The sequence below is a fragment of the Ovis canadensis genome, chromosome 1 (assembly GCF_042477335.2).
Source record: "Ovis canadensis isolate MfBH-ARS-UI-01 breed Bighorn chromosome 1, ARS-UI_OviCan_v2, whole genome shotgun sequence".
NCBI lineage: Eukaryota > Metazoa > Chordata > Mammalia > Artiodactyla > Bovidae > Ovis > Ovis canadensis.
In genome coordinates this window covers 98,960,150-99,031,496 of record NC_091245.1, presented here as the reverse complement: position 1 = coordinate 99,031,496, position 71,347 = coordinate 98,960,150, and the positions used below count along the sequence as shown (strand labels likewise).

The 71,347-nt window shown below is 44.5% G+C and overlaps 2 protein-coding genes, 1 long non-coding RNA gene and 3 other non-coding genes across 6 annotated transcripts; 2 read left to right on the top strand and 4 right to left on the bottom strand.

Annotated features, from left to right (window-relative positions):
* Positions 1 to 16,670: 16,670 nt before the first annotated feature.
* LOC138436438 (neuroblastoma breakpoint family member 6-like) lies at positions 16,671 to 31,160 on the bottom strand. The gene is made up of 8 exons (XM_069582045.1): positions 30,866 to 31,160; positions 29,865 to 29,916; positions 29,049 to 29,224; positions 27,989 to 28,040; positions 27,027 to 27,193; positions 23,163 to 23,390; positions 20,994 to 21,199; positions 16,671 to 18,161 (listed from the first exon to the last, which is right to left on the bottom strand). Exons 1-7 carry the CDS (start codon positions 31,158 to 31,160, stop codon positions 21,003 to 21,005), a joined length of 1,167 nt encoding a protein of 388 aa, XP_069438146.1. The 3' UTR covers positions 16,671 to 18,161; positions 20,994 to 21,002.
* A 3,287-nt stretch (positions 31,161 to 34,447) lies between these two features.
* LOC138436333 (neuroblastoma breakpoint family member 6-like protein) lies at positions 34,448 to 45,030 on the bottom strand. Its single transcript, XM_069581973.1, has 8 exons — positions 44,853 to 45,030; positions 42,794 to 42,908; positions 41,513 to 41,727; positions 40,406 to 40,457; positions 37,803 to 38,017; positions 36,543 to 36,594; positions 35,453 to 35,667; positions 34,448 to 34,503 (listed from the first exon to the last, which is right to left on the bottom strand). The coding sequence occupies exons 1-8, from the start codon at positions 45,028 to 45,030 to the stop codon at positions 34,448 to 34,450; spliced, it is 1,098 nt and encodes a 365-aa protein (XP_069438074.1).
* Positions 45,031 to 62,651: 17,621 nt separating this feature from the next.
* LOC138431005 (U1 spliceosomal RNA) lies at positions 62,652 to 62,815 on the top strand. Its single transcript, XR_011253487.1, has one exon. It is a non-coding gene; the product is annotated as a U1 spliceosomal RNA (small nuclear RNA).
* Positions 62,816 to 69,067: 6,252 nt separating this feature from the next.
* On the top strand, positions 69,068 to 69,141 carry TRNAN-GUU (transfer RNA asparagine (anticodon GUU)). The gene has a single exon. It is a non-coding gene; the product is annotated as a tRNA-Asn (tRNA).
* Positions 69,142 to 69,702: 561 nt separating this feature from the next.
* On the bottom strand, positions 69,703 to 71,166 carry LOC138429542 (uncharacterized). The gene is made up of 2 exons (XR_011252829.1): positions 70,509 to 71,166; positions 69,703 to 70,416 (listed from the first exon to the last, which is right to left on the bottom strand). It is a non-coding gene; the product is annotated as an uncharacterized lncRNA (long non-coding RNA).
* On the bottom strand, positions 71,021 to 71,092 carry TRNAQ-CUG (transfer RNA glutamine (anticodon CUG)). The gene has a single exon. It is a non-coding gene; the product is annotated as a tRNA-Gln (tRNA).
* Positions 71,167 to 71,347: the final 181 nt, after the last annotated feature.

The window sequence follows — 71,347 nt, the reverse complement described above, 5'->3', positions numbered from 1 at the left end:
CTGGGAAGACCAGGTAAGTCCACCGATGTGCACACAGGCAACCTTCCCATTTGTGAGTACTACTGAAGGAAATGGCAACCCATTCCAGTATTCTTGCCTGGAGAATCCCATGGATGGAGGAGCCTCGTGGGCTATAGTCCACAGGGTCACAAAGAGTCGAACACGACTGAGTGACTTCACTTTCACTTTCACTGCTATTTGGGTATTCTTGCCAGTTGGTTCTGATGTGTGTCATGTTGAGAACTGTTTGGCACATGAGGTGCTATTTGGGCTTTTTGCCAATTGGTTCTGACATGAATGATGTTGAGTGCCGAGGTCCAGCCTCAGCAGAGTCCAGGGATATCCTCAGGATGCACGACGTCGGCGAATGAAGAAAGATAGATAAAGAGATAAAGAAAGAGACAGGGGGTGACCAAGCTTCTTCGAGCGAGGCCCCTTTACTTTATTCTTCTCGGGGCTTTTATACCCTGAGTTATACATACAGCAAGGTGAAAAATGCAGAGTCAACTCAACATTCCATCAGTAATAACTTTTATCGATATCAGGTTCCTTCCTGCAAAAGTCTCATTTTCTGTACATCATCTTCTATTCTGGAGGCCTGTTGATATTCCATGACCTCCTTTTGATAAAGGTTGGTCAGCCAGAACACCAGAACAATGATTTTCCCTTAAAGTGTTTCTTAAATTCTTAGCCTGCGTCACCCTTAAAGTACAGAGTTACATTTTTATGGAGCAAAGATTCAGCGGGTTACAGCAAAGAAAGAACATATTAACTCAAAGTCTAATGTTGCTAATGCTAAGGCTATTACTTGCTTCTTCTACATCCTGACTATATGCACTCCCAGGAACACAATGGATAAGGGATGTGAGAATTTGGCAGCAAGCATTGCATAGGCTCAACAATGTTGCAAGAGTCTAGATAAAGCCGCCAAGTAAGCTAGAATGCTAACAGGGGGTTTGAAACACTCCTTTCATGCCCAGGAGATTTATTAACTAGAGCCCTAAGTTAACTCTTTTGGTCAGAGACAGCTCCTTGCTAATGTCAGAAGAGCTGGTGAAAGACATAAAATAATAAGACAGACAGATTCTGGTTCGGGGGTAGATGCCTGAGCAAGTTCAGGGGGTCCCTTGAGTCCTGATCTCGCCTTTGCCCATCAGGCCTCTTCCTCATGACCTTTGCCATGGGTGGGATTCTCCATGCTGGCTCCCAGCAGTTGAGGATCATTTATGAGCACTGATTGCTATTTGGGCATTTTTACCAACTGGTTCTGATGTCAGTCTGCTGTTGAAGACCATTTGTGAACTGAAGTGCTTTTGCGCATTCTTGCAAAATTGATTCTGACATCTGACCACTGTTGAGGACCACTTGCGAGCACCAGTGTCATTTGGTTATTTAGCCAATTGGTTCTGATCTTTGACTACCACTGCGGACCATTTGTGTTGGGATTCTGACATTTGACTACCACCACGGACCATTTGTACCCACTCCAGTGTTCTTGCCTGGAGAATCCCAGGGATGGGGGAGCCTGGTGGGCTGCTGTCTATGGGGTCACACAGAGTCAGACACAACTGAAGCGACTTAGCAGCAGCAGCGGACCATTTGTGTTGGGGAAGTGTTTGTTTGGGACTCCGTACTGGTCACCCTTGGAGAGGGTTTATGATAGATCTGTCGTGTGGTATGTGACCTTATGTTCCATTTGTATAACTGGTATTCTTGTTACCTTATGTAAAATGGGAAATTCAGGTTCAGATCATTAAGAAAAAATCTAGCTGTGAATTTAAGAATAAAAAAGAATTTTTTTGGACAATGTATGGCTACAGTATTCTTCAGACTCCGGAGAAGATTGGTTAAGATGAAAGTCTTGAAATTAAAAAAACTGGTTCTTTTTGCATATGCAGTAGGGAAAGCTAACTTGATAAAACATTTTTTTCAGACCCTGAGAAACAAAAAACATGCCTAGGAGAAAACTTGAAGTTAACACTTATCATGTCCTTGAAATAAACTGTCCACAGTGCCTGGAACTCCAGTCTTTGGTTAACTGTAAAACTTCAAGTTAAGGGGGGGAAAAAAAGGAAAGCCTTTTTAAATTGAATGTGTAATTTGGCTATTCTGATTATTATCCATAAACTGATAAGTTTAATTGCAATGCTCAATTCATGAAATGTAAAAAGATGAAAGAATTAGGTCTCTGGATGTTTGTATGTCTCAGTATGTCTTTTTGTCTTTGGATAATATCTCTGAGGTTAATTTGTAAAAGAACTCTAACTGGCCTTAAAAATATAAGTACTTACAAATCAAACAAATCTACATTTACCTACTTTTGTCTCCTTGTAAGATCAAGAGGGAAACTAAAGATGTTTGGGTTTACTAAACATATATGTTGTACCACTTAAGAAAAATTATGCTATAAAAATTGTATGTTTTTTGAGGTTATAAAATATGTTAAGTTTGCCAATCAGAAAATGCTGGTGTAATGACTTGTTTCTTGGTTCTGTAAAAACTTTCAATTGTTAAAAACTGTAAAATTTGTAAATATGATAAGTAAAAAATATGTAAATATGATAAGTAAAAATATGTAAAAATGATAAATGAAGCATTTTGGTATGTAAAGGAAGTAGGATATATGTTGTCGACAAAGAAAACATATACAGAATAGAGATACTTTTGTTGAGGAAAAATGATGGTAATAATTTTGCCCTACAGCTGTTTGTTTCTGGATGAAGAAATACAGGACAAATTTGCTAGAAAGTGACAAAAGGTCTGTGAAAAAGGAATTTTGAAAAAAATTCATATGTTGTCAGGATTAAAATTAGACTCAGCTTAATTAGGTAAATGAATTTTGTTACTAACAGTAAACTGGTGCAAGCCTGAAGTTAGGTTTCCTCTCTGTTAAGAAAGCAAAGTTCCCCTGGAATATTGAACTGATTTTGGTAACAGAGACTTCTCAGTTCAGTTCAGTCGCTCAGTCATGTCCGACTCTATGCGACCCCATGAATCGCAGCACGCCAGGCCTCCCAGCCCATCATCAACTCCCGGAGTTCACTCAGACTCACGTCCATCGAGTCAGTGATGCCATCCAGTCATCTCATCCTCGGTCGTCCCCTTCTCCTCCTGCCCCCAATCCCTCCCAGCATCAAAGTCTTTTCCAATGAGTCAACTCTTCGCATGAGGTGGCCAAAGTACTGGAGTCTCAGCTTTAGCATCATTCCTTCCAAAGAAATCCTACGGCTGATCTCCTTCAGGATGGACTGGTTGGATCTCCTTGCAGTCCAAGGGACTCTCAAGAGTCTTCTCCAACACCACAGCTCAAAAGCATCAATTCTTTGGCGCTCAGCCTTCTTCACAGTCCAACTCTCACATTCATACATGACTACTGGAAAAACCATAGCCTTGACTAGATGGACCTTAGTTGGCAACGTAATGTCTCTGCTTTTGAATATGCTATCTAGGTTGGTCATAATTTTCCTTCCAAGGAGTAAGCGTCTTTTAATTTCATGGCTGCAATCACCATCTGCAGTGATTTTGGAGCCCCCCAAAATAAAGTCTGACAGTTTCCACTGTTTCCCCATCTATTTGCCATGAAGTGATGGGACCAGATGCCATGATCTTCATTTTCTGAATGCTGAGCTTTAAGCCAACTTTTTCACTCTCCTCTTTCACTTTCGTCAAGAGGCTTTTTAGTTCCTCTTCACTTTCTGCCATAAGGGTGGTGTCATCTGCATATCTGAGGTTATTGATGTTTCTCCCGGCAATCTTGATTCCAGCTTGTGTTTCTTCCAGTCCAGTGTTTCTCATGATGTACTCTGCATAGAAGTTAATAAGCAGGGTGACAATATACAGACTTGACGTACTCCTTTTCCTATTTGGAACCAGTCTGCTGTTCCATGTCCAGTTCTAACTGTTACCTCCTGACCTGCATACAGATTTCTCAAGAGGCAGGTCAGGTGGTCTGGTATTCCCATCTCTTTCAGAATTTTCCACAGTTTATTATGATCCACACAGTCAAAGGCTTTGGCATAGTCAATGAAGCAGAAATAGATGTTTTTCTGGAACTCTCTTGCTTTTTCCATGATCCAGCAGATGTGAAGTTAAGTGGGCCTTAGAAAGCATCACTATGAACAAAGCTAGTGGAGGTGATGGAATTCCAGTTGAGTTATTTCAAATCCTGAAAGATGATGCTGTGAAAGTGCTGCACTCAATATGCCAGCACATTGGGAAAACTCAGCAGTGGCCACAGGACTGGAAAAGGTAGTTTTCATTCCAATCCCAAAGAAAGGCAATGCCAAAGAATGCTGAAACTACCACACAATTGCACTCATCTCACATGCTAGTAAAGTAATGCTCAAAATTCTCCAAGCCAGGCTTCAGCAATACGTGAACAGAGACTTCTAATGGAAAGTAATTGTTTGTTTTATAATCATACTTTTGACCCCAATGTTCAGGATGGAAAAATTGTTCAGTAAAGTTGTCACTGAGTATAGCTGCTCATGATGTGCAGCACTGCTGATTTTAAGGGTACTACTTAAAGCACATGTACCATGTTTGTGTGACAGTTGGGTATGAATGATAAAATGTATGGCCTGTAGAGCATTTCCCTATTAACCTCTGAGCCTGTTTATGATATCGGATTAGTTTTACCCCAGTGTGGACAACTAGGCAAATATATAAATATAAAGAGTTGCAACTTAAAAGTGAAAAATGATGGAAAAAATATTCACATATTGAGGTATGGGGAAGTCATTCTGGACTATACATGATTTAATTTGAACTTTAGGCTAACCAAAACAGCCTGTTTGTGGCCTATTAAACATATACTGTACATCTGCTTTAATCATTAAGATAAAAAATAGTACAAAGGTACATTTTTATTACTATCCTCACTGTAATATGTCTAGTAATTTTCAAGTGTTTGTCCAGGAACTAGGAGAGTTTATTGGCTTTCTTGCTCTGTGCCTGTCCCTCCTCAAGACTGAGGAGTATCAAAGAAAAGGGGGGTCTGAAACAGAGCAGGACCATATGATCCTTGCCCTCCAACCATGTCCTCTGCCTGCCTTTTGCCTGTGGAAAACTTCAGTCAAAGAATAAATTTAATCAGAGGCATGCTGAAACAAAGGAGAACACTCTAAGGAGACTAAATAATAGTAGGAGCTTTAGTTCTTTCTCATGTGCTCAATAGACAGTATTATCTCAATAGATGATAGAAATTCTGAGCCATATCCAGGGAGCTGTCTTATGGATACCAAAACACCAGGTGGAGAAGTTAACTGTATTGATGACCAGACTATACCCAGGACTTAAGCTGCCATAATTTCAAGAATTGACTGCAAAGAAATGAGAACAAGTGTACCATGGAACTGAAGATTTTTTAAATATAAATTTATTTATTTTAATTGGAGGTTAATTACTTTAAAATATTGTATTGATTTTGCCATACATCAACATGAATCCACCACGGGTGTACACATGTTCCCCATCCTGAACCCCCCTTCCACCTCCCTCCCCGTACCATCCCTCTGGGTGATCCCAGTGCACCAGCCCCAAGCATCCTGTATCATGCATTGAACCTGGACTGGTGATTCGTTTCATATATGATATTATACATGTTTCAGTGCCATTCTCCCAAATCATCCCACCCTCTCCCTCTCCTACAGAGTCTGAAAGACTGTTCTATACATCTGTGTCTCTTTTGCTGTCTCGCATACAGGGTTATCGTTACCATCTTTCTAAATTCCATATATATGTGTTAGTATACTGTATTGGTGTTTTTCTTTCTGGCTTACTTCACTCTGTTTCATTCACCTCACTAGAACTGATTCAAATGTATTCTTTTTAATGGCTGAGTAATACTCCAGTACTTTGGCCACCTCATGCGAAGAGTTGACTCATTGGAAAAGACTCTGATGCTGGGAGGGACTAGGGGCAGGAGGAAAAGGGGACGACCGAGGATGAGATGGCTGGATGGCATCACTGACTCGATGGACGTGAGTCTGAGTGAACTCCGGGAGTTGGTGATGGACAGGGAGGCCTGGTGTGCTTCAATTCATGGGGTCACAAAAAGTCGGACACTACTGAGCGACTGAACTGAACTGAACTGAATACTCCATTGTGTATATGCACCACAGCTTTCTTATCCATTCATCTGCTGATGGACATCTAGGTTGCTTCCATGTCCTGGCTATTAGAAACAGTGCTGTGATGAACATTGGGGTACACATGTCTCTTTCAATTCTGGTTTCCTCAGTGTTTATGCCCAGCTGTGGGATTGCTGGGTCATAAAGCAGTTCTATTTCCAGTTTTTCAAGGAATCTCCACACTGTTCTCCATAGTGGCTGTACTAGTTTGCATTCCCACCAACAGTGTAAGAGGGGAACTGAAGATAAACTGTACCTAAAACAACCAAGATGATGCTGGTCACGCCACTGACGACCAACTGAAGTCGACTATGAGATGACTGTGCTGTTTCTGCATGTTACCACCTCCAACCCCATCTATAAAAGCTCTCACCCACTACTTGTGTGTGGGGGATGACCTTTGGACAGATGTCTGCCACCCTTTCCCCCAGCTGCTGGCATCTGAAGTAAAACAAACTTTCCTTTCCACCAACCTGGCCTGCTTATTGGCTTTTGAGCAGTGAGTAGCTGGACCCCTCATGCATACATTTCAGTAACGATATCACCAGCCAGAGTTTGGGAAAGGTCAAAAGGAGAAAAGAGACTCCCGGCCATATGCCCTACCAACCTCCAAGAATCCTTCTGGCTGGATCCATCTTGGTTGAGTGATGTGCATGCCACCAGTAAGGACCCTAAGAGTTATTGGCCAGAGACAACCTGGAAACTAACCCCATCACCATAAAATCCGAGACTGCGAGTCACATGGCACAGCAATTTTCCTGGCTTCCTGGACCCTGCTGCTCTCTGCCCAGGGGCCACTTCCTAGTAAAGTCTCTTGCTTTCTGTGTCTCCTCAGACAATTCATTTCTAAGTGTTAGACAAGAGCCCACTCCTGGGCCCTGGAAGAGGTCCCCCTTCCTGCAACATACCCATGGGTTAGGCATCCAAAAATTCAACTGCAGATTGAAATATTCAGAAAAAATGTCCCAGAAAGTTCCAAAAGCAAAACTTTAATCTGTTGGGCATATTTGCATAGAATTTACATTGTATTAGGTGTTTAAGTAACCTGAGATGATTTAAAGTGTACAGGAGGATAGGTTATATGCAAATGTTATACCACTTTATATAGTGAACTTGAGCATCTGCAGATTTTACTATTAGTGGGGGGTGCTCAAACCAATCCCAGGAGTATACTGAGATATGACTGGATTATATATAGATATCCTCTGAAGTATTAGCTATATAAATAAACACTAGAGCCAATTTCATGTCTATTAATTGGAGACCATTTATAATAATCCATTCATAGTCTGAAAGGGTCTGCAGTTGTTTAAAAGAACAAAACAGATGATAAAAATGCTGACAGTGAAGGACTGATACAAGCTACCAGGTATCAAGTGTTTACTACATGCTAGGCACTGGACTAAACGCTTTACCTGCACAACTTATTTAAAACCTTGGGCAACCCATGTAGGAAGAACTCCTATTTGTCCCATTTTTAAGTGAAAAATTGAGCCACAGAATATTCCAGAAACTTAGTCAAAGTCACAATGTAACTCAGTCAAGTTTGAACCTACAGCTTGAGATATCAGAGTGCTCTGATTTCTCGTTGTAGAGATCTCCAATGAGAAAGAAAAATACCAGCCTCTGATGTCCTGAGATGGCCTGACACTTACAGTCTGACTGATTTCTTCTCTTGCTGGAAATAAACAATCTCAGATACAGAATATCAACTTAAGACAAGGTTTTATTGAGACCTTGATAAAATCAGTAAAAGAAGGCACCCTCATAATTTTGCCCAGAGAAAAATAAGGTCACTGGGCAACCTACAAAATCTCAAACATCTTCCTCTTTTCATAAGGAAATAACTGCTACTTCTTACTCCAATCATAGAATTGCCCACACTAACAGTATTCAACATGGAGCAAACCGTGTTTTTTCCAATCTTTCCCCAAATCACAAATTACCCAACCAAGCCCAAATCCTATAATAGGATTACACCCAACCACACCTTGAAACCAAGTATCCCGAAGGCCAAGTTCCTCTGGGAGTTTATTTTAAAATTATCTATCAAAAAATATTATTCCTTTTCTTGTCCAACACCTGATCCTCTCAAGACTGAGTATCAAAGAAAAGCAGGCCACTGAAACGGAACAGGACCCTGTGGGGCTCTCCTATTTACAAAAGCCTTTCCATGTCCCTCATTTCATATTTGTTGGGGAAAAGTTTCAGCTTCCTAGACCTTCACTGGATTTCAAAGGCCAGATTCAAACTAATTAGAGTGAGGGAATGCAGAGACAAAGATGGTCAAGAAATAATAATACATGTTCTGAGTTAAAGTTACCCAAAAGGGGAATATGGCCAACATTTCGACATGGAGGTGGAGCAGCTGTTGTTCTCTGAAGGTCGTTCACAGTATCGAGCAGATACCAGATCACCACAGTCCCAAGCCCTATAAACACTTGGCAGCAGGTGCCAAGAGGTGACAGCTACACTGTGACACACGTTTCCCAAGACCTCCCTAAGCTTCACTTTGGTAGCTGGAAGTCATTGCACTGTTGGATTGACAGGTTTGTTGACTCTTCAACTTCTCTCCTGAGTGGACACGACTGAGCTACTCAACAACTTCCCTCCTGAGCTTTCACTTCCCCAATTCTTCCCACAACTGGAAAGAAAGAAACAATAATGCAGCCATGGGGCAGGGTCCAGGTTCCAACTCAAGGAACCTACATAACTATCTGATACCTATCTCTTAATTTCTCCAGGAACTAGGGCCTCACCCACGTGGGAAGGATGGTGGGAGGATGGTAAATTCAGGCAGAGCACAGGAACCCCAGGTTAGTTAGAACCGAAGACTGACTCAGATTCCTGGAACAGGACCCTGTTACCTCACCACCAACCAGTCCAGGATCACATACCCTGCAGCTCTCCCCCTAAATACTGCCTATAAAAACTCTTCCCCAAAACTCATCAGGGAGTCTGAGCCTTTGAACAGGCAAGAGACCCCTTTCTCCTTGCCCGGCCCTGCAATAAGCCTTTCTCTGCTTCAGACTCCTGTATTTCCTTTTGTTGGGCCTTACTGTACCTCCAGCACACAAACTCCTGATACACAATCCAGCAGAGCCTGAAGGGCACGGGTGCACATAGTGTGGAGTGGGGCACGGTGGTCGCCTCGGTTTCCACCCCCCAACGAAGCCGGCAGCGCCTTCCCCCCATTCTACCCTGGGCTCCCAGGGAGAGGACATCCCACGAAGTCCCAAGGGCTCTTCTGGGGACGTTCAGAGTTCCCAGGGCAGCGGGAAGAGGACGATTGCAAAGAGGAAAAGGACTTTTTTTTTCCCTGGCGGGAATTTTACCTCAGGGCAGAGAACTCTCCAAATGCAGGGGGAGCGGGTGCATTTAGGGGAGGCTTAAAAGTCCCTCCCTGTCGCTCACCCCGAATGGATTTCAACTCTCTCCACGACGTCCAAACCTGAAGAGACGGCCGCGGGCCGGCGCCCCCTGGCGTCACGGAGGAAGCGGCTCGGATCCGGGTGATGAGAGGCGGGCGGGAGGCGAGTCCTGGACCCTCCCAGCTGAGTACGGCCTGGATCAGCGGTGGGATAACGTACTTAGTCGCGGTTCCATCGTGTAGTGGCGAGCGCTCTGGACTCTAAATCCAGCGATCCAGGTTCAGATCTCAGTGGAACATTTCTGTTTAACTAGAAGAAGGCTTTTTACTCCCCTAATAGAACCTGTTTTCCGGCTCCCGCATCCGCGAGCAGCACGTTGCGCATGGATTTGGCAGGCATGTGTGAGATCATCCCGGGCGTCCGGGTCTCCGCTGGCCCCGGGCGGCTCTGCCCGTCACTGGCCGTCCGAGGCCCGGGCCTGCCGCCAGGGGGCGCAGCGACCGAGCCATTGCCATCGCCCTGTCTGGTCCCGTGGGTCTCGCGGGTAAAAGGCAGAGACAGAGACCACAGAGTCCTGCCTCCCCAGGGGGCTTCGCACCGCACGTCGTGTAACTGCACGGCTGTCCTTGTGATTTTGAAATAATGTTTTGCACCAAGAGAAACCAGAAATTCTTAGAGAAATGACTGACTCCAAGTCAGAAAGTAGTCAAGATGAGACAGAAGCACCTTGTCATACTGATATCAAGAAAGGTCTCAAAGAGAATTAGAATCTTATCCAAAGGATGAAGAAGCCAACTTAAAGTCACTTTCACTACTGAAAGAGAAGGTAATTGGAGTATCAGTAAGGGCTATATTGCAATAAATTGAATTACTTTAATGTGCTTTAAACTTCAAATTCATATTAGCATGGGGAGGGGGAGATAAGCTTATTGGTGACCACAAAGGATGCTTGGGAAATTGCTCATTAAGTTGCAGTTTTCTTTACAGAGGGTACCACTAAGTAAGTAAACAGTATTTAGGGGAAGTTTCTTTTTATACAATTGTTCCAGTAAATAACACATAATGATGGAATATCACCATTTTACTCCACATAATCAATTAATGGGCATAGAGCTTGAACTCGAAGAACTGCTAATACTATTTGAAGAAACACCCAGGACTTGATGTGTCTCCTGATCAGAGAGCACATACCACTTCTGAGGCAGTCTTGCCAAGAGATTAAACATGAATCTCCTCAGTCTCTATGACAAATAGGGAGAAACATGGAAGCAGCAACAGATTTGGTTTTCTTGGGCTCCAAAATCACTGTGTAAGGTGACCGCAGCCATGAAATTAAAAGACACTTGCTCCTTAGAAGGAAAGCTATGATAAACTAGACAGTGTATTAAAAAGTAGAGACATTACTTTGTGAACCAAAGTCCATAAAGTCAAAGCTATGGTTTTTCCAGTACTCATGTATGGATATGAGAGTTAGTCATAAAGAAGGCTGATGTTTTCTAACTGGGGTGTTGGAGAAGACTCTTGAGAGCCCCTTGGACAGCAGGGAGATCAAATCAGTTAATCCTAAAGGAAATCAGCCCTGAATATTCATTGGAAGGACTGATGCTGAAGCTGAAGCACCAATACTTTGGCCACCTGATGCAAAGAACCGACTCGTTGGAAAAGACCCTGATGCTGGGAAAGATCGAAGGCAGGAGGAGAAGAGGGCAACAGAGAATGAGGTGGTTGGATAGGATCACTGATTCAATGGACATGAGTTTCAGCAAATGAAACTGATGTTAAAGGTCAGGGAAGCCTGGCATGCTGCAGTCCATGGGGTCACAAAGAGGTGGACTAGACTTAGTGACTGAACAACAAGTAGGACTGAAGAACTGGATTTTAATTATATTTAATTTATAATTCATGTGAAAGTAAAGTTAAAAACTGAAGACTTGCACAATATTTTTCTATTAACATAGCTTTAAAACTCTGGTAAAATTACATTTCCTTTACTGTGGTGTAGTATTAATTAGCATGTAGAAGATTATGTTTGTATTATTGTGTGCTTATAAAGGGGCTTCCCCAGTGGCTCAGCAGTAAAGCATCCTCCTGGAGTGCCGGAGCTGCGGGTTTGATCCCTGGGTTGGGAAGATCCCCTGGAGGAGGGCATGGCAACCTGCTCCAGTATTCTTGCCTGGAGAACCCCATGGACAGAGGCGCCTACAGTCCATAGTGTGGCAAAGAGTCAGTGTGGCTAAAGTGACTTAGCATACAGGCACTTGCTTATGCTGCTTATACTTTTTTAGTTTTCAGTGGGGCTACTAGAAAAATTTGCATTACGTATGTGGCTTGCATTTTCTTTTCTTTTCTTTTCTTTTTTTTTAATAGCATGGCTCTAGATTTTACCACCAAAAAGGAAACATAGAGGACAGAAGAATTTTTTAAATTACATTCAGGTATACAATTTAGATTGCTGTAATGCTACAGAACAGAAAACTCAGTTTCTTCAACAAATGATTAAAAACAAAAGGCATATAAGAGACCAGGAGAGAGCTAGAGCGAGAGAGTAAGAGCGAGAAAGAGAAAGGAAGGAAGGAAGGAAGAAACCAAGGGTAAACATATATGTAAAGACTTAAACACATATACTACTGACTACAGGTTGTGGATTTTATTTGGATACCAAGAAAGGATACTAACTTAAAAACAATAATTGGAACAACTTTGAACAACATTTTATGATATTAAAGATGTTTAATTATGAATAAATGTAATGCTATGAGGATAATACTTTCAAAAATAGTTCTCATTTAGAGAAACTTATCCATGGGGTCACAAAGAGTCAGGCACAACTGAGCGACTTCACTTTCTTTCACGGATGTAACTGGGGCTTCCTAGGTGGTGCGGTGGTAAAGAATCTGCCTGTCAATGTAGGAGACCCAAGAGTTGCAGTTTGATTGCTGGGATGGGAAGATCCCCTGGAGAAGGAAATGGCAACCCACTCCAGTATTCTTGCCTGGAAAATTCCATGGACGGGGGAGCCTGGTGGGCTATAGTCCATGGCGTCGCAAGCAACTGGACATGACTGAGCACACACTGGCATAATCACAGATGAAATATGATGTCTGAGATTTGCTTTAAATGATATAGGAATAGGTAAGTGGGCGGACTATAGTAAAACAAGTTCAGCCATAAGTTGATAATTGTTCTGTTGTGTCTACTTTTATGTACTATTGAAATTCTGCATTTGAAAAAGAATGATAGGAGAGCACAAGTCTACCTGAAATAATGGCAGCTGAATCTCTCAATATGAAATTCAGAGGGCTAGGGACTAACATAGAGAGTCAAGGACACCACTCAAAACCCTGCCCCAAACCACCAGGGCCCAGAGAACACTATAGATCCCAAGTGGTTTGTATTCAGCTCTGTGTGGGAGCCACACAGCAGTAGCAGGACCAGCAAAGACTCTGCACATAGAGGAGAGGACAGCAGGGAGGGAGTACTCAGGAGGGGACTCAGGTAAAATTACTCACAGAAAGAGCATGTGGATAAACTCATAAGATGTCTGAGACCTGGTTGGCTATAGCTCTGGCGATTAGGGAATTGACAGGAATGGGTTTCACAGTGCAGAGAATCAGAGGGTGGCAACCTTGAAGAGGCCCAATTACTGAGATCAAGTGTGAGACCTAGCAGAAGGGAGCATCCTTCGGATGCTTGTAGTGAAGAAAAAGAATGGTGCAACTGGCAGAAATGAAAGTTCCCACTGAAGGAAACAGAATCCCAGAATCAGGAGACATATGATACCTTTCCCAAAACCTTATCTCTGCTAAGGTAATTGCACAAGACAGACCAAGAACTAAGGAATCAACTATGCCAATCAAAGCACTAGTTTGTTCCTACCTAGAACTAATCATGTAGCAGACACTTATTCCAAGGTGACAAAAAAAAAAAAAAAACATATACAAAGAGTCAAAATGTTAGTTCTTGAAAAGGTTCCCTTCAAAATCACCCACAAAACATAGGATAAATGTAAAATAGCATCTGTATCTGAATTGTTTCTGAACAAAACATTTGTAGAAGCACACAAACACACACATGGGGAAAAGCCCCAAAACTTCAAATAAGAAATGCACAAGAGAGAAGTAGACAAGAAAGAAGAAATGAGAATTGCCAGAAATTAGAAAAAAATTGGAGAAAATAAAATTCTCTGAAAAAGAGGCTAAATGACAAGGTACCTAAGGGATCATAGTTGTGTAAAATTATAAGGGACAATGAACTAAAAATAGTGAAAGATCAAACAGAATAGAAATGAATAAAAGATAATGAGAAAGGATCAGAGAGAAAGTCATAAAGACCTGGGAAAAACAGAACTGGAACAGTCAGCTTTAAGACCTGTCCCAGTAGAAGCTACTAGATTAAAAAAAATTTTTTTTCCTGTGAAACCCCAGGTCTCCCTTTGCCCTCAGTAGAAAGAAACTCAATTTACATTCTACATCTCAACACAACATACAAAGCAAGATGATTTAAAAAAAAAACAATAAATTCATTGTGGAAAAGTCGTTTATGTTCTCCTAAGCTGTTTATTCAGACTTAAATTGAAGAAAGTAGGGAAAACCACTAGACCATACAGGTATGACCTAAATCAAACCCCTTATGATTATACAGTGGAACTGACAAATAGATTCAAGGGATTAAATCTGATAGAGTGCCTGAAAAACTACAGGCAGAGGTGTGTGACATTGTACAGGAGGCAGTGATCAAGATCATCCAAAAAAAAAAAGAAATAAAAAAGGCAAAATGGTTGTCTGAGGATGACTTATAAATAGCTGAGAAGAGAAGCTGAAGGCAAAGGAGAAAAGGAAAGATATACCCATCTGAATGCAGAGAGATAAGAAAGCCTTCCTAAGGGATCAATGCAAAGAAATAGAGGAAAACAATAGAATGTGAAAGACTAGAGATCTCTTCAAGAAAATTAGAGAGACCAAGGGAACATTTCATGCAAAGATGGGCAACAAAAAGGACAAAAACAGTATGGACCTAACAGATGTAGAGGAAGTTAAGAAGAGGTGGGAAGAATACACAGAAGAACTATACAAAAAAGATCTTCATGACCCAAATAACAACAACGGTGTGATCCCTAGAGCCAGACATCCTGGAGCACAAAGTCAAGTGGGCCTTGGGAAGCATCAAAACGAAGAAAGCTAGTGGAGGTGATGGAATTCCAGCCGAGCTATTTCAAATCCTAAAAGAAAATGCTGTGAAAGATGCTGCACTCAAAATGCCAGCAAATTTGGAAAACTCAGCAGTGGCCACAGGACTGGAAAAGGTCAGTTTTCATTCCAATCCCAAAGAAAGGCAATGCCAAAGAATGTTCAAACTACCACACAATTGCACTCATCTCACACGCTAGCAAAGTAATGCTCAAAATTCTCCAAGCCAGCCTTCAACAGTATGTGAATTGAGAACTTCCAGATGTTTAAGCTGGTTTTAGAAAAGGCAGAGGAACCAGAGATCAAATTGCCAACATCCACTGGATCATAGAAAAATCAAGAGAGTGCCAGAAAAACATCTACTTCTGCTTTATTGACAATATCAAAGCCTTTGACTATGTGGATCACACAAACTGTGGAAAATTTTGAAAGAGATGGGAATACCAGACCACCTGGCCTGCCTCCTGAGCAATCTGTATACAGGTCAAGAAGCAACTGTTAGAACCGGACATGGAACAACTGACGGGTTCCAAACTGGGAAAGGAGTACTTCAAGGCTGTATATTGTCACTCTGCTTATTTAACTTACATGCAAAGTACATCATATGAAATGCCAGGCTGGAAGAAGCACAAGCTGGAATCAAGATTGCTGGGAGAAATATCAATAACCTCATATATGTAGATAACACCACCCTTATGGCAGAAAGTGAAGAGAAACTAAAGAACCTCTTGTTGAAAGAGGAAAGTGAAAAAGCTGACTTAAAACAGCATTCAAAAAACTAAGATCATGGCATCTGGTCCCATCACTTCATGACAAATAGATGGGGAAACAGTGGAAACAGTTACAGACTTTATTTTCTTGGGCTCCAAAATCACTACAGATGGTGACTGCAGCCATGAAATTAAAAGACACTTGCTCCTTGGAAGGAAAGCCATGAAAAACGTAGACAGCATATTGAAAAGCAGAGACATTACTCTGCCAATAATGGTCCATCTAGTCAAAGCTATGGTTTTTGTAGTAGTCAGGCATGGATGTGAGAGTTGGATCATAAAGAAAGCTGAGCACTGAAGAATTTATGCTTTTGAATTGTGGTGTTGGAGAAGACTCTTGAGTCCCTTGGGCTGCAAGGAGATCCAACCAGTCAATCCTAAAGGAAATCAGTCCTGAATATTCATTGGAAGGACTGATGCTGAAGCTCCAATACTTTGGCCACTTGATGTGAAGAACTGACTCCTTAGAAAAGACCTTGATTCTGGGAAAGATTGAAGGCAGAAGGAGAAGGGGACAACAGAAGATGAGATGGTTGGATGGCATCACCAACTCAATGGACATGAGTTTGAGCAAGCTCCGGGTGTTGGTGATGGACAGGGAAGCCTGGCATGCTGCAGTCCATGGGGTTGCAGAGTTGGACACAACTAAGTGGCTGAAGTGAACTGACTGAAGCTGTCCATGCATCAAAGCAATAATAAATATGCCAAACTTAGGTAGTCCTCATTCCATTATGAGGAATCTTTAAGGATGAATTCTAATATTTAGAGTTCCTCCAGAACTGACTGAGGAAACTTTGAATTCTGTACATCTGGTCATCATTGCCTATATGTAAGTGTAGATTTAAGATAGTGGGTATTGGGCCCTGCTATGCAGGCAGCCTGGGCATGCTCTTGACCTTCTGCAGGAAATCTGTTGGCACTCTCAGGGTGGAACAACCATCCTGTGCCAGCAGAGGGTCCAAAGGACCCAGTGGGTCTTTCCTCCGGCTCCTACATCTACCCTACCAGTAAATAGATGGGAAAAATGTAGTATATAAAGGCTATACATTTGATTGTGTTGAAATAATACTATAAGAAGTGATAAGTAAAGACAGAAGAAAAAAGTATAATAATGTCCTTGATCATCACAGTGATAAAAAGATGAAGTTGACAGATATCACTTAAAAAATTATGCTTCAAATATTAGAAATGTACAACATACTAAGGGATTAAGAGGTAAAAAAATTTTAGTGTATTAGCTATCTAGTCCTTCCCAAACATCAGATACATACACACAAATATGGCATACACAAATAAAATAAAATAACACAGAGGATAAGCACAATAAATACAATCTACTACAAATGGTAAATATAGCTTAAAAGTTGTGGGAGAGTTTAAGATATAAAGATGAATAGGAAAAGCAAGAATATTTATATTATTTATATCCATATCTACTACAATCAACCATGATAATAATGCATTATAACACTGAATTTTAAAAATGCATTAGTCCAGAGTGAAATTCAACATAAAACCTTTAATAATATAGAAGGGGTAGAAATTGTCCTTCCCACAGCATAAGGCCTGCAATACAAGTTTATAGAATGATAGAATTAGAAAATTTCCAGTGCACAAACACAAATATAATAATTGACACATATCAGGGATGGTAAAATTTTCAGAGAAAGAGTATCACACAATATGATGTTCATACACTCTCAAATTACCACTAATCAAATTATTGATTATAGACAGAAAAATATGTCATTCCAATGAATGGGCCTTATGAGCCCCTGCATAACAAAGTGTCCAATGCTAAAATGGCAATAGTGGTGACAGGAAAAGTGGACATTCTTAGACACCAAAGGGGCTGCACTAGGAAGCACATAGTATACACTAGCTGGTGTTCTTGGCAAAAAGGGTTCACCTGAATTTAATTGTGAGGAAATAATCAGACAACTGCAAAATATAGACCACTGAGCAGACAACTGGCCTGTCCTCTGCAAATAGGTCAATGTCTGCCATCAAAGACATCTATGAAAAGGAGAGGAGATGTTTGTGGTTCCAAAGGACTAAAGAAATATAGTAGTAACACACTATAGTAACATATACTTCTTTAGTCCTTTGGAAACTGAAACATCTCTTCTCCTTTTCTTTTTGTCTTACTTGGGGAGATACTGACTTTTTAAAAATTTTTTAAAATTAACTGTTTGAAGAAAGACAGGCCAGTTGTCTTGTTCAATGATCTAAGTTCTGCAGTTATCTGATAACTACCTCATGATTAAATTCAGGACAGACACTTTCAGCAAGAACACCGTATAGTAAATGCTGTCTGCTCCTAGCACAGTCCATCTAGTGGCAAAGAATGACAGGGTTGATATGGTGCATTCTTCCAATTGCTCCCATGCTGGTGTCTAGAGGATGAATATTGAGGGGAACAAGAGTTAAGGTCTCTCCAAACTGTGTATCCATCAAAGCACTGGTCTCCTTCTCAATGGATGACACTTGGAGGCTGATGAGTGAGATTTCTCCCATCAATTCTGTTTCATGGAGAGTGGCTGTTGGTTGGGATGCTGATTTTCAGGTAAGGATCCCTCCAGTGTTCTGTTTGGGCTTTAACTTGCTGTGTAGGTCTTTTTCATCAAATGGAAAAGGGAAATTTTATGGTGTGGTTTCTTAGAAATTGGCAATATCTTTTCTTAGTTCTTAAGTAACTGGTATCTGCAAAAGACAGAAAGAAAGAGAGGAGAGGAAGGGAGAGAGAGGAAATGTGAGTGTTTGTTAGGTTCTGGTGATAGCTGAGCCTGGAGGGATGGCCACATGGTAACTGAGGCCAGGGGCAGACAGAGCTCTTGTTGACAGTAAGAGCTGAATTGAAAAAGTGAGATCCATGAGTTATAAGGAATACCTCTCTAAACTTTCACCCAGCCTGTGGTACAGCATCTAGGGACCCCTGTCCTCACCCCACTTGTGCTTGGTGATAGCTCAGCTCAATGCTGCTTCCAAGCCTTAACTGGATCCCCCATCACTTAGTCCTCAACAGTCATTTCATTCTCAAATCCCCTTCAACTGGACCAAATGCTAGCTTTCCACACATACCAGGGATGAATGTGCTGCACACTCCTCATGCAGAAACAGACTGCTATGGGAGCAGAGGATCCTCAGTAGAAAAAGACACCCTCTTCTACCTCTACATCCCTGCCTTCTGAGGAGAAGTAGGCTACGGGGAGAATCCTGGAATGTGAACACCAACAGGGACCTCAGAATGTATCCAAGTCCAATTCCAAAATTTAAAGATGAGGAGCTATGCTTTCCTGGGGCTAAGGACTATCCAAAACCACATGGCTTGTTACTGACAACCCAGGCCACAGGCCCTTCCTATACATTTGGGGGAAGGGAGAGGAAAGGCTCCAATCTGGAGAAGTCCATAGTTAATAGAGGGTGTTTGGTCACCCTCCTGGACAGGAAAAAGACTTTACAGAAAAATCCTGTTCCAAAAAGGCTGAGGAACGAATGAAAAAACAGGAAACTTGAAATGAAATCAGCAAAGAGAGAGCAGGGTGTAACTGTGGCTCAACCTATTTGCATCCCATGGATACCAGAATACTATGAAGGTGATTGCGTGCTGGATCCACCTGAGTCATTTCTAGGAATAGTCTCAACATCTAGACAAAGAAAACTCTGAAGTGAAAAAGCATTCATTTTAGATATACTAGATTCTCATGACTTTTTAAATCAAACTTTCCCCAGAATTTCTCCTAGTATTTTATGCTAGCACATAGAAGACATGAAAAAGAAGAAACATTTAAGAATGAGGCCTAAGATTCATTATGGAGTTTTGCATACATAAAATATTTAAAGAAAAAACAATTTGTTGACTCTATAATTCTAAGCCAATTAGTAGGCTGGGAAACCCATTTAGTGAATAGTGAACCACAAGTTGCAGTTGCATTAACAGTAGAAATGAAAACACTGAATTTCATTCTTATGGTAAGAGGAGGTAGTATTTTTTTATTTTTTTGGAAGTGGAAGGTAATATTTTATACTCTGGGTAATGTTTCTATGTAATGTTTATTTTAAATTTACATTTATTTAAATTTCTGTTTACTATAGAAATTGTGAGAAACTTGGATTCAAACAGGGATTATATATCTAATTCATCTGTATTTTTTTTCTCTCATTTCTCTTCTCTAGGTTGTACAGTTGAGAGAAAAATGCTAATTCCTTAATGGCTGATATTCAGCTTTTTTATGAAGCAGCCACATACTGGCCACTGCCATAAATGCTACTGATATCCTATCAAATCCACAGACCTTCTAATCCCTGATGCTATTAGCAGAGTTTCGAAAGATATTGATACCCAAACCTCACCCCAGAACATTAAAATCAGAATTTCTATGGTTTGGGTTAAGGTATTCATATTAGATCAAAACTCACCCAGTTTTTATTTTATAATAGCATGATTTAGAACTACTTACTAGACCTATATATTTCATACCACTCTTTTTTCCTCTCTTGATAGAGTCTACCATGCACTTATTTCCCCCCGACGCTAAAGATTTTTTGGTCTTTCTCAGACCCTCTCATATAAATAACTTGTCTTTTCAACTAGATTTGACTGAAGCAATGACTATCTTGTATATCTCCCTGGGTCTTCATTAATGTGGCCCTAAGTTAATTCACTACAATGCTGTCCTACATTCCCTGCCCTCAGATTCCAAGTCAGTTCATTTTGGGGGATTTTTACTGAACGTGTAGAAGGAGTAATTTCAAGAAAAGAAGGGAAGAGGTCTGAATGCCTGTGCATCTCATGCTCTATGAATATCGAAAACCTGGCCTCTGTATCTCCATTTGGCCAATGTCCCTTTAAGGATCCATCTACTGTCCTCTACCTAATGCCAGTTCCAGTGAGTTCCTGGAAGCCCCCTGCACATTAGCAAAGTTCTGCCCACCAAGGCCTGAGGGGAAACAAGACTCAGGTCAGTCCAGCACTTCTACCTATGACCCAGGTTCTTATTTAGTTTTTGTAATCAGGACTCTTTTTCCTCAGTTTCAACACTTCTTATTCAGGTGGACAAGTTGAGGGTTAAGGATTTTCCTAGGTTAGATTCTCCAAAAGTCAACCCACATGCAAGTAATTCATTAAAACATGATCCTGGAAGAAAGAATTTGTTAGGGAGCAGGGGTGGGTGGGGTGCAAGTAAAGGAAGGAGAGGAAACCAAGAAAGTGTGTGATTTTTGTACCATGTGTTCAGCATGGTACATGCTAAACGACACTCTTACGAAAAAGACCACCATGGATCTGGGCTTCCCTTTGGCTAATAGGAAAGGTCAGAGGGAATAGAGGACAGCAGTAGCACAGCAGAGCTCAGAGTGCAAACAGGAGATTGAGATGGAAGGGCACTGCAGGTGGCAGCCCCCATGGAAAGCCGAGGAAAGACCACACAGAGGTAGTGTCAGCTGTTAAGTGAACAAGTGAGGAAGAGAAAAATCAGTGGGAGATTGAGCTATAACCTTAGATAAGGAGCATAAGGAAGAAGTGCATGGGATTACCTTTGTACCCTAAGCTTGAAGACCAGGGAATCTGCACGCTAGTCTCCATTTGCTGAAGAGCAGTTTTCTTCTGATAATCTTCTGTTTCAGGACACTTAAGCCCTTAATCTTGCTACAGACTGAACACTGAAGCGTTCTTGCTGTGGAGCCCTTATCATCCAGATTGGGAGGGTTCTTCATTCCGATGGAAGCATCCAAACTCAGCTCTGAAGATAAAACCACAGCCAATAGGATCCATTGTTATTTAGGATGTTTCTATGACTTACTCCTCCACCCAGGAAGGACATCAAGTACAGAAACTGTCCAAGAACAGGAAAGGCTATCTGAAAGTCCATGGTGAAGTGAATCCAATGGAGAAACTTTATATATTTTCTTTTTTGTTGATCTTCCTTATACTAGCCAATATTGGTAAGACTGCCACGGGGCAAACATGTTCCCAAACGCCAAAACAGAGTAAAGAAATAAAATTGATGACAACTTCTTTCCTAGGTAGAAAAGACAAAGGCAAGAAATTCCTGCAGGACACAGATTGTACTGTTGGGAGGGAAGAGATCGAAGAGATGGAAAAGTCAAAGTTGAGGGAAAACCTCATAAGAGAAAAGAAGTGAGGAAGTCTAAATTGGAAAAATGTTAAATGTGCATCAATATAGACTTCACACATATATACACAGTATATATAATATTTATACATAATCTAAGTGAGGCATGGAAAATATAATAAAAATGCAACAATACTCTCAAGTGTGTCTGTGTTTGTGTAATGCAACAAATGAATGAAGGAGTCGAGATACGGAATGGATCATTCTAATGGCTTCTTGATGAGCTGAATTTGGAAAAGAAAAAAGAAAAATAAGGAGAGAAAAGCTCTGGTGGGTGACAGGAACTAGGAGTCATGGGGGATGGGAGTCACAGGGTGGAGAGGTATGAAAATAAAGGGTATTAAAATTACCCTTTGCTGCAAAATCTGCTGTGAAGCCTGGATTCCTGCTCATGTTTCCATGGAAGATGACCAGGAAATAGTTACTGAGGAAGTGGGGGTCGGTCTGGGCTGGGAATGTGGAAAGCCAAGGACAAGAAAAGGAGAGACAAGAGGGAAGAGAAGACAACAAACACCAGGAGACCCAGTGGCTCTTGTCAGGCTCTGCACCCCTGCCCGCCCTGAGCATTTCCCTTGAGACTCTCCATGCTGCCACAAGGGGGCGCCTTCTCATCTCAGCTCCTCCTAAGGACCTGGGTCTCTCATTCCTCAGATGAGGCCACAGCCTGAGGCATGAGCGCCAGGTAGCTCCAGGCTCCAGTGGAGGGTAAGGATGAAATGGATGTGAGGTTCTGGAAGCTCTTTTAAGGAAATGTGAACTGAGGTGGACCCAGAGAAGAGGAAAACTAGGAGACGGACATGGAGATGAGCGGAGAGAATGAATTAAATGGAGTGTCATAAAAGAGACTAATGGGTGCACTTCGAGAATGAGAGTAGCCCTTTATTTTAAAATGAGGGGAAAATGATGAAAACAAACTGGATATATAAACAAACATGGACTGAGTTGCAGGGCCAGTGTTTACACCCCTGTTGAATGTTGCTAATACACTGTTACTGAGAGCACCCATCAGGAGTAAACTGCCTTGATGACAGATGTTGAAAGGAGAGGAAAATATTGGCCAAGATACCTTTCTGAGAAAGCAAGGGAAGATGGGGTCTAGAGAAAGTGGAGACTATAAAGCTTATGCTACCGCAGAGGAAAGAACCATTGTGCAGTCGTTTTGTAAGTGTTAAAGCACCAGAAAGACACAATGCTGAGATATTATATATTCATAGTGGTTATCAAGCAAAGTTTAGGGAATCAGATGCTCTGGACATTATATTGTTTAAGATTCCCAACCATATGTAAAGGAGATGGAATTTTTCAAGAGTTCAGATGAAGGACGAGAGAGGTAAATACCTAGGAAGATAAATAAGTTGGCTTAGTTAAACAAGCAGGAATTTGCAGAACCAGGGCCTGAGGCTGAGCTGGTCCTAAGTCCCAGGCTCTTGATCACCTCACTCTATTAGAGTGTCAGAGGTTTCATCTGGGCCGACAGCGGGCGTGGGAGAGGCCCTCTGCCTCCTCCACCCACAGCTTTGTGATGACCAGCACATGGGCCGGAGCTTCCTAATCCCCTCTTCTATCTTACCTAGAAAGAGTGGTCCTTGGTTTCCAGAATCAGAGTTGGAGGTAAAGTCCCAGATGGCGGAAGAAAGACCAAGCATGGCTTTGCTGTCACCACAGTCGAAACGCTGGTCCAGCTGCCGCTGCAGACAATCAGTCACGTGGGTGCTTTTCTGAAGCTGTGCCTGTGAAATTGGCACCTCAGACCCTGGGAAACTCACAGGTCCCCGGTGACAGTCTTCCCAGGTGTCACCTGAAAGGAAAAGAGGGTTCAGTAGGACCAATGGAAGTTTTTTCTTGATAAGCCCTCCCAGAACACCCATGTCTGCTGTCCTAGCCCATAAGTGAAACCACACAAGAACCCAGACAGCAAAGGCAGACATCAGTGTGAAGAAGATGTCATATTTATGGCTGTGGCTGGGGTGCTGAGGAGGCAGGGGCTAGGCTGCAATTTCTTGAAATGAGAAATCACCCACTTGAGTCTAGAGGGTTTGGGTGACACAAGGGGTCAAGCCTCTTTTTCTGTTATTAGCCTTAGTCTTGTAGCCTAGAGAGAAGGTTCTAGATAAGCCTCTAGGCATGGGGGAGAAAGAGTTCTTGGTATCTACCCACAGGAATAAAAGAACAGGGAGAGACATTTGGCCTGAAGGCTTCAGGTACCACTAGAAGTTGAGCTGAGAAAATACAGTACATTCCAGACCCTTTTGAACTTGCTTGCTTGAAATTGTGTCTACCCTTCCACTCACCCGTCCATGTATATATAGAGTCAACTCTATTCCCACATGGGGCAGAGTGGGGATGGATGGTACTAACAACTAGAACTAGTGGAGGAGAGGGCCGAGACCCTGCTGGAAACACCTTTGTGTCTCTTTAGAGAGAGAATACGCGTACACTCCTTCAATACACGTCCCTCCACTAGTGCCTGGACAGTGCTGCGAGTGAAATCTGCTTCTACTTCTACTGTGAAATAAGTACATATCCTCAGAACGTGGGCTAACCAAAGACGTGAAGTGCCCTCACCGGTCCAGGTCAGGCTCATGCGAGGTCACAGCCGCCAGGGCCTGCTCTACACTGCCGTCTGGGCGGCTCTCCTCTCACCTGCTGCTTAGGCATCCGCAGCCTCAACAAGGTCTGTTTCTGTAACTGTCTCTCATGTTCCTCTTCTCTCTCAGTCTTCCAGAGAGCATCTGTGTCTGACTCTCATCAGACATTCATCCAACCTCCTTCTAACTGCTTTCTCTGATTCAGTCCTCTCCACACTCTCAAAGGTCACCTGTCTCATCACCCCCCAATCCTGGTTCATCACATGCTCCTCAGTTGATGGAAATTCATCCTCCCCTCCCTGCTACACAAATCTAACCTCCTCACCCGCCTTTCCAGTGCTCCTGTCTTCTAGTCCCTCTTTCTTCTGCAGCATCACTTCCCACAGCTCCCACTGCAAACCCTCCTAGGACTCAGGCTGGCCCCTTTCTGCCCCCAGGCCTGTACCAGGAGCCTCTGTGAGCTTCCAGGGCTTTTCCCAGAAGCTCTTCTCTCAGTCTGGTGTGCCCTTTATATTTCCACTAGGCAAAGTTCATTAGTCACTAATCATCATATGTTAGGACAATCAGATTTTATGATAATTCATTTGGGCTGAGGGGTAAATCCTTGTACAACATTTGGTGGTTGAAAGAACTGTCAAAACCACGTATCCTCTTATTCTGTAATGTTATTTTGAATCAATGTCTACGATTGTTTTTAATTATCATTGTGCAATTTCATCATCTAATTGTATTTGTCTTTTCTTGAGAATGGATTTTATTGAAGCTATGCTTTGAATATTCTTTGCATTGATGGGATATAAAGTAACCAAACCTTTTATCAAACATCAACAATACTGCCCAATATTGTCAGTGTGGGGAAAAGCCTCCAATACAAGATCAACTTGTACGTTAAAAATCAAGTGTTTGTGAAGTTTCTGCAGGGTTTCTCCCTGGACAGACAGAATGGGGTAGAGCTGACTCCTTGTACCCACATGGCTGCATAATGGCTATCCACACTGTCCTCGGGTTATCATGAGAATCAAGACACAGGATGGATCCCTGTATAGATTAGATATTCTATTCATTCATCTCAGTCCATCTGTGGGGATTGGGCCTTTCCTGGCCCATTGTGAACAATGGACTCCCAGGACTGGGCCGTATCACACACATCTCACACACATATCTGAAGCACATGTCTGAGCCTCACTCATGCTCTTCATAGGAACCCGCACCTGGCTGTCAGTGTTTCTGAGATAGAGCTGCAGTTTTCTAATGGCTTCAGCACAGCCCAATTCACGGTCTACCTGGACCCGTCGTGACAGCAGGTGACCAGGGGACAGGAGGTGGGGAGAGGCGTGGACTCTCACCCTGGCTGATTCTCCAGAGAGAGCCCTGTGGAGCTGTGGCTCCACCTGGAGGGGCTGCAGGAGCCACTGTCTCTGCTCTTGGGACAGAGTGCACAGAGGGTTTGGGAGCTGGCAGATCTGTGTGAGGGACCACAGGGTTCTCTGCAGCCCTCTGGCAACTTCTGTTGAAGATTAAGAGAGTTGCAAATCATTTGGTTCAGGGCAAAGAGGAAACGGGGAGCAACATCCTCTCTTAGTCACTGATGGTCCAACTGCTGAGAGGAGAGGATGCAGCCTGGCCAAGAAATCAGGCCCAGGAGAGGTCAGTGTCCCACGTGCCAGTGGCCAGGAATCCGGGGCAAGTAAAGAGACCTCGCTGAGCCTCAGTGCCCTCGGCTGCACCATGAGACACCACAGCTTCCTGAGAGGGTGCCTGGGAGGGCTGGAGGGGCTACAGTGCACGTGGAGCTCGCTTGGTGTGGAGCATGGCAGACAACAGGAGCACAGCAACTGTGTGCCCCCGTTCTGGGTTGTGAACTGCTGTGATCCTGAGAAAGGCTGTGCCTCTCTGCGCCTCAGGGAAGATGGGAAATAAGAAAGAAACTGCTTCCAGTGTGAAAAGGCACCAACTGACTGATGGACAACATTTGTATGCGCAATATCTTTCTAAAAGAAGTCAGATATAGTCTGATACATAATGGAGTTTCTCCTTGTTTATCAAGATGATCTTATGAGTCAAAGTCCTAAGAATAAAAATGCATCTCCTAAAGAAAAGTAAAAAGAAAAAAATAGCCCTAAAGGATTTCATACTAGGTTTTCATTTCCACACCCTGTGAACTGCTACCCTAGGAGACCTGGCTCATAAATTAGGTCAATACCCCTATCAGATACACAGCTTATGGAGAGTTTCCATGAGATTATACCACTAGGATTGTGTAAAACATTGAAACTATAACCCACACATGGAAGACTCCTTTTTGCTGCACAAAGGATGAAACACAAGGATGTTTCTAGAGGATGGAACAACAGAGACAGATACTTGGCTTTATGGAAATTACAGGGCATAGGCAGATTTGATGTTCCGGATCTAGTATCTAAATGCTTCAGAGGGAGGTAGGCAGCCCAGGGGCAAGATCCGGAGCTGGGGAACAATATAACGTGCATTACAAATATGGAGCAGATCGCAATCATGAATGCAAAGCCAGAGAGCTTGCCAGAAACTATTCAAGAAATAAAATTAGCAGCAAAATTTCATGACTATAAAGATTCTTATCTTGATAAAAAGAGCTCTGTTACATAAATTCCTGCAGGTGAGACCGTGGTAGCTGAGATTCTGCCCTTATCCCTCCACTTGCCCTCTCTGGTCTGACTTGATATCACAAGCCTGTGCTGATGAGTTCAGGTGACAGAGGGCAGCCTGGGGCAAGAAGAATGCAAAGGCTCGTGATGCCTTCTAAAAATTAAAACTGAGAACATAGTTCTAATCAACCTGAGCCTAAGAACCTGTCTGGGAGTACTCACCGTTTACATCTAGAGCCAAGCAAGCTTCTCTTCTCTCTGTTGGGAAGGAGGCACTTCTGTAAGGATGACAGGAGCCTGCCAGATGATGGCCAACAGAAGCAGCCAGATAACCTTCATCCAGTGAGTCTGGCTGGACTTCATTCTCTTCTACCACCAGCTGCTCCACACTGAGATTTGTGGGGTTGGGAGAGCAGAGGGTTAAACAAGAGGGATTAGTCAACCTGGAGCCATAGCTGGTTTTGATAGGAGGGTTAAGGGACAGGTTGCAAAACACAAATGGGGAGTCCCTTAGAGGGAGGTATAACAATCCCCCCACCCACAACTCCCATCAGGGGCCTGAAGGTGCTGGCAAAGGGAAAGGGAGAGAGAGTGAGGGAGAGTGAGCATGAGACGCTCTGAGCACAGAGAAGAAATGACTTCAGGAGGAAGGAGATGAGCCACCCCAGGACACAGAGTCATGTCACACACGTCCTCAGAACATCAAGGGGACTTCAAACACAACATAAGTTTTGTTGACATTTACATGCTGCATACAAATGAACACCAGCACTGGCAGCATCATAGACTCCCAGAAATCTTGCAATTGCAAGACCAATTTTTCAAATATGCAATGTGACATGACAGTTTTCCTAGTTACTTTCATGCCATGAAATACCTGCCAAGGTTGTAACCCAGAGTGACAGAGGCAGTTAAGCAATGCATGCTTGTTTTAATGAAAAGGAGAAAACAGAGGAGTACAAGAAATCCTGTGGCTGATCAGTAGCCCTGCTTCAACGGACTGCAAGTTACTATCATTGAGAGGGATTCATAAAGGGTGAAAACAGACAACCTTGTTACAGGGACAATTTGTGGTTGTCTGAATGGAAGAAATAGGCATGTTCTGATAGCACTTTCTGACTCCCCTGCATGTGAGATGACCAGATGTCACCAGTGATGTTAGACCCAGGTTTCTCCATTGTTACCTTGAAGAGATGATGTCTTGATCTTCCTCGTCCTCAAGATCAGCGAGATTTTCTATGGATAAATTCAGAGAAGTGGATAAACACTTAGCAGATAACTGTGTAAATTAATAATCCAGTGTCCAATGCTGCCACGGGGACAGCAATATCAGCAGTGAGATGATAGGCTATTTAAGAAGGATATTCCAGATGCCTCAAGTGGGATCTCTCAGAGTGTTCTTGGTTTGCTTTCCTGAGCCATCAGGCAAGACCTCCCTGCCCTCGTATATCCTGACCACAGTATTCTCTTCCAAGTCTGAGGAAAAAGTTAAAGATTCACCTTCCCCACAGAATCTGGGGAATAGCTCAACTGCGTTCTAGCAGAATACTGTAATACTCAGGCTTTTCGCATCATATGCTGACTGCTTTCGCAGAATGATGAGTGGAATGAAGAAAACCCCGAATCACATGAATCCTAGTTGTTACAAGGAACCTGCAGTCATTCATGGGGTGGGAAAATGCCAGGGCTCTGCCTTGCTTCATGGAAACATACACGCAAGGTCATGGGAGGGCTCCTTGCATCCTGGGGTCCAGATGATTGGCTTTCTAAGACAATCAATTCAGAGGAGACACACCCTGGGGATGACAGCAGTGACACCAGGGAAGCAACAAATAATTACGGCTGTGAGCACCTCTGGAAAGGCACAGAAATTCAAGGGACACTTTGAGTATGAAAATGGGAGCATTTGGGGCAAGAGGAGACACTACATAGGAATCAAGGAAAAATACAGTCCTCTCTGGACACCTGCACACATACAAGTGAGTCAGTGTGTCACACCAGCCGTGGGTCCATGATCTAACTTGGGGCCTGACCCATAGGCTTCACCTGAATGAAGAAGAGAACACAGCTCCCAGACCCACCTGATGTCTGTACTTAAGCCTCTACCACAGAGTCTGATTCAAATCATGTCTAAAGAGCTTCCAACAGGGATGACAAATCTCAGCACCCCAGAGGCGAGGAGTACAGAGCATACAGAGTCTACGTGGGCATCCAGGTGGAGGTCTATCACAAGAAAATACTCACTGGTTACATCCCGGGCATACGAGACATCCACGTCCTCAAGGGAGAAGATGGCATTGCTCCTATAAGGCCAGAAGGAGTCTGACAGGCCAGGAAGAACCGAGGAAGTCAGATAGTATTCATCCAGAGAGTCCCGTGGGACACCATTCTCTCTCATCTGTGGCAGCTGTCTGCTGAACCTGGTGGGGGAGGGAGGGCAAAAGACTAAGCCAAGGCTGATGAGAAACTGTACAGTCCTATCTGGTTTTGATGGAATGTTTGAGTGGTGAAGTGCGCCAAGGCTCTGGTCCATTAGAGAGAGAAAACTCTGTTTAGTGCGGGAGACACAGCGAGGTTTTACAGGGCAGAAGAGAGAAAGAGCAGCAGGTGCTCAGTGCTCTGGCCAAATAACTGGCTGATGAACATACTGAATTCCCTCTGATGGTACAGCCACGCCTCACACACTGGGATACAGAACCCTGGCTTTCACACTTCCATTTGCATTGCACTGGCATCTCTATGACATGCATGCCAGCACGCTAACACCAAACAGAAGCAGATAGGCATCTCACTCTGTAAACCCCACCTGATATAAAGACTGAGTGCAAAAAAATCACTCTTAGTTCACCTGGTCAGCTGACTTGGGACTTAAACTTGACAAGTAAATAAGAAATGGGAAACAATAGAAGTACCACAGGGAAAGCAGAGAACAGTATGAAATAGGATAATAGTGGTGGGCAAAACGGACGACACAACATATTCAGCCCGTTCTGTTTTTCCCTGGATCAGAGGTCTGCAGATGTCATCACTGCATAGGAGCCCACAGATACTCAAAATTACCTCAGGGCAACCACCTCTGGTCCTTTCATGTCATCGTGATCATTCTGGTTTTCTGCAAATAAATTAACAGAAGAGTTATATCAGGCAAATACCTTTCAAAAACGCCCAATCCTGCGCCTGTCTTCACCATGTGGTAACAGACCATTGAGACAGAAATAATACAGGAGGCCCTAGAAAGAGCCTCATAAGGCGGCACTGGGTTTCCTTCTTGAGCCATTGCACAAATTACCTTCATATGATATGTCATTGGCAGAGTATCGTGGTCCAAAGTCTGTACAAACGGCTAAATACATCCTTTTCCCCTCAGTTCCTGGGGAACAACTTAGCTACAACCTCAGCGTGCTATAATACTCAGGCTTTTTTCATCTGAAATGTTGTTTATTAATGGAATAAGTGATTACACGCTGAGATATATGGGAGTGGAATCCACACACCATCATGTCAAATGAATCTCAAAGCTGCAAACAGTGGCCATTTATCAGGTTGGGAAGTTCCAGGGCCCTGCCTTACCTCAGAGAAACATGCCAAAGAATGACAGTGTGGCTTACCTTCTGGTTTCAGAAGACCTCGAACAAGATGAGTCAAAGGAAAAGAGAGAGACTATGGGTTGGTAGAAGTGAACCAAAGTAGTGACATCTCCAAAGGTATAAACAAGACTGCCAACAGCCTTGGACAGGTGTAGGAACTCAGGGACATTACCCAGAAATGAAAATTAAAGCATTTCACCTGAGATAAGAGGTCCATTCAAAATTGTGAAGCCTGAGAGGTACCTCCTGTGCCACAACTGCTGAGGTACACGTACTTCCGCATGACCGCCTTGGGTAGCGTGGTTTACCACAGGGACCACTATGACAGGAAACTTAGAAAAGTTCATTCATAGAATGTCTTATTTTAAATGCAGTTATAGAGTCTGGTTCAAATCAGGCTTCAGTATGTAAGCCCATGGTCTATCAAAGGGAATAATTCTCCCAGAGTAGACTAGCAGATACATTGAAGACTACCTGGGAGGCCAGTTGGAATTTCATCCTCTTCAGCATGAGAGCAGCCACAGGCTCCATCCACAGCAGATGCCACATTCTCATCATCAAATGCAAATTTTCCATCACGGTAAGGCTGGTTGCAGGCAGAACCTTCCTGGAGAGTTGAAGGTACTGAAACACATTCATCCTGGGATTGCTGGAACTCCACCTTCTTTTCATCATCCAGCAAGTTCACGCTGTGCCAGATGGAGAAGGGATGACAGAAGGTTAAGAGGATTCGACCCCACGCTATCTGGCTGGTTTTGATGACAGGCATTGGTTGTGGTCACAAAAGGCTAAAGGGCAGCCCCCTTAAGGAGGGAAGGAACTCCTCCTGATGTGGAGTGGAGGGTGGCTGCCATGGGGTTGGAGAGAGACAGCACGTTCTCTGGGCAATGGGCACACAACCGGGGGTTGAAGGAGGAGATGGCATATTCCCTGCATGCTAATGTCCTGACCCTCAGCACACACAGAGGACTGGGACAGTGGCTCAAACTTTCCTGCACACATTGTGTTGATCTGGATATCTGTGTCCAAGTGAACACAGCTTTTAACAAGTTACAGATTTGATTTAGTTTGGACTCTCTTCCATATTCCATTCAATTAACATTTTTATTTGCACGAATACAGCTTCAAAATCCGTTTTTCAGAGTTGGAGAAAAAGGAGTTATAGACTAGATATTCTGCCTTCAAGAACTATTTTTTCAATATTTTGGTTTAATATGAATATCAATCTATTTTCTTCCCTCATAATCCAATATTTACAAACATGCTGATGCCAAACCAGTGTAAGACCCAGAGGATCTCACCCTACTTTAACCACTCAGCAGAAAACAGGTGAGTATGGGACCTCCCACGTTTAGTTATTTCACCTGGGTCAACTCACTGTACATTGCTAAACTGAATCATTAAAAAATTGAAATGCACAAACTTGAGAATCCTAAGTAGACCACCCTGTGAAAGAGATGATTGCAGTTGAATGAACAGATGAGAGAGTCACACAGAGGACTTTCTATTTGTCTCTGGATCTGAGGTCTCCTGCTGCCACCACTGGCATTCACAGCCCACAGATCTTCTAATTACCTGGGAAATGGGAGCTCTTGTCCACTCATTGGCTTGTGAAAATTTTCATTGTCTAGTAGGAAATTCAGAGACAGCAGGTCATAACAGGCAAATCACACCCCTGCCATATCTACTCAGTAAGCACACATACAACAAGGACATTAATATTCTCATTGTAAGAACATAATTCTTTAGCAGAGATATTCTGGACACTTAAGTCTTATGAGAATTAGACTGGACTGCGTCCAGACCCATCGAGGAAATTTGCTGCTTCATCTAGTATCTCTCCCAATATCCTTTGTTCTGAGTCTGTATGAGCACTTAAAAATGTATTTTCCAAGAGATGCTAGAAAATGAGCTGAGTTATTTTCTAGGTTATTTCTACAGTATGTCTTAGTGCCATCAGATTATGTGGTTGTTGATGGTATAGAGGAATTTATACTTGAGACTAGAGTGATGGCGGCATTGTGAAATGTTGAGCACCGAAGAATTGATGCGTTTGAACTGTGGTGTTGGAGAAGACTCTTGAGAGTCCCTTGGACTGCAAGGAGATCCAACCAGTCCATTCTGAAGGAGATCAACCCTGGGATTTCTTTGGAAGGATTGATGCTAAAGCTGAAACTCATTGCTTAGGCCACCTCATGCGAAGAGTTGACTCATTAGAAAAGACTTTGATGCTGGGAGGGATTGGGGGAAGGAGAAGAAGGGGACGACTGAGGATGAGATGGCTAGATGGAATCATGACTGGATGGACGTGAGTCTGAGTGAACTCCGGGAGTTGGTGATGCACAGGGAGGCCTGGTGTGCTGCGATTCATGGGGTTGCAAATAGTCGGACATGACTGAGCAACTGAACTGAACTGAACTGAACTATGCACTCAATAGTGTCCGTCTCTTTGTGACTGCATGGACTCCAGGCCACCAGGCTCCCCTGTCCTTGGAATTCTCCACACAAGAATACTAGAGTGGGTGCCATTCTCTTCTCCAGAGGATCTTCATGAGGCAGGGATTGAACCTGTGTCTCCTGCATTGCAGGCAGATTCTTTCCCATCTGAGCCAGCAGGGAAGCCCAGTGAATTGTATTAACCCTCAAATCAAAAAGAATCTTTGGTGCTACACAGAAACCATGGCATGTGAAGCTAGCGGAACCGCCAGAGCCCAGCCTTGCTTCATGGAAACATACAAGCAAAGTCATGGGAGGGCTCTTTACATCCTGGGGTCCAGATGATTGGCTTGCTAAGACAAGCAATTCGGAGGAAACAAACCCTGGGGATGACAGCAGTGTCACAAGAGAAGCAACATATAATTACTGCTGTGAGCACCTCTGGAAAGGCACAGAAACTCAAGGGACACTTTGGGTATGAAAATGGGAGCACTGTGGGCAAGAGGAGACATTGCATAGGAATCAGGAAAAATACAGTTATCTCTGGACACCTGCACACATACAAGTGAGTCAGTTGTTATTATTTTTCTTCAAATAAATCTGGCTATTTTATTCATAAAAAAAAAAACAAATAAAAATACCTACCAAAAAACAAACAAAAAAAAACTCTACCACAGAGTCTGATTCAAATCACTGTCTACAGAGCTTCCAACAGGGATGACAAATCACAGCAATCCAGAGGCGAGGAGTACAGAGCATACAGAGTCTCTGTGGGCATCCAGATGGAGGTCTATCACAAGAAAATACTCACTTGTTACATCCCGGGCATAAGAGACATCCACGTCCTCAAGGGAGAAGATGGCATTGCTCCTATAAGGCCAGAAGGGGTCTGACAGGCCAGGAAGAACCGAGTAAGTCAGATCCTGTTCATCCAGAGAGTCCCGTGGGACACCATTCTCTCTCATCTGTGGCAGCTGTCTGCTGAACCTGGTGGGGGAGGGAGGGCAAAAGACTAAGCCAAGGCTGATGAGAAACTGTACAGTCCTATCTGGTTTTGATGGAATGTTTGAGTGGTGAAGCGCGCCAAGGCTCTGGTCCATTAGAGAGAGAAAACTGTTTTGTGCGGGAGACACAGCAGTTTGACAGGGCAGAAGAGAGAAAGAGCAGCAGGTGCTCAGTGCTCTGGCCAAATAACAGGCTGATGAACAGCCTGAATTCCCTCTGATGGTACAGCCGCGCCTCACACACAGGGACACACAACCCTGGCTTTCACACTTCCATTTGCATCGCATTGACATCACTATGACACGCATGCCAGCACGCTAACACCAAACAGAAAGCAGATATGCATCGCACCCTGTAAACCACACCTGATATAAGAATTGAGTGCAAAAAAATCACTCTTAGCTCACCTGGGTCAGCAGACTAGGGATTTAAACTCGACAAGTAAATAAGAAATGGAAAAAATAGAAGTACCACAGGGAAAGCAGAGAACAGTATGAAATAGGATAGTAGTGGTGGGCAAAACAGACGACACAATATATTCAGCCCTTTCTGTTTTTCCCTGGATCAGAGGTCTGCAGATGTCATCACTGCATAGGAGCCCACAGATATTCAAAATTACCTCGGGGCAACCACCTCTGGTCCTTTCATGTCATCGTGATCATTCTGGTTTTCTGCAAATAAATTAACAGAAGAGTTATATCAGGCAAATACCTTTCAAAAACGCCCAATCCTGCGCCTGTCTTCACCATGTGGTAACAGACCATTGAGACAGAAATAATACAGGAGGCCCTAGAAAGAGCCTCATAAGGCGGCACTGGGTTTCCTTCTTGAGCCATTGCACAAATTACCTTCATATGATATGTCATTGGCAGAGTATCGTGGTCCAAAGTCTGTACAAACGGCTAAATACATCCTTTTCCCCTCAGTTCCTGGGGAACAACTTAGCTACAACCTCAGCGTGCTATAATACTCAGGCTTTTTTCATCTGAAATGTTGTTTATTAATGGAATAAGTGATTACACGCTGAGATATATGGGAGTGGAATCCACACACCATCATGTCAAATGAATCTCAAAGCTGCAAACAGTGGCCATTTATCAGGTTGGGAAGTTCCAGGGCCCTGCCTTACCTCAGAGAAACATGCCAAAGAATGACAGTGTGGCTTACCTTCTGGTTTCAGAAGACCTCGAACAAGATGAGTCAAAGGAAAAGAGAGAGACTATGGGTTGGTAGAAGTGAACCAAAGTAGTGACATCTCCAAAGGTATAAACAAGACTGCCAACAGCCTTGGACAGGTGTAGGAACTCAGGGACATTACCCAGAAATGAAAATTAAAGCATTTCACCTGAGATAAGAGGTTCATTAAAAATTAGGAAGCCTGAGAGGTACCTCCTGTGCCACAACTGCTGAGGTACACGTACTTCTGCATGACCACCCTGGGTAGCGTGGTTTACCACAGGGACCACTATGACAGGAAACTTTGGAAAGTTCGTTCATAGAATGTCTTATTTTAAATGCAGTTATAGAGTCTGGTTCAAATCAGGCTTCAGTATGTAAGCCCATGGTCTATCAAAGGGAATAATTCTCCCAGAGTAGACTAGCAGATACATTGAAGACTACCTGGGAGGCCAGTTGGAATTTCATCCTCTTCAGCATGAGAGCAGCCACAGGCTCCATCCACAGCAGATGCCACATTCTCATCATCAAATGCAAATTTTCCATCACGGTAAGGCTGGTTGCAGGCAGAACCTTCCTGGAGAGTTGAAGGTACTGAAACACATTCATCCTTGGATTGCTGGAACTCCACCTTCTTTTCATCATCCAGCAAGTTCACACTGTGCCAGATGGAGAAGGGACGACAGAAGGTTAAGAGGATTCGACCACGCTATCTGGCTGGTTTTGATGACAGGCATTGGGAGTGGTCACAAAGGCAAAAGGGCAGCCCCCTTAAGGAGGGAAGGAACTCCTCCTGATGTGGAGTGGAGGGTGGCTGCCATGGGGTTGGAGAGAGACAGCACGTTCTCTGGGCAATGGGCATACAACCGGTGGTTGAAGGAGCAGATGCCATTTTCCCTGCATGCTAACGTCCTGACCCTCAGCACACACAGAGGACTGGGACAGTGGCTCAAACTTTCCTGCACACATTGTGTTGATCTGGATATCTGTGTCCAAGTGAACACAGCTTTTAACAAGTTAGAGATTTGTTTTAATTTGGACTCTAATCCATTCAATTAAAATATTTATTAACACAAATACAGCTTCAAAATCCGTTTTTCAGAGTTGGAGAAAAAGGAGTTATAGACTAGATATTCTGCCTTCAAGAACTATTTTTTCAATATTTTGGTTTAATATGAATATCATTCTATTTTCTTCCCTCATAATCCAATATTTACGAACATGCTGATGCCAAACCAGTGTAACAGCCAAAGCATCTCACCCTACTTTAACCACTCAGGAGAAACACATGAGTACGGGAACTCCCACCTTTAGTGATTTCACCTGGGTCAACTCACTGTACATTCCTAAACTGAAGCATTAAGAAATTGAAATACACAAACTAGAGAAACCTAAGTAGACCACCCTGTGAAAGAGATGATTGCAGTTGAATGAACAGATGAGAGAGTCACACAGAGGACATTCCATTTGTCTCTGGATCTGAGGTCTCCTGCTGTCACCACTGGCATTCACAGCCCACAGATCTTCCAATTACCTGGGAAATGGGAGCTCTTGTCCACTCATTGGCTTGTGATAATTTTCATTGTCTGGTAGGAAATTCAGAGAGAGCAGGTCATAGTAAGCAAGTCACACCTCAGACATATCTACTCAGTAAACCCTTTTACAACAAGGACGTTAATATTCTCATTGTAAGAACATAATTCTTTAGCCCAGATATTCTAGGATACTTAAGTCTTATGAGAATTAGACTGGACTGAGTCCAGACCCATCGAGGAAATTTGCTGCTTGATCTGGTATCTCTCCCAACATCCTTTGTTCTGAGTCTGTATAAGCACTTAAAAATGTATTTTCAGCAGAGATGCTAGAAAATGAACTGAGTTATTTTCTAGATTATTTCTATAGTACTGCTTAGTCCCATCAGATTATGTGGTTGTTGATGGTTTAGAGGAATTTATACTTGAGACTAGAGTGATGGGGAAATTGTGAAAGCGTTAGCTGCTCAGTAGTGTCCTTCTCTTTGTGACCGCATGGACTTAGCCCACCCGGCTCCTCTGTCCATGGAATTCTCCACACAAGAATACTAGAGTGGGTGCCATTCTCTTCTCCAGAGGATCTTCATGAGGCAGGGATTGAACCTGGGTCTCCTGCATTGCAAGCAGATTCTTTCCCATGTGAGCCAGCAGGGAAGCCCAGTGAATTGTATTAACATGCAAATCAAAAAGAATCTTTGGTACTACACAGAAATCATGGCATGTGAGGCTGGAGGAACTGCCAGAGCCCAGCCTTGCTTCATGGAAACATCCAAGCAAGGCAATGGTTCAGTTGTCTCTGTCTTGGTGTCAGGTAACATCTTAGCTAAGACCTGCCAACATCGAGAAAAGGGAGACTGGGGCTGAGAGCAGTAAAACAAAACCTGGAAACCACCTCTCCTTAGAAAGAGGCAAGTCTGTCATCATTTCCGGAGAGGCCAGGAGCATTTACAAAAATTAGATCATTGCAGGGAACAACACACTGGCTCCAAGCTAGTTCTGACAGACACCTCCTGGGGATTTCCAGCTGAGGTAGCTGAGAGTTGTCGCAAGTGATGTGGGTCAAATGCCTGACACTGGGTTCAGGATGACAGAGACTAGCCCGGAGCAAAAAAAGGAATGCAAGCTCCCTGACCCACCTGATGTCTGAGTTCCATAATAGAACTTTTTCCTGCTTTCAACTGAGATGTGTCTATGCAACCTGTTCTCAGAGATGACCTTCTTTGGTCTACAGAGCTTGTGAGGAGAAATGATATGGGGGCTACCTGAGACATTGGTTGGAATTTCCTCTTCTTTAGCATGAGAGCAACCACAGGCTCCATCCTGACCAAGGTCTACTTCCAGATCATTAAATTTAAATTTGTCATTACTGTAAGGCTGGTGGCTGTCAGAACTTCCTTGGAGAATTGAAGGCATCAGACCACATTCATCCTTGGATTCTTCAGGCACTTCCCTCTTTTCAACCTCCTGCAGCTCCATGCTGTGTCAGATGGGAAAGGAATGACAGAAAATTAAATGAAGAAGATCTCACTCCAGCCATTCTGGCTGGTTTTGACAGGAGGCATGGGGAGTGGTCACAGAGAGCAAAAGAGCAGGCCCCTTAAAGAGAGAAGGAACTGTCCTCTCTTCTATGATGTGGAGTGTGTCTGTCTGGAGATGGGAGAGGGGGACAAGCAGGTACCCTACATACGGCCACAAACCTCTGATGAGGAAGACACTCCACCATCCCAGGATGGTCCTTTCAGGAGCAGGAAGCACAAATGAACTTCCAACCCGGTGCTTCCCCCGGGTCCTAAGCCATGTTGAATTTAAGATGAAGTAGCCAAATGAATCAGGGCTTCCCTGGTGGCTCAGTGGTAAAGAATCTGCCTGCCAATGCAGAGATGTGACATCGAACCCTGGGCCAGGAAGATCCCTTGAGAAAGAAATGGCAACCCCCATCCAGTATTCTCGATGGGAAAATGCAATGGACAGAGGAGCCTGGCATGCTCCAGTCCATGGGGTCACAAAGATTCAGAAGCAACTGAGCACTGAGCATGCACAGTGAAGTGAATACAGATATTAAAGCTTTATAGACTCTCTGAGATGTTCTACCTTCTCTTTAGGAATTGAAAGGCCTCCAAGGCCTCTTTCACTTACTATTGTCACAGACTATAAATTTTTTATTTGACAGTTGCCCTGGGTTTAATTTTTCTAGTTGCTTCTTTACTAATTCCATTGCTAGTTACCTTCCTTCCAAAGATCTAAAACAACTGTGTACAAATAGATATTTATCTCACTTGGACTTCCTTTAGAAGAGAACAGATGCTCTCTGTGTGTATATGAAATCCTTAGGGTGCTGCATTCGCCTTGGGTCATACATACAAGTAACACAGAGACAACAGACAACCAAATACAGGGACATTTCCATGTGGGTTGAGTGTATAAATTATGCCATCTGCAGTTGTGCTTATATTTACTTCTGGCATGTGACTCTTGAGTTACTTATTGTTCTTTTGTGACCCTGTCCATATTTTCCCTACACATTACCAGCTCCTGATAGACAGACTGAAAACCACAATCACAGAAAACTACCCAATCTAATCAGATGGTCCACAGCCTTGTCTCACTCAATGAAACTATGAGCCATGCCATGTAGGGTCATGGTGGAGAGTTCTGACAAAATGTGGGCCACTGGGGAAGGGAATGGTAAACCACTTCAGTATTCTTGCCTTGAGAAACCCATGAAGAGTATGAAAGGCAAAAAGATAAGACACTGAAAGATGAACTATCTGAAAAATATCTACTTATGCTTTATTGACTATGCCACACTCTTTGACTGTGTGCATCACCACAAACATTTGAAAGAGATGGGAATAGCAGACCACCTGACCTGCTTCTTGTGAAATCTGTGTGCAGGTCAGGAAGTAATAGTTATAACTGGACATGGAATGGACTGTTTCCAAATAAGAAAAGGAGTATGTCAAGGCTGTATATTGTCACCCTGCTTCCTTAACTTACATGCATAGTACATCACGAGAAACGCTAGGCTGGATGAAGCACAAGCTGGAATCAAGATTGCCAGGAGACATATCAATAACCTCACATTTGCATATGACACCACCCTAATGGCAGAAAGTGAAGAAAAACTGAAGTGCCTCTTGATGAAAGTGAAAGAGAAGAGTGAAGAAGGTGGCTAAAGGTTAACATTCAGAAAACCAACACCATGGCATCTGGTCCCATCACTTCATGGCAAATAGATCGGGAGACAGTGGAACCAGTCGCAGACTTATTTTGAGGGGCTCTCAAATCACTGCAGATGGTGACTGCAGCCATGAAACTAAAAGACACTTACTCCTTGGAAGTAAAGTTATGACCAAACTAGACAGCATATTGAAAAGCGGAGACATTGCTTTGCCAACAAAGTTCCTTGTAGTCAAGGCTATGGTTTTTCCAGTATGGATGTGAGTTGGACTATAAAGAGAGCTGAGCACTGAAGAATTGATGGTTTTGAACTGTGGTGTTGGAGAAGACTCTTGAGAGTCCCTTGGTGTGCAAGAGATCCAATCAATCCATCCCAAAGGAAATCTGTCCTGAATAGTCATTGGAAGGACTGATGTTGAAGCTGAAACTCCAATACTTTGGCCACCTGATGCGAAGAGCTGACTCATTTGAAAAGACCCTGACGGTGTGAAAGACTGAAGGAGGGAGGAGAAAGAGACGACAGAGGATGAGATGGTTGGATGGCATCACGGACTCAATGGACATGCGTTTGAGTAAACTCTGGGAGTTGGTGATGGACAGGGAGGCCTGGCGTGCTGCAGTCCATGGGGTCACAAAGAGTCGGACATGACTAAGTGACTGAACTGAACTGATAGTTAATTGTTACCTGGGGGTTAGTTTTTCTTGTGCTTGTTCATCGTCTTCATCTTCATAAATTTCTGCAAACAAAGTCAGAAATGTCCAGTCAGTTTCTAGTCACTTCACCCACTACAAACACAGGGATCATATGGTCACAGAGTCATAAATATCTATGTATGAGTTAGTACTGTATGGAAGTTTTAATGCATTGTCTTTAAACAACTGCCCAAGCATGGATTTCTGATCCAGCAGGCAGTCTGTTTCTGAACTGGTAGACCATTCTCAGGACACCTTCTGCTTGACATTGGGCAAACATTTAAATGTTGTCTTTTCTTCTTTATATCACCTCACATTGTCCACCTTCCATCTCCACTTCTACAAATGTATCATCCACCCTGCCACAAATTCTGCCAAGGACACAGCCTCTATAAGCCTTCTCAGGTCTCACAAGATGCCCTCCTTTCTTTAAGGAGAACAACCACGGCCCACATGCCTCCATCTGGGAACATCCTGGCTCTTCAAGGTGGCTTTTGCATGTTATCTGGGAAAGTCTCTCTATGGAAAGTGAGTGCTCGCTCCAGTTTAAACCATTTTCCCAATGCCAAGTTCAACTCTGTCAAGTACTTTGTCCAGCACCACAAAGTGAAGGGCTTTCTTTTTTCTGCAGTGTATTTGTAAATTTTCCAAAATTTCATCACTCTAGCTACCATCAACAGATTATTTCATCCATTTTACAGATGAGAACAGTTACTAACATAAGGAGAAGCAACCATTCTCACATAGTGTCATCACAGCACTCAGCCTGGAACCTGGGAACTTCCAAGCTTCGTGAAGGGCTCTATTCACTCTAACAAGCTGCCTCCTGTCCCCTCCTCCTCTCTGTGCCTTAATGCTGGCTGGATGTTGCCTCCTGCCCCAGTGGCCATGGTCCATCAGGGAGGAAGCCAACCGTTGGGATCCGATGACCTCCACCCTGTGCATTTCTCCTCTGTCCTCTTAGACAATCCTGCTCCTACATAGCCCCAAATAGGACACGAAACAGGAAAGCTGATAAATATTCTTAGTAGAGGTGTTCATCTTATCAACTGGGGACCTAGGAGACGATCAGGGCTATCAGGGTCTGTGGCCCCCTCACCTGGGCTGAGCTTGCAGGCAATGCGCTCTGCCAGTCGGTATCCCTCAGACAGTCTCTCTCGGAAGCCCTGCCCCTGGTGGCTGCCCTGGTCATTGTGGGTGAGGAGGTCCTTGAGGTGCTGCTTGAGCAGGACAGAGTCATCTTTCCCATGCTGTAGTGTCTGCCGTAACTGGGTCAGCTCTCTTGCCTGACTTCGAATTAGGGTGTCACATGTCCTAGGTGGAACAGAAGATGCAGTTGTAATAGGCAAAGAGTTAGATGAAAGACGGTTAGGGATTTCTGTGAGAACATCCCCAAGGAGACCTCGAAACAGAATTCTGGCACATATCTGATGACTGGCTCAGTCACTCAGTTGTGTCTGACTCTTGTGACCCCATGGACTACAGTGCACCAGTCTCCTCTGCCCACTGGGTTATCCTGGCAAGAATACTGGAGTAGGGTGCTATTTCCTACTCTGTATCTGATGACTGGCTTATGTCAAAGAGAAAGAAGGCAAACAAAGGTTTCCTCTCTATCAGAAAGTACTCCTGTAAGATTTTGTGACACTTCATTCATCTTATGCTTCTGTAAAGATAACCTAATGTCGACCCTGGTGGCTCAGTTGGTAAAGAATCTGACTGACAGTTCAGGAAACACAAGAGATGCAGGTTTGATCCCTGAGTCCGGAACATTCCCTGGAGCAGGAAATGGCAACCCATTCCAGTATTCTTGGCTGAAAACTTCATGGACAGAGGAGCCTGGAGGGCTAAGTCCATGGGGTCATAAGGAGTTAGACACGACTGAGTGCACATGCACGCGTCAATGTCTCCCTGAATCTGCACCATGAGGATGTCTCTTCGGTTCCGCACTCGGCCATGCCCATTTTCATTAGAAAAATACACAAAGTGTTTTCTGTATTTTTAATGTGGCAACTCAAAGTACTGTCCAGTGAATGACACACAGCCAGATATAGAGTGTGGACAAGTACCGCGGGTGTGAATTGGAAAGAATGTAAGAATGACAGGGTCAAGAAAGGATTCCAGGATGTCGTCAGTCAGGAGGGGGTTGTGGTTTAAAGGCAAATAAGGTATTGATGGCACAACATTGTGAATGAGCCAAGTGCCACTGGTTCACTTGAATGTAGTGAATTTCATGATGAGATTCAAGCCAGTAGTTTATTTAAAAGCAAATTAAATTACTTCCTGAATAACACCTGGAATCCATAATTCACCAACTGGTGTTCTCCACCTATTTGATAATATTGTGCCCTGTGCTCGCTGTAATCATCCCTGCCCTCCTTACCTCAGCCTTTCATCAAGCGTTGGCTTCTCTGCCGGCTTCTCTGCTGGCCTCCGCACCTCAAACAGCAGCTTCTCCCCCAGCACGGATTCAACGATGTCCTTACATGCTTCACACTCTGAGGAAAGAGAGACACGGCCTCAGGGAAAGCTGGCCTTGCTGCTGTGGTCACTGCCTTCAAGAAGGAGGACGGGCCACCTCAGTGGTGGATGTAACTCCTTCTTCAGTCTCAATGGAGTGGTTTCCACATCAGATTTTCAGCATCTGGACCGAGGTTACTCCCCATTGTAGAGGTGAGGAAAGAGAAGCTCCTAGGCACAGACAGGATGAACTGCCATTGGAAAAAGTCAGAATTCACATCCCCTGAGACTGACCCTGAACCCTGGGCCACTGAACCAGGACCTGCAGCCTCTTAGGTGAGACACTGAGCAGGGCCTGGGGTGGCGATTCCTGTGTGGTCGGGAAGGCCCCCAGGACTAGAGGACTGCTGGTTCCCTCCTGCCGGGATTTCAGTAACGAACAAGTGTCTCAAGGTATAAAACTTGCCGGGACACACTTGTGTGAAATAGAATACATGAAACCATACGGACCTGAAGGAGATATGCCAAACACTGAGAAAGTCTGTGTTATTAGGCACAGTAGAACTAGGAACTAAGTGTATTTACACCAAGCCGGGCACTACGGTCAGGGCTTTGTCAGATTTACTCAGCATTCACCACAACTCAAACAATAGTTACTATTACAGCACCACACAGACACAGGAGGAAACAGAGACACAGGAAGGTTCCCAACAGGGATGTGAGCCCAGGAAGCCTGGCCCGGAGTCCACGTCTTTCCACTGTGCTGAGGTGACCTCCACACCAGGGTCCCGGTGAGACATTTCTTCTTCACCAGCCTCACAATTTCATTCCTAGAATTTTGTTACTATCATAAGGAGCAGTGTAACTAATACTTAGCTTGCCCCAAAGCTCATCATTTCACTTTCTTAAATAGGAGGCTTGACCTCTTCCTTGTCTCTGTGTCCGTCATTTTTCCTTGACTCCCTCATTGCTTCACTGAAAATGACTGTAGGAAAGTGACACAGACACAAGTGGTCAAGATTCCTCTCGCCCCCTTGTTGTGCGTGTACCCTGGTCTTGACTTCTTTCCTTACTCCAGGCCCCTCTTACTGAACAGGCAAAAATGATTCCAATCACCAGGCTGACTGTGGGTGCAAAGGGCTCCTCACACTCTGCCTGGGTTTTTACTGGGGTTGGTGATCTCCCCCCACTTACCATCAATCTCATGTTGGTCACCCATCTTGTAGCACAGACACAGGTTTCCCCAGACTCCTGGTCAACCTGTATCACCAAAGTTTCACCAGGTCAAGTGGGGAGAGGGCGGAAAGTGCAGATTGTCTGATTTCACCAGAAACACCTTCAGTCTTGCCACAGAGTCACATAGATTTCTTGGACTCAGGAAGGAGAACCTGCACACTCAGAAAACACAGCTTCCTTCTCACCAGGAGGCCTCTGTCTTGATGGCATCACAGAATCCATGGTTTCAATGAGAAGCAGACTCATCCTTAACCTCCTTTAAATCATATCCCCTCCTTCCTACAGTGTCTAACCACATGTTACCCCAGTGTAACTAGCACAGGGCTTTGCCAATGGAACCTCAGAGAACCTTGAACTGAAGTAGTTCATTAGTCCCAGATGTTCAGCCAGGAGTCATGCAGGATCAGATATAGAACAGAAAAGATTCCAATCAACACAGCTTAGTTTGCTCCTGAGAGACACAGGCACTCCTGTGCCTGCACCAGGAATCACTGTCTGGAATTTTAACTCTAATCTCACCCTGCACATCACTGCAAACTTGGAAAAGGCCACACTCCTTGTGCCTCAGTTTTTCCAGCCCCAGGACACTGAAGGCAAAAGAGTCACTACTACCTTTCCTGGACTGTGGTCAGGATGGAATTCAAAATGTCCAAGGGAAAAGGAGACCAATCCTGGAGACTTGCAGTTTCTTAGAGGGAAGACAGTGATCGTTCATTGCTTTGGTGACCATGACCTCAAAGACTTACTGTATTTCTGTAGCTGGTTGGCCAGGGAGTAAGCAGTAGCTTGGGATATGAGGAATTTCTCTGTGAGGTCTCTGAAGTCCTGCTTGTACTTTGCCAGCTGCAACCGAAGCTCCTGGTTGATTTCCGTGAGGGTACGTTCTGCCCTCAGATCCGATAAAGACGGAAGACATACTGCCATGGTGACATGTGGTAGAAGGGGTAGAAGCCAGAGGTGGGGAGGAGATACCCAATATATGGGGGATTAAAGACAACCAAAATCACATTGGTTTAATGGGCACTGAGGGATGACAAAAACTGGAATTCCTGACTTACTGTTGGGAACAACTAGAGGGTTCTCAACCACAAAAAGAAGTTGAGGATGCCAGAGCTCAGAACCAAAGGTGCTGTGTGAGGCTCAGACTCAGAGAGAAGTGAAGGAGGGGGACCCAGCGTGCTAGGTAACCATCTGCAGTTGCCACAACAGAACTGGTAGGGGGAGGGGTTCATGGAATCTTGGGGGCCCCCTACCTTCCAGGTGCCTATGCCATGACCGTTTGTGAACATTACCACTGATAGCACCCAAGCGCTCAGCAGCCACTCTGATGTTGACTACACATGTCCCGATACCACTGATCTATCTCCTTCCAAACACTATCTAAGCTGAGTTCTCATTGTTCATTCTTCTGTGTATAACAATATTCATGGGAGAAATACTTTGCCAGCAGGTCTTAATTTCTGTCGGGCTATCATAAAGTCACCTCAGTTCACTTCAGTTCATTTCAGTCGCTCAGTCATGTCCGACTCTTTGCAACTCCATGGACTGCAGCACACCAGGCCTCCCTGTCCATCACCAACACCTGGAGTTCACAGAAATTCACATCCATTAAGTCTATGATGCCATTCACCATCTCATCCTCTGATGTCCCCTTCTCCTCCCACCTTCAATCTTCCCCAACATCAGGGTCTTTTTCAATGAGTCAGTTCTTTGCATCAGGTGGCCATAGTATTGGAGTTTCAGCCTCAGCATCAGTCCTCCCAATCAATATTCAGGATTGATTTCCTTCAGGGTGGACTGTTTGGATCTCCTTGTAGTCCAAGCGACTCTCAAGAGTCTTCTCAACACCTTAGTTCAAAAGTATTAATTCTTTAACACCCACTTTCTTTATAGTCCAACTCTCACATGCATACATGACTACTGGAAAAACCATATCACCTCATATTTTCTTTAATAGATCTTCAGGCTTTTCTACAAGTGAAGGATGTCACACTCGTAGACTGTCATGAACTTCTTCTCTGGGTCTTCTCCAGTTTAGTCTGTGTCCTAAAAATTGTAGGATAAAAATCAGAGTACAATACTAAGTCAATAAATAATTTAAAAAATATTTTCTGTCCCATCTCAGTATTCTTTTGCTGCATCCTGTTGTTATCTCAATTTCTTCTCTTTACTGGGCAGCATGTTGGCTTCAGAAGAAAGTTAAATTTGACATCCTTACTTTCTAAATTCTTCCTCTGGGTCTAGGTTGTTCTATTTGATCTTTTTTAAATGTTACTAAACACCACATTTCATACTTTCATTTATGTATTTCATTATAGCCTCACAAGACCTCTTTCCAAGCCATCAAAGTGACTAAAAGTGTTCATGTGTTCATCCTTGAAAACACGGTGTGCTTGTGCTCGGTCACCTCATTCTTGTCTGACTCTTTGCGATCCCAGGACTGTAGCCCATCAGGCTGCTCTGTCTATGGGGATTCTCCAGGCAAGAATACTGGAGTGGGTTGCTATGTCCTCTTCCAGGGGATCTTCCTGACCCAGGGATGCAACTTGCACCTCCTGTGTCTCCGGCATTGCAGGCTGCTTCTTTACCACTGAGCCACTGAGTCCATGGGGTGCCTATCTGTTTAGGAAAGGTGTGACAGCCTCGTGCTATTGTTCTGTGTTCATGCAGGTCACCCACCTATTGAACAGACCAGGGTTCCAGAGCAGTGTTTGTGGCACACAGTTGGATCCATCTCTTTGAGTTTTCCTCATGCCATTGACCTGTGGTTGTATTGCAAAAACAGAGCACGGTTAAGTTCAAGGTCATAGGTCAGGGATCATGGTGATCCAAAGTGAACATAAGCATTGTGTTCAGTGATATAGAAGCTGAGTTTGAGGGAAGAGAGACAGGCAGGCCCTCAGATAGTGATGGTCTGAACCAACTCCTCACTTCCTCAGCATCTCTTCCTACCCGGGTCTTGTGAGTCTGAGACTTAGGGAAGCCCTATAGCATCCGTCTCTTCAGTTTAGCTGTGGGTCTAACCTGGATGGAGGGTGAAATGGGTGTGACAACAGGCCACTGAGCATTTGTTCATGTTAAGGTGAAAGATACAAATCTGGAACAACTACTTAGAAAGCTTGTCTTCCCCACATCCCCACACAGTTCTCCAACTACAGTGCTTAATGATAGTTGGTGTGTGAGATTCAGCAAAGACTTTAAGGAAATCTATTTTCTGGTTGCTGTGAGGCCTGACATTCTGTGGGGGAAAGAAAAATGAGTCAAATGTCTTCATTTTAAATATGATGAAACCAGAAAAGCTCACAAAAGTTATCTGACTTGAAGTCCAACAGGGATGAATTTTGCCATGCTAACAGAAGTATATAACAGGTATAGTTCACTGACTGATACCATGCCAGGCATTTCACACATATTATGATACATTCTTTCTTCATAATCATTCAAGGTAACATCATTGTAGAAGAGGTACATTAAAAAATTTATTTGACCGAAGTTAAAATAAAACAAAAAAAAAACCACTTAAGACAAATAAGCTATTGCTTTGCATTTTGTAGGTAGGAGAAACCTATTGTTTTTATCCTGCCTTTGTCCCATTTCATACTTCTCTGTGACCTGACTTTATTCCTTGAGCCTGACCTTTTCTCAACTAAACCATTTCTATGCACTGAGCAATTGCAGAAGTGATGGCTGGGCCCTTCTGAAGGGTTCCTGAGTGCTTATGTGTTTCAGGACACCAGACACCATCTGGAGGCAAGAGCAGCCCGTCTGTTAGAATGCAGGCTGTGCTAAGTTGCCTCTGTCATGTCCCACTCTTTGTGATCCTATGGACTGTAGCCCTCCAGCCTCCTCTGTTCATGGAATTTCCCAGGCAAGAAGACTGGAGTGGATTGCCATTTCTTCCTCCAGGGAATCTTCCTGGCCCAAGGATCAAAACTGGGTCTATTGTGTGTTGTACATTAGCAGGTGGGTTCTTTACCACTAGCACCCCCTGAGAATCCCGTCTGTTAGAATGGGCAGCTGCTTTCCTAGTCCACTGAAGTCAGCAGGACGTCCCAGGACAGACAGGATCACTTCCCTTCAACTCAAGGAATCTTTTCTCTCAGTGACTGTGCTCTATCCCTGAAATTGAATGCTCTTGCTAACTTTCTGGTTTCTTGTTAGGTGGCTTGAGTGTTTATAACATTTTCTAACAAACATCTTTGCTGAAGTTTGCATTTATAGCAATATGATTTATTTTTCAGAAAGTGGCAGCTTGGAGAAGATTGGTCCCATCAACGAGCCAAGAAGGGTGAATTTAGCTTTCACTCAAACCAGACTGAATTTAAAATTAGGGCTCTCACTTTCCTTGAGGCTGATAGTCAGGTGCCACAGGCATGTGTCCCCAAGGACTTGTGTCTCTGCTGTACACTGGACAAGAGTAAAATGGGGTCAGATGGGCCTAGGCCTTCAATGCTAGAGTCTTCCAATAGTCCTTGCTTTAGTCACTGGATTGGAAACACCCTTGTACTTTTGCTCTGACCTCCTTCTGTGTTTGGGGTAAAAGGTATGCAGCTCAGTTGCTCTGTCCCCTAGCTGATCACTGTAAGATTCACCTGGGAGAGTTAGTACCCAAAAAAGTGCACAGTCCTCACTGTAGCAGCTGTGATTCAGCGAGTTCAGGTGGGACCTGGAATCTATTTGTTAAAGGTACTCAGGTGTGTGCTTAGTCTTACCCACTAATTTCTTTGACCTCCCTCATGATTCGAGGGGATGATTATTTCATTTATGGTACTTCTAGTGTTCAAAATTGACTGATGCCAAAAACATAACTTTCTGCTGCTTTGCAGATGACGAAACTGAGGCACAGAGAGGGTCTCTAATGGGCCAAGACCCCCCATGCTCTAAGGGCTGGAGCCACACCCGGGTCGCGTCCCTTCTACTCCGAAAACCCATCCCACATTTTCTAGTTCACTGTTGTGTCAGATTCTTCCAAGTAGCTGTGTCCTTCACCTATACTGCATTTCTACCAAAAACTTCCCAAATGTATTAATAATTTCTCACTTGATCCTGTTTTTCACAACAGATAATTTGCAGAAAAGTCTATCATTACCCCGTGATGCATACTGGTGACCTTATTAAAAAACTGAATATGGATGTGGATAACTTTCCACACACAAAACTCTTTGGTTGGAGTTTGCTCTTTCCTCTTCATTCATCGATTTGTGTTCTGTTTACTGAAACCAGTATATTGTCTTAATCACTGTGTTTTAACCTGAGTTTTGAAACCTAGTAGAGTAAATCCTCCAACTTAATTCTCCTTCAGTGTGTCTTGGCTAATTGAGATACTTTGATTTCCATTGACATGTTATAATTAGCCTGCAAAATATACCTCCCCCGAAATGCCAGGTGCAATACTATTGAGAATAACAAGGATTTGACATTCTAAAATATTGTCTTCCAATCTATGAATATAACATACATTTCTATTTATTTAGGTCTTCTTTAATTCTCTCAGCAGTAGTTTTCAGCAGTCATTAGTCTGTATTCTTAAGCATTAAATGATCATGGATGTTTATCTCTATTACGTTTTATTGAATTTCATTTCCTAATACTGCTGGTATGGAGAAATGTGGTAGATTTTTATATGAATCCTCTTGACTGCACCATTTAAAAATATACAACTAAATGCATTTTGATAGATGTATACAATATGGAAACCACAACTACAATCAAGATGCAGGGTGTTTCCATCGGTCACAACTTTCCTTGTTCCCCTTTGCAGTGCATCACTCCCTCAACGCTTAGCCCCAAGCAACCAGTTTAGATGAATTTCCCTTTTTAACACATTTATATAATGAAACAGTATACATATTCTTCCTTGTCTGCAAATTAAGCACTCAACACATTGTTAAGAGAGGATGTATGTAAAGCTTCAAAATTGTAAATGCAGAAGAATATTATTACCATCTCTGCTTCAGAAATGAGTCCCATTATCCTGTTCCCTGATAAGAATGAAGATCTCTAATTTTTCTCCAAACACCATTTATCCACCTTATTGCACCCTTACTTGGAGGACATCCACATGTGGGCACTTCCAAGTTTCAGGCTGGGGGTCTAGTGCAGAGGCTCAAGGTCCCATCATCTACCTCCTGGAATTTGTGCTCCCAGCAGTATAAACCTCATCCTCCTCCTGGGACTGGTGCTCCCAGCAGTATAAACCAACTGGATCCATCATGTGGATCTCCTTGGCAGGTGCACAAGTTCGCTGTGGATTAAGTTACTCTCCTGGTCCTTCCTGCTCAGCTCAGGTTGCTCCTTGAGAACTTAGATGATGCTATGCATTCCTCAATTCCTATTGAACTTTCCAAGCTCAACTTGTCCTTGTCCTTGCCTCCCTTGGCAAACAGCTCCTTGACCATTACCTTGCTTTTCTTTGGGTTTTCTCATTCTCCGAACCTGTTGATTTCCCCTCTTCCATCCCCTCTCTCCTTTCTGTGCTTCCAGTGTGTGGGCCCAGTTGAGGCTCCTATTGGAGACACACAGAGAAGGAACCAAGGTCAGGTCTTGGCTGCACATCCCAGTGCACATTTAACACGCACCTCAGTCTCTCATGCACTCAGAGAAAAACTCAGCAGGAAAGGAATTTGGAGGATTTGAATAACCTTATCTTACAGATAAGGAAACTGAGGCCAGGAGAGATATGGAGATTTCGCCGAAATTCCCACACCCTTATGCAGCAGAGCTGCCACACAAACCTTGACTACAAGCGTTTGTATCCTAAAGCACCAGGAACCCATGGCTAAATTTCAGGGGACATTTGATCAAACTTATTTCTTATTTCCCTTCCTAAAATAAAAATACCTGACGGACATTTCCCTCCAAAAATTTCATCTCTGTCAGTAGTCCTATATTTAGACTCGGCATTCCTTTCTCCAGGGTATCTTCCTGACCCAGGGACTGAACTCAGGTCTCCTGCATTGCAGGTGGATTCTTTACTATCTGAGTCACCAGGGAAGCCCAATCTCTTTCCAATAGTCCTATATTTATACCCTGTTTTCCCCCTTGGTGGACACAATGGGACCAAGAAATGCATGAATATTAACTACATCACAGTCTTTATTTAAAAATTAGCTGTGATTCTCTATAAAACATCTGGCTCCTGTGCTAGAGGCCATATTCCTGAGAGCCAGGCACCCTCTGTGCCTCAGTCAACCCTCCTCCCCAGAGCCTCTTCAAAGCCTGCCACATAGAACATTCACTAAATACTTGTCAAGTAGATCGATACTAGTCACCAGGAATCACTAACTCTTACTGATGTCTTCTACTCCCTACCCTGTTTCCATCGATCCTTCCCTGTGTCTATGTGAAAACAATGAAAGCACAGCCCTGGTGACAGAAGTTCAAGATGCAAATTCCAACTCCACCAAAATACCAGGTCTGCTTTACATGGTGATTTCATTGCCCTCTCTGAGCACATGGATCTCATGTATAGTGGAGAAGAATGTAGCATGTATAATAGAGAAAGTAGTATTAACCTTGGATGATTGTGTTATCATACAAGAGAGAGGCCCCAATCCCTGGGTGCTGGCTGCACAGTATAGAAAACCTACACCAGAGACAATACAGGGCCTGTTATAAGGCCCTTGGGGATAAGGCTCAAGAAATGCATTTTAGACAAAAATTCCAGGGAGATGCTCATGAAGGAAAAATCTCCAACATTAAACAAATGGCCTAGAAGAAGACCTTGAAATCCTAGCAGCAACAAGCATGACTCAGCTTAAATAAAGCAAGTCCCTTGTCAAGGTGGCTTCTCAAGGGGAATTGTCTCCTTTGCAGGATGGTGCCCAACCCTGCCCAGCCCCACTCTCTTCCAGGACAGAACTGGGCAGCAGTGGCCAGGGGTACGTGATGAGACCTCAGGAAGTGAGCATAACTGGACACCTATCCTCAGGCTCCCCCATGTGCCAGCTTCACTCCAAACCCACAGGTAAACACAAAGCTGGGTAGGTCAGCCTGTGAAATGAAGTCTCATTTAGGACCCACCTCTTTTCTACCAGGGCATCCTCTTCCCTTTCTCCTCTAGTCCCTGCTCACAGAGTGAGGTAAAGCAAAGGCCCTAGCAGTGCCAAGTCCTTCCAAGTGCACCCGTCATCCTCCCCACCCTGGGCCTCGGGGCGGAGCAGGGGTGTGAGAGAGTCAGTGACTACCTCTGTGCTCTCACAGTCACATCCTTCTCCGTCCCTGTACCCTGGTCCCCTTGCAGCCCACTCTCAGACCCTTCCAGAATGCCAGGTGCCAACATTTGCAGAACATCCTTCCATCATCAAGAGTAATTACCGAAAGTGGGATTGTTGCTACACACATCCTCACCCCGTAAATGTGCCCTGTGTACAAACCCAATGCACACTCTCCTTATAACTCCTAGCTCCCTGGTCTCCACCTGGTGGAGAGCTGCAGCCACACAGGTGAATGCTGGGCTGCAGCCCAGTTCGAGCAGGAGAGAATTGGGATTCTCAGAAAAAGGCTGTGTCCAGGCAAAATGAGGCATTTGATGGAGTCGGTCATCAGCACCCCACCCACTGCTCTTTCCTGCATCTTATTTTCTTTTCTTTGCGGTGTTTTTTCCAACTCTCTAATCAGCTGTCGGATTCCTACTTCAGTGCCATACAGACAAAGATAATGTCATACTAGAGATGTTTTTATGCAAACCCAGGTGCAGCCATTTATGGAGTAGTAGATAATTGTGACTGAGACTGAACTGGCATTTCCAAATCAGGGTTAGTTACTATGTTGGAGGAAGAAGAGCTAAGAAAAGGCATTTTAAGGTCCGTTTGCAAATAACAGGACATAGAATAGGCCAATCTCCTTTGGGAAAAGCAAATTCACCTGGATTACCTGCTGGAAGGACTGGAGATGGCAAATATTCAAACCTTTAGCAACCAAAGGCAATGGCCTTGATGAGGCAAGGGCTGGTTAGTTGAAACATTAAACAGCAGACATCAGTACAATCATTTTTGCTCCTCTCAAACAAAGACCACATCACAGATCTCTTTGGAAAAGTTGAGTGAGCTTTCTTCCTTCCATTATAAAAGTGATTTGAGGGAATTGTTGAATACCAGTCATTAACCACACAGGATGAGTTGACATGAGGTACTAACTTTTTAAACGTTATTTATGTATGTATTATTTTTGGCTGTGCTGGGTCTTCATTGCTATGCAGGAACTTCCTCTAGTTGCAGCAAGTGGAGGTTACTCTCTAGTTACCGTGCACAGGCTTCTCATTGTGGTGCCCTCTTTTGTTAGGGAGCCAGGACCCTAGAGCATGTGAGCTTCGCTAGCTGTGATGAACGCATGGGCTTTGTTGCCCTGCAGCATGTGGAATGTTCCTGGTACAGGTATCAAACTCATGTCCCCTGCATTGGCAGGCATATTCTTAATCCTGGGCCACCAGGGAAGTCCATGAGATACCCACTTTTACTTTAGGCCTTCTCTCTAAGGGTGGAGGAAGGGCATTGTTCCTTGCTAAGGAATGTTCGGTCAAGGGTCAGTGCAAGGAGAGGTATTAAGGTTAATTGAGCTCCTCCCTAGTACCCTCAAGTCAACTCAGGCAAAGGTCACACCTGTCTAGGGTCTATACCAAGTTCCAGAAGCTTCAGTTACTTTTCTAGACAGGGGGAAACCCCTTACACCTACCAGCTGCCCAGGTAACTGTACATATATTACAACTCCCTTACATATACCGCTGTATGGGAGGAGGCCACTGGGGCTTGCTTAGCATCACCTGTCCTGTGTTTGAAGCCAGTATGCTCTTCAAGTAAGCTCACGTAAATTTCTGGATATCTGTGTGAGAGAGGATGGTGATAGTTAGGGATTTTGCTGGCTGAGCCCCACCCCCAATGTGGGCCCCACTAGTGACCAGGGTGTGCCATCTCCACCTCCTCCTGTCCTGCTAGGTGGCTGCAGGGGCTGACCTGCTAGAGGAGCATCTTGGTGAAATCTGGAACCTGCGCCAGCGCCTGGAGGAGTCCATCTGCATTAACGACCACCTGCGGGAGCAGCTGGAACACAGGCTCAGCTCCACTGAAGCAGGAGGAAAGGCCCAGAGCCTATTTCTGGCCTATTTAGGGAGAATCTGAAGGTTGCCCTTCGAAGAACTTTGCAGATTTCAAAACACTGTGGTAGGCTTTCCGCTACGAGCTTTTTACAGTCAGCAAGTCAGGGGGCAAGGACCATTCCCCTCCCTTTGTGGCGGTATCTGAGCTCAGAGAGTAACTCTCCTCACTGCAGATCTAATCAGGTCTGGTCCCCTGAATCCTGACTTCTCATCCATCCTAAATCTGCTCATTTTCTGCCTGCTGACTTCTGTGTCCTAGTCCTGTGATTGGCAAGTGGTGGAGCCAGGTCTGTAGGGCTACTCCCAGCCACTCACTATGGTGGCCTTTCTGCCCACACTCTCCCCCCAGGCTGCTGACACTGGGGGGGTCAGCCTTCCCCACGCCCTTGTCCTACCCACGCCACAGCAACAGGAGCTATTTAGGGAATAGAGCCTCCTGAACACCTCACCCAGGGCATGCGAAATGCACACAAAGAACCCACACGGAGAAGATACAGGGCCCACAGGGTTTTACATTCAGGAGTTGAGGGCCTCACGGTCTTCTGCTGGGTTAGGCAAGATGTTTGGAGATACAGAATGAGCCGAGAGCCTCTGTTACTCAAATGTGTGACTTGCCTGCCTGCATTTCCCAGGACAGGCTCCACCCTTTACTTCTACAGTCCAGGCCTGTAGTCCACACCTCAGCTCTGCCATGAGAACCGAGTTCTTAGAGAAGAACACCAGAGGCTTCAGGCTCAGTTCAGTCACATTTCCATGGGTAGGAGGGCACTCCCAGGCCCCTTTCCTCCCTGACCACACCATTCTCCAATTAGAGAAGCAAAGAGAAGGTGGAGAGAACAGAGTTAATCAGACCCACCAACCCAAGCTTCTATAGCTATTCTCAGTCTAGAAAACATTCTCTACTTCCTACAGAAGATCATGTCTGTATGCACACGTTTCCCCTAGGGAATGACAAAAGCCATCCTCTTTCTTTCAAGTGAACTGGAGAGTGAGCTGGCTGTGAGCAGAGATCTGACCAGGTGCTGTGGGAAGGTTTCCCTCTAACCTGCTGGCACCAGCTGCTCCTCCAGACCTCAGCGCCTCCCTTCAGCTCATCCTGACAGGCTCTCACCACGATCCTGGCTTCTGTCACCACTCAGCCCCCTCCAGCCTCAGTTAGCCACCAGCAGGACCTGATAATGGACTCTGTGTCACTTTGGTCTCCAGATGAAATCCCTAAGGGCCCTGCCATGCACTCCAGTCCTGTGCCCCTTGCCTTCCAGGAGACGGAATGGCAAGAGGAAGCAGAAGCGAAGCCACCATTAAAACAGCAGGAAGGACGGGCCTGCGCCCCTTCTTCACAGCACCCTCTCTGCTGAGGAGGATCTGGGCTCTCTTCCACACCTACTGGAGGGTCTGGAAGGAGTCAGAGATATGGCCTCGTGGGCAGGGTGAAAGGCAGAGGGCCTTTCCTGCACTTGAGGAATAACAAGGCAGGGTGTCCGTGGCTCAGCTCTAAGGAAAACAGGCCTAGTTACTAGAGGACCTTGTGACACTGCTTCTGAACACGCTGGGGGCATGGGAGCCTGCAACAGACACTTCTTGCCTCATCACCTGTCCTCAGAGGGTCAGTCAGGGGAAGCAGGACCTGCTTCCCAAAATGCAGCATGTGGTCCCCACATTGGAGCTCCTCGGCAGATCTGAAAGCACAAGACTGAGCAGCGGTGCCCTGCAGGACAGTGTGGGCAGGGGTGCCTGACTGCCTGACTTGGGGTCGGCAGAGCTGGGTTACCGTCAGGCTGGACATCAGTCTACACTGCAGCACCTGAGTTCTCTGAATCCATGTGGTGGGAGTGGTGACTCCCGTATGCCATCTCATGCTTAGCCTAGACCTCCTGTTTCTATTGTTGTTCAGTCGCTCAGTTGTGTCCAACTCCTTGTGACCCTGTGGTCTTCAGCACGCCAGGCTTCCCTGTCCTTCACCATCTCCTGGAGCTTGCTCAAACTCATGTCCATTGAGTCGGTGATGCTATCTAACCATTTCATCCTCTGTCGTCCCCTTCTCCTCCTATTTCTATTAAGATCTCCAAAAAGTGTACTGACATCACTCTTAAATATGCTTTCCTATTTGGTCATCCTAACTTCACTCTGAGATCTGGGAACTAAAGGCCACAGCAAGCTACTGAAAGTCTTGTGTAAAGCAAACCAGTGATCATTTTAAAGTGATACATAAGCAGCCCCCAGCTGTGTTAAAGCCTTGTCTGTGTCTTCACAGTGCTTTAGAAAGTATACATATATGAACAAATGTAGAATATTTACTCATACACATTGCTCTAAGGATATGTTGAAGACTAACATAACTGGTGGACAGGGTTGGTGAGAGGAAATGAAATAGTCTTTTTGATGGCCATTAAAGCAAAAAAAAAAAAATATATATATATATGTAAAGAAATAAGCTTTTCTTCCCCTACTTCATTTCTAATTTCAGCACCAGTGTCAGGGCTGAGTGGGGAAGAACAGGGAAAACAAACTGTCACCAAGAGCTCACCTCACTAACACTTAAAGTCTAAGTTTAAAAGAATGATTTACTGTCTTGCCTTTTTATCTCCTATTTAAAAATATTAAGAAGTGGTTCTTAAATTTAGAGAATCTTAGAATGAGCTGTTGTGATTTAAAAAGTTACTTCCTGGTTTCCATTTCCCAGAGATTTAGTTGGTGTGGAGTCCTCGAGTCTGAATTTTTCACATAGGCACAACCATATGTTTCTGATGTGGGTGTGCTGTAGATCACAGTTTAAGACCTATTGTTCTATAACACTGATTCAACCTATATATATATATATATATTTATTTATTTATTTATTCATAGGTTTGTTCTCTTTTAATTAAAAATCTTTAATTAAAAAGTAGATTAGTTGAACCACAAATTAACATGAAGATCTTCAACCATTCCTTGGAAAATGTCCTTAGTTACATTCTTTTGCCTTCGAGAATTAAAATATTACAAGCACTCATTCCACAATTATTTCCTAGTAACAGTTGAAAAATAAAACAAGTAACAACATGAACCAAAAAACTCACCACCACTACCACCAATTACAAAACGATCCTTCAGAAGACTCAGCCCTGAGGTAGAGAGACATGCCCCCTTTTTGAAGTAGATGGAATGACCTCAACTTCTGCTTTTTACACTTGGCTAATTACATATTTTCCATCAGCACCTCTGGCTGTCTCTATAGAGGAACTCACTGGCAGAATCAGCAGAATGGGTGAAAAGTCAGCCAAGCTATGAACTATTACTTTAAGATACAGTAGTAAAATTTGAGTATCTTTTGCTGTGTGGTGATTCAAGCATCCCAGAAAGTTTTCCTTCATCCCAGTGTTGCTGTGGCTTCTAGGAACTGATCATATAATCAGTAATTAATGGAGGACTCAAGTAACGCTTTTACAAAACTTCATTTTGTGGACAAAGCTTTTACGAAAACAACAGCATATGAACCACGTAAATTTCAGACCTGGTCAGGATCAAATCACAAATTACTTTTGGGGAAAATTCCTAAAAGCTATTTTGTGTTTCACCCTTTGAAAGGTAGTTCTTCACCCTAAGGAAAAAAAAAGTTGCAAAAAAGTGTATCTTGAAGATGGAGTATTCTACAATATTTAACTTTTCACAAATTATATTATTTCCCTCCACATGTTAGAACCCATTCTAAAACAAATGAAATCAACCTGTGTCATCAACAATGTCTTCCAATTTGCTGTAAATGAGAACCATGTTGGGTACAACTGTTTAGGAAATAGGGTGAGAGTCCTTGAGGGGAAAAAAATGGAAAGGAAAAAAGACACCTAATGAAACGCTTCAAACATGTACTAGTATTGCTTGACCTGTCAGCAGACAACGTGCAGATCCATACAGGGTTCATTATGTTCCCCATCTTACAGCTTCTAAAGTGAATGTAACAGACACATTGAATTGATGCTCTATGTCTGTTGTAATAAGTGACCATGAGTTTAGCCTCTTAAAATAACACACTTTTATTATCTTAAAAGAACACACTTTCATTATCTCCCACTTTGTTGGAGGCCAACAAAGTTCTCATTAGACTAAAATCAAAATGTCAACAGGACTGCCTTACCTTCTGAAGGCTCTAAGGGATAATATGTTTCCTTGTCAATTCTAAAGTAGGAGGAGGGGAAAACAGAGGCAGAGGAAGGAGGAGGATGACCAGAGCCTGAATGGCAAAGAAGGTTCTAGTCTCTGGTCCCAGAATGGCAGCTGCTCTCTCTTGAACTTCTCCTGACCTCATGGTGGACAGTTATACATGCCCAACCACCTCTTTCATCCTCCAACCCCCTTGATTCCCATAAGAGCAGCCTCTTATCACATCCCCCTCCAACCCCCTTACATGCTCTGATTCTAGGGATTGTTTTTCTTTTTTGCCTAGGTCTCTCTAGAGCTAGCCACGGATTCCTCACTAGCACCCAAACCCTGGTCTGTGGCTCTGGAGAGTCCAAACCACAGAAATCTCCCAGAAGAAGAGGAAATGCAGGCCACATGGGCTCATGGGGTCACTCTGCAAAAATCTCAATCTGGCTGCTCGAGACATGCCAGGTTGATATTTGGGAAGATGTAAAGACTGTTTACCAAAACAACAACAAGAAAAAACCAACTCCTTTGTGCAGGTTATTGTTACATGGAATAACTTACACTATAAAATCCTAAACGAGGTGACCAATTCTCATTCTAAAGTCACAGATAAGCCTGAACAAGGGAAAGCAGGCTGTGAGTACTAATTACAGGAAATGAACAAAACTGGGGCAGACCCCACAAAGGCCCAGGTAGGAAAAGACGCTTAGGCCAATGGCTAAGTAACCTCCTATATTAGTCAGCTCAGGCAAGCCATACAAAATTACCATAGATTGGGTGGCTTAACCATCAGTCTGTTTTCACACATTCTGGAGGCTGGTTGTCCAAGATAAAGATTCATGTCATGTTCATGTCATGTCATGTCAATTCAATTTATGATGCGAACACTCTTCCTGGCTTGCAAATGTTATAGAAGATTTCTCATTGGGTCCTCTCCAGCATTCTTCTTTGTGGTTGAGCTGGGATAGGATAGGAGCCCAAGCTCTCTTGTTTCTTTTCTCACAAGGACACTAATCCTATCAGATCAGGACCCCAAGGCTATGGCCTCATTTAATCTTAATTACTTCCTTAAAGATAGAAGGCAGGAGGAGAAGGGGACAACAGAGGACAAGATGGTTGGATGGCATCACCGACTCAGTGAATATGAGTTTGAGCAAACTCCAGATGTGAAGGACATGGAAGCCTGGCGTGCTGAAGACCACGGGGGTCGCAAAGAGTTGGACATGACTGAACAACATCTTCCTTAAAATGCTTTCTCCAAATACAGCCCCACAGGGATTAGGGTTCAACATATGAATTGGGTGGGGGTGGGTGGTGGTGGTGGTGACATACATTCAGTTCCTAACACCCTCCCCAGCCTTCTCCTCCCATGAAGGCATTTGCAGCTCTCAGCTCTAGTTCCTAGGAACTTCCCAGGCACTGGCTGCTCAGATTCCTCTCCCCACAGACTTTCTCCTTCTCTCTCTCTGACTCTAGTGCCTGAGCTCAGGGCACAGCTATTGACTGGCTGACACTAGGAAGCAGTGCACTGACTTGTTTTCACCCGGATGACTTTCAGAAGGGAGCAGAAATGTGGTCACTGTGGAGGCTGGCTGTGGTGGCAGGCTAATGCTTCCCCAAAGATGTCACATCTGGGTCTCTGGAATCTGTGATTATGTTACTTGACATGGCAAAAGAGACTTTGCGCTGTGATTAAATTAAAGATCTTGAGATGGGCACCCCATGGAATCACAAAGGTCCATACAGGGGGAGGAAAGAGAGTTGGTGTCAGAATAATGTGTTGTGAGAATAACTTGATCAGTTGTAACTAGCTTTGAAGATGAAAGTTGCCTATGAGAGTAGAATGTGGGCATCTTCTAGAGGCTGGACAAGGCAAACAGATTTCTCCCCTAGCATCTCCAAAAAGAACCACAACCCAACTGTCACATTGATTTTAGCCCAGGAAGATGCATCTTGAACTTCTGATCTCCAGAATCATAAGATAAGAAATGTGTGTTGTTTTAAGCCACTACGTATGTAGTAACATGTAACAGTAGCAATAGGAAACTCCTACAGTGGACCTCGGTGAATAAAGAATATTTTTAAAACCAGTTATGGTGGGAATTTGTTACCATAGCTTTAGACCAATTACTCTATCCCCAGAAATGCAAACTTTCAAACTGTTTAATTCTCAGTGTAGAAAATGTAAATAATACCGGATGAGGTACCAACCATCCCCATATAAGAGGCTGAAACCTCGCTTGCACTCAGGCATAAACGTCTAGTATGTTCCAAGACAGGATTGTGCATGCCTGGTCTATTTGACACAGGGTTGCAGGGGCTGGGGCACTGAATTTATAATGTTCTTCACTGGGCTAGCTACAGGGCGGTTCTTCGTTATATCTTGATCAACTACTATCTGAAGCCCCGTTTCCCTTGATGAGGAATTTCCCATATTCTGCAACTTCTGAGGATCACACACTGACTTAGTTTTCTGAGGGGCTAAGATGTGGATCTATTACCAGGAACTGGCCACTCCCTATGAGTAACAACTACTCCAGCATTTAATAGGTGAGAGACACAAGGAGCAGGCCCTGGGAAAATTCTTTCTGGCCACGGCCACAGAATTCCCCCACAAGATCTTCAGTTTAACACCAACCAGGTACAGCAGAAGGCACAGAGCCATGGCTGGTGTCCAGTGCCCAGACCCAGTAGGGTCTGCGCTGCGAAGCTATAGAGTTTGTCACTCAGCAGAAGACACCAGTGTCCTTTCCATTTGGTTTGTAGGCTCGCTTTCATCAGCCTTTTTTATTCCTCCCAGTTTGTATAAATTCATTCTCCAGTTTTCTGGAGATTCTCTAAGGTATTACTAGCCCTGGATTAAAGTTTATGTCAGATAAAAAGAGCCAGAGTCTATTTCTGATGGTCGCAGAGAGAGAAATGGGTGGTGGGGGCTGTGGGTGGGGAAGGGAGGAAGAAAGCAAGATTCTTCCTGGAAGTTAACTACTTGCTGAGTTCCTTTGCTGTTCTCCCCAAGATTTTCCAGAAGTCACCTTCCCCTTCAAGCCAAAGGCACCTCAAGGATCAAGTTACTCCATTTCCCCTTGCTCTCTGGTCGTAAAACACAAGTTCGCTGTTTTCTCCAGCCTCCCACTTCTCCGCCCTCATGTCTAACCCAGTCTTATGCAATAAGAGAAAACAAATAAACAAACCTCACTCTTAAGCAAACCCGTTATCTTTCTTGCCCTTATTTTAGTCATCAGTTTCTATTTCAGAATCCTCATTTCTTGTATTCTGTATGGTAAGCAAAGGGAAAGAATGTTCTTTGTGATATCGTCAGAATGAAACAGGAAGAATCTGCCCAGAAAATAAGTCTACCGAGTGGCACTTTGAGATATAACCCTAAATCCGTCTGTTTACACACATGAAATATACATATGCTTTTATTTTGTCTCTATACTATTTCTATTCACTGTTTTACAACTTATTTATTACTTAAAAGCTTTTGCATCAGCGTAACACACCATCCCTAAATTTCTCTTCTCGGTGTGCAATCTAGCACGAAAAGTCAGACTCCAGGAGGCTGGCAAAATCCGTCTGTATCTCCATGTATATGTATGGCTGAATCCCTTCGCTATTCACCTGAAACTACCACAACATTGTTAATTGGCTATACCCAAATAAAAAATAAAAATTTTAAAGTGAAAAGAAATAAAACCCGTCTAAGTCTCACTTAAAGGGTGAAAGTTACACCGCTCAGTCGTGCCTGACTCTTTGCAACCCCTTGGACTGTAGCCTACCAGGATCCTCCGTCTATAGGACTTTCCAAACAGGCGTACTGGAGGGGGTAACTATTTCCTTCTCCACAGGATCCTCCCAACCTAGGAATCGAACCCGGGTTTCCGGTACTGTGGGCAGACGTTTTACCGTCTGAGGCACCAAGGAAGTCCGAGGTCTCTTCTATCGTTGTAAGCAGGTCGATTGCTAAGGTTGATGAAATCATGACGTCACTTCGTTGTCACAGGGGACTCGCCATTGGTCATCTCGACAGGGGTGGGGCGGGGCTTGAGTTGAAGGAGAGGAGCCGCCTTAGAGGTCCTGAATGGGGTTGGCTCATGTAAATTTTGCAGCGAAGTGGTACTGTTCCCGGCGAGGCACTTCCCCGGTTACGGAAAATTTCCTGAGATTTGTTGGATTTTTTTTAGAAGAGTTATTTGGAGGGCCTGAGAGGCGTGGAAAAGGAGAGGGTGTGGAGGATAGTGGAAGAGTTGCGGGGAAACGGCAAAGTCAGCGTCTGTGTACAGTGAGCATGTCTAAGGCTGTACGGGGGCAGGGGAAAGACTCACTCATACTTACCTGGCAGAGGAGATACCATGATCAAGAAGGTGGTTCTCCCAGAGCGAGATTCACCCATTGCACTCCGGGTGTGTTGACCTCTGCGATTTCCTCAAATAGGGGAAACTCGACTGCGTAATTTGTGGTAGTGGGGGACTGCGTGCGCGCTTTCCCCTGATAACTAAGTAATAACTGCAGACTTAACTATGTTTTCTTAGGAGTGGTTTAGTCACAAAGTCATTATCTGACTCTCTTTGGTTCTTCTATTTCTGAGGTTTTTAAGACAAGAGTTCTGGAATAGATGGCTGTTTTTTTTCCTCTGGAGAATATTCTTGACCCAGAAATGAACTTGAGTCCTCAATATGTGTTGAAGTTCAAATTTGTTTCTCAGAGTGGTGGGTGGAGTTGGAGAAGGCAATGGCACCCCATTCTTTATTGCCTGAAGTAATCCCATGGACGGAGGAACCTGGAAAGCTGCGGTCCGTGGGGTCGTTAGAGGGTCGAGTTACGGATACGACTGAGCAACTTCACTTTCCACTTTCATGCATTGGAGAAAGAAATGGCAACCCACTCCAGTGTGGGGGTTGTCGCGGGGGGGTTGTCGCGGGGGGGTTGTCGCGGGGGGGTTGTCGCGGGGGGGTTGTCGCGGGGGGTTGTCGCGGGGGTCGGACACGACTGAAGTGACTTAGCATAGCAGCAGAGTTGGAAAAGACGGGTAGGCTGGGGTGGGGGTAAAGTAAAACTCCAAGAATGTATATATATATATATTTAATAGGTTCTCTGTTGTAGTAGGTATGGGTTTGCAACTATTTTTCTCCCCATTTGCTTGGTGCCAAAAGTTGTAAGTTATCTTTAAGAAATTGAATGAAGGGGTGTGATTACTTTTGAGACACCTCAGGCAAAACTTCTATTGAGATACTTGCAGTTGTTCACTCACTCAATGATGTCTGATTTCTTTGCAAGATGTTTGCTAGTCGTGATATTTTGTGTGAAGTCTTTTGTTGTTTAACAAATACAGACCTCAAAAGATTTTAGTGGGAACCTGTGTTCTGTACTATATATAACTCTTTTTAGAATCTTAATGGTTTTCTCACATCTTGAGTTCATAGGGTCCCCACACCCATATACAATTAATAGAAACCAAGTTTACTTAACTGCTGAAACAACAAAGTCAGACTGGGGACATTAAACAAAGATTTTCAGGAGACTTGGCATCAGGTGAAGGACAGGGAGTGATCCCTGAGAGATGGGAAACAATGGCTCCAACTTATTGCATGGAAAGTTCCCAAGAGGCACCAGGAGCAAACTGAAAACCAGCCCAGTGGACCTTGCTGAGCTGAGGACACAAGTTCCTGGATGCCAAAGGAGCTAGAGTCCATAGGACAAACCCCCAGGGAGGAGAGAGATGCTTAAGGTAATCAGGGGGAGCTCTGCAAAGGAGACTCCTGCAGTGGGCAGCAAAGTACTGATCAGTGCAGTCCTGGGAGAAAACTCCCCAAAGTCAGGGGGAAATGTTTGATAGGTTCAGAGAAAACAGAAAGCCTGGCACTCACAGTCATGCTTGCCCTCAACAGGTAGACTAGAAAATAATAATAATAACTTTGTAATTAAGGAGATCATGGAGTGGAGTACTCAAGTCTTACCTCAGTAGCAGGAACTTGTAGCCCTAGACTGAGTGTTCAGCTGCTCCAGACCATTTAGCAAATCATAAAAGCAAGACCTGAAACCATCAAACTGTTTGCAAATAACTTAAGGGCAACCCTGAACAAGACTCAACATTTATAGGAACACAAAACTATCCAGCACCCAACAAAATAACATTTACAATGTCTGGCATTCCATCAGATTTTTAGATATCCAAAGAGGAAGGGGAAATGACTCACAATGCAGGGATGCATTGATCATTTATGAGTGACCGAGAGCTGACACAGATGTCAGAATAACCAGGGAAGGACGTTTAAACTTTTATTCCAACTATATTCCAGTCAAAGTTATGTTTTTTCCAGTGTCGTGTGCTTAGTTGTGTCTGACTCTACAGACGCCATGGACTGTATGTAGCCCTCCAGGCTCTTCTGTCCATGGGAGTTCTCCAGGCAAGAAAACTGGAGTGGGTTGCCATGCCCTCCTTCAGGGAATCTTCCCAACCCAGGGATCGAACCCATGTCTCCCACTTTGCAGGTGGATATTTTTTTTTACCATCTGAGCCACCAGGGAAGCTTGTTTTTTCCAGTAGTCATATACAGATGTGAGGGTTGGACCATAAAAAAGATTGAGAGCTGAAGATACTTCTGAGCTGTAGTGCTGGAGAAGACTCTTGAGAATCCCTTTGACTGTAAGGAGATCAAACCAGTCAGTCCTAAAGGAAATCAACCCTGAACATTCATTGGAAGGACTGATGCTGAAGCTGAAGTTGTAATATTTTGGCCACCTGATGTGAAGAGCAGACTCATTAGAAAAGACCCTGATACTGGGAAGGACTGAGGGCAGGAGGAGAAGGGGGCGACAGAGGATGAGATGGTATTACTGACTCAATGGACATGAGTTTGAGCAAACTCCAGGAGTTAATGAAGGGTAGGGAAGCCTGATGAGCTGAAGTCCATGGGGTCACCAAGAGCTGGACATGACTGAGGGACTGAACAACAACATTACATAAGTTCAAACAGTTAAGGAGACACATGCAAACATAAACAAAGACCCAGTCAAACTTTAAGAGATGAAATCGACAATGTCTGAAATGAACTGTATTGCAGGGGATTCACTTCAGTTCAGTCACTCAGTCGTGTCCGACTCTGCAACCCCATGAACTGCAGCACGCCAGGCCTCCCTGTCCATCACCAACTCCTAGAGTTCACTCATAATCATGTCCATTGGGTCAGTGATGCCATCCAGCCATCTCATCCTCTGTCGTCCCCTTCTCCTCCTGCCCCCAATCCCTCCCAGCATCAGAGTCTTTTCCAATGAGTCAACTCTGCATGAAGTGGCCAAAGTATTGGAGTTTCAGCTTTAGCATGATTCCTTCCAAAGAACACCCAGGACTGATCTCCTTTCGAATGGACTGGTTGGATCTCCTTGCAGTCCAAGGGACTCTCAAGAGTCTTCTCCAACACCACAGTTCAAAAGCATCAATTCTTCGGTGCTCAGCCTTCTTCACAGTCCAACTCTCACATCCATACATGACTACTGGAAAAACCATAGCCTTGACTAGACGGACCTTAGTTGGCAAAGCAATGTCTCTGCTTTTGAATATGCTGTCTAGGTTGGTCATAACTTTCCTTCCAAGGAGTAAGCGTCTTTTAATTTCATGGCTACAATCACCATCTGCAGTGATTTTGGAGCCCCCCCAAATAAAGTCTGACACTGTTTCCACTGTTTCCCCATCTATTTCCCATGAAGTGATGGGACCAGATGCCATGATCTTCGTTTTCTAAATGATGAGCTTTAAGCCAACTTTTTCACTCTCCTCTTTCACTTTCATCAAGAGGCTTTTTAGTTCCTCTTCACTTTCTGCCATAAGGGTGGTGTCATCTGCATATCTGAGGTTATTGATATTTCTCTGGGCAATCTTAATTCCACCCTGTGCTTCTTCCAGCCCAGCGTTTCTCATGATGTACTCTGCATAGAAGTTAAATAAGCAGGGTGACAATATACAGCCTTGACGTACTCCTTTTCCTATTTGGAACCAGTCTGTTGTTCCATGTCCAGCTCTAACTGTTGCTTCCTGACCTGCATATAGGTTTCTCAAGAGGCAGGTCAGGTGGTCTGGTATTCCCATCTCTTTCAGAATTTTCCACAGTTGATTGTGATCCACACAGTCAAAGGCTTTGGCATAGTCAATAAAGCAGAAATAGATGTTTTTCTGGAACTCTCTTGCTTTTTCCATGATCCAGCGGATGTTGGCAATTTGATCTCTGATTCCTCTGCCTTTTCTAAAACTAGCTTGAACCTCTGGAAGTTCACGGTTCACGTATTGCTGCAGTCTGGCTTGGAGAATTTTGAGCATTACTTTACTAGCGTGTGAGATGAGTGCAATTGTGCGGTAGTTTGAGCATTCTTTGGCATTGCCTTTCTTTGGGATTGGAATGAAAACTGACCTTTTCCAGTCCTGTGGCCTCTGCTGAGTTTTCCCAATGTGCTGGCATATTGAGTGCAGCACTTTCACAGCATCATCTTTCAGGATTTGAAACAGCTCCACTGGAATTCCATCACCTCCACTAGCTTTGTTTGTAGTGATGCTTTCTAAGGCCTTGAAAGCATTGACTTCACATTCCAGGATGTCTGGCTCTAGGTGAGTGATCACCCCATCATGATTATCTGGGTTGTGAAGATCTTTTTTGTACAGTTCTTCTGTGTATTCTTGCCACCTCTTCTTAATATCTTCTGCTTCTGTTAGGTCCATACCATTTCTGTCCTTTATTGAGCCCATCTTTGCATGAAATATTCCCTTGGTATCTCTAATTTTCTTGAAGAGATCTCTAGTCTTTCCCATTCCGTTGTTTTCCTCTATTTCTTTGTATTGATCGCTGAAGAAGGCTTTCTTATCTCTTCTTGCCGTTCTTTGGAACTCTGGATTCAAATGGGAATATCTTTCCTTTTCTCCTTTGCTTTTCACTTCTCTTCTTTCCACAGCTATTTGTAAGGCCTCCCCAGACAGCTATTTTGCTTTTTTTGCATTTCTTTTCCACGGGGATAGTCTTGATCCCTGTCTCCTGTACAATGTCACAAACCTCAGTCCATAGTTCATCAGGCACTCTATCTATCAGATCTAGTCCCTTAAATCTATTAACAAGGACCATTTAGAAAATGCAGAGGATAATTTTTTATAGGAATTGCACTGACTCTGCGGATCACTTCGAGTAGTACTGGCATCTCAACTATACTGAATCTTCCAATCCATGGAGGCTGTCTTTCCATTTCCTTAGGGGTTCTTTAATCTCTTGCAGCTATGTTTCACAGTTTTCAGTGTTCAAGTCTTTCACCTCCCTTAATAATTAATTAAGTGATCTTGTAAGTGGAATTGTTTTATTAACTTCCTTTCCAGATTGTTCATTCCTATTGCATAGAAACAACTGATTTTTGCCTGTAGTGTACCCATTATGGGGAATTCAGTTTTTGACTCTGGTAGTTTCCTTGTGTGCAGGGTTATTGGGGACTTTTATATGTATAGGAGCACCTGTCTGCAAAGAGAAAGACAGACAGGAGGTTACCTGTTTGGGGTTACTAGTAACCCCTGAGTCTTGGACCAGCATGCACAGCCTAGGCCAGAGAAATGGAGATAGGTGGGGAGCCTCTCTCTTTGCAGGCAAATTCAATCGGCAGGATTAGGGGGACCCCTCGAGGACCCCTAAGGCCAGAAAAGGGCGGATTCTTATCACCTCAGCCAAATGCCCCCGATTAGACAGCGGAGGTTATTTACGGTGTGGCAGGCATCCTCCTCCGGGGGGCACCTGGAGCCCTTCGAGGCCGAAGCTGAAGGCCAAGCTGACTCCAGGCCTTGGGGGCTTCTGGCGGGGTCTGGGATGCTTCAGAGCTTGAGTTCTCTGGCGCGGTGTCCGCTTTGCCATCCCACCCACCTGCTCGGTGGGCAGGAAGGGACAAGCCACCAAGTCCAAAAGGTAGAACCACACAATGTTGCTGGCGGTGATCAGGCACGAGAAACCCGTTCTTTGTTAGGATACGAATTCAGACCCAAGCAACTAGGCGCAGAACCGTCTTGGGTGGGGAGCTCAGAGCCGGTCCAGGTGGTGCCATCTTGGCCTTTCTAGAACTTTTATCTGTTCCTTAAACCACCTGCTAGAAAAAAAGTTTTGAAAACGACTGACCTGAAAAATCTAGGTTTCTCTAGGACTGAAAACTTGCAGGAGTCGTAAGAATTCTCGGTCTACCGACCACTCCCAGCCGCTGAGACGGAATGCATCCACCGCCCAGCATTTCTTGGGCGACTGCTGGGTGCCAGGCCCCGTTCCGGGCATGGTGAGCCAACTCCAGGTCGTGCCCCGTGGAGCTGTTCTCTGGAGGCGCTGAGAAGGGGCAGTGCAGTGGGGACACAGCCAGTTGCTGTTCTTGCCCCGTGTGACCCCCAGGGCCCCGGGGCAAGTGCCGTGAGCGCGACCGGTGAGGCCGATCACGAGTGGGAAGTGGAGGACTTGAGCCCGAGAGAAGCTGCTGTTGCCTCGGGTAGCGGGGCAGCTTTGGAGGCGGCCAGGAGGAGGCGAGGACAGTTGTGGGCTCCGCGTTGTTTCGTCCGAGCCCCAGCTCACTCGGGTTCCAGGTCCGCCGCCTGGCGTGCTCGGGGCCCAGACTCAGTGTCTCCGGTGCCGGCGAGGTTGGGCCAAATTAGAGACATTTGAATCTTTTTTTCGCGGCGGTTAGAAGGGACCGGGGAAATCCATTCTCATTGCAGGATGTTACAGGAGCCGCTTGTAGCAGTTGGTCTCTGTGGCGCAATCGGTTAGCGCGTTCGGCTGTTAACCGAAAGGTTGGTGGTTCGAGCCCACCCAGGGACGAACTCGGCTTTGAATCTAGCGATGTCTCAGCCGTTAGTTTTATGCATCTGCCCTTTCACTTCCTCCCCAGCACCCGCAATCCCCAGGCTGTTGATTTCCGCATGCTCCTTCCTCCTAGCTTTTACCTGGTGCCGTTGATCTCTCTGCACCACCCTGAGGCCTGCCCTCACTAAGTCATCCGCCTTGAACCTGCCAGAACAGTTGCCAGTGGATGAAGACACACGCACCAGGGGTTGGCGGGTGGGGAGGGGGAACACCTTACTCGAGCTATGATGTCGCAGATTAGGCCCTATGTCACCACCTGCAGGGGCACGGCAATGCCAGGTCTCACGATGCCTCCACCCTTTCTTGTGGAACTATCACTTTCTTCCTTCCTTCTCTTTCTTTTCTTGCCCCATCGCAGGTACAATAATCCAGTTTCAGAACACTACTGTCATCTTCCATTCCCTCCAGCCCGGCTGCAGACAATTCCTGCTCTTTCCTCTGGCCCCAAGGAATGTATTTGTATGTATTGAATGTATTTGTATGTATTTATGAATTCACAGATTCATAAACATACAATTTCAATTCGGAACTACAGGGTTTTATTGAATATCTATCTTTTAAGTGAATCTCTTTCTCTAACACCAAGCATTTTTGTTTTTAAGGGTACTACTGGGAGTAATAGAAATAGGATATTCCAGAAAGTCCTTCAGTTTTTTTCACATTGCATAGACAAAACAATACATAATAGCAAAAATACCACTATCAACGGTATTCAGTCGCTGAATACCGCTCAGTCTTGTCGGTCAGTCACTCAGTCCTATCTGACTCTGCGACCCCATGGACTGCAGCACGCCAGGCTTCCCTGTCCATCACCAACTCCCGGAGCTTGCTCAAACTCATGTCCACCGAGTCGGTGATGCCATCCAACCATCTCATTCTCTGTCGTCCTCAACGATATTGGGGAAAGCAATTTTGGGGTTTGTTGTCCTGAGGCATACATAAATTGTTGCTTTATTTTAATTTTATAATTGGACGTAGCTTCCAACTTAAATCTAACTAAATAAGGTATATTCACTATAATCTAGCCTTGACTATAAATCCACAGGTGTCTCAAAGGCCAGGATGAAGTTGGATAAGGGACCCTTGGTCTCCAGAGACGCTGGATCCTCGGCCCTGGCTCTTCTTTCTGCCTGAACTTGGGAGGAAAGGACTAGATTTCCTGGAGTCAAGTTCAAATCTTAGCCTGGCAGCAGCTTTTCGTGTCCAGCGGAGACTTAGGGGCGAGAAATTCTGAAAAAAAAAAAATCGAAGTAAATTGAAATAGGATCAATTAAAACGCGAAATAGAATTGGGCACAAGAATTAAAATACAGTTGTTCTCACCGGAAAGCTGTCAACCTGGCCGATCAAAGATATTACATCCCCCGCGACCATTTATTCACAGGGACAAGACATGCGGTGAGAAGCCCCCTCAGTGGGCTCAGCTTCTGCCTTTCGCCCCGGAGACCCAGGGTGACCCGATGGGGTGGAGGTGGCAATGGCTCGGTCGTTGCGCCCCTTGGCGGGGCCGGGCCTCCGATGGCCAGCGATGAGCAGAGCATTTAGGTCCAGCGGGGACGCCCCGGGCTCGACCCCCACCTGCCCGCCACCTCCCCGTGGATCACGGACCTACACAGCTCGGATAAGTTTCGGGGACCTCGGCTGCTGAGGGGGAGGCTGCAGAGTATGGGGGAAACGTGGCCTCTTTCGCGGGACCCAGAAGTTCTTGTCCCGCGAGCAGGAGGGAGGGGGACGCTGGGGCGAGAAAGCAGGTCCACTCGGCGCGCATCCGCTTTCAGGAGGAGACTAAATTCGGGCTAAGCGCGTAAAAGACACTTAGCGCAGCCTAAAGAGAAAGGTCCCACCGAGACTCGAACTCGGATCGCTGGATTCAGAGTCCAGAGTGCTCACCATTACACCATGGAACCGCCACCGGCCTGATCCTCCCGCCGCTGAGCCAGGCCTGGCGCAGCCGCGCCGGCCCAGGACCCGCCTCCGGCCCGGCGCTCTCGTCACCCCGCCCCGCGCAGCCTCCTCCACAACGCCAGCGGGCGCCTGACTCGCCGGCCCGCAGCCGTCTCTTCGGGTTTGGACTTCTTGGAATGAGACGAAACGCATTCGGGGTGAACAAGGAAGGGCTTTTTGGGCCTCCTCCAAATGCACCTGCTCTGCCAGCATTTCTA

Bases quoted from the DNA above. Each gene is read 5' to 3' on its own strand.
- LOC138436333 (XM_069581973.1), bottom strand. From the start codon at position 45,030: ATGGCAGTATGTCTTCCGTCTTTATCGGATCTGAGGGCAGAACGTACC. The intron at 42,909-44,852 runs GTAAGTCTTTGA...CTCTTTCCTCAG, and splicing joins CAACCAGCTACAGAAATACA to AGTGTGAAGCATGTAAGGAC. The intron at 41,728-42,793 runs GTAAGGAGGGCA...TGTTCCACCTAG, and splicing joins ACGCTTGATGAAAGGCTGAG to GACATGTGACACCCTAATTC.
- LOC138436438 (XM_069582045.1), bottom strand. From the start codon at position 31,160: ATGCCTGTCATCAAAACCAGCCAGATAGCGTGGGGTCGAATCCTCTTA. The intron at 28,041-29,048 runs GTGAGTATTTTC...ATTTATCCATAG, and splicing joins GTATGCCCGGGATGTAACCA to AAAATCTCGCTGATCTTGAG. The intron at 23,391-27,026 runs GTGAGTACTCCC...TTTTCCTTTCAG, and splicing joins CTTGGCTCTAGATGTAAACG to GTGACACCTGGGAAGACTGT.